The sequence below is a fragment of the Mesocricetus auratus genome, unplaced genomic scaffold (assembly GCF_017639785.1).
Source record: "Mesocricetus auratus isolate SY011 unplaced genomic scaffold, BCM_Maur_2.0 Super-Scaffold_100037, whole genome shotgun sequence".
NCBI lineage: Eukaryota > Metazoa > Chordata > Mammalia > Rodentia > Cricetidae > Mesocricetus > Mesocricetus auratus.
Window position 1 is genome coordinate 5,024,812 of NW_024429215.1, and position 72,089 is coordinate 5,096,900.

The 72,089-nt window shown below is 41.3% G+C and overlaps 3 protein-coding genes and 1 pseudogene across 7 annotated transcripts in view; 2 read left to right on the plus strand and 2 right to left on the minus strand.

Annotated features, from left to right (window-relative positions):
* Nucleotides 1–2,105: 2,105 nt before the first annotated feature.
* On the minus strand, nucleotides 2,106–3,471 carry LOC101835135 (actin-like protein 9). The gene has a single exon (XM_005087827.2). The coding sequence runs from the start codon at nucleotides 3,387–3,389 to the stop codon at nucleotides 2,154–2,156; it is 1,236 nt and encodes a 411-aa protein (XP_005087884.1). The 5' UTR covers nucleotides 3,390–3,471; the 3' UTR covers nucleotides 2,106–2,153.
* A 5,942-nt stretch (nucleotides 3,472–9,413) lies between these two features.
* Nucleotides 9,414–29,417, plus strand: LOC101835914 (zinc finger protein 420). 5 transcript variants are annotated; one of them, XM_040734120.1, is made up of 7 exons: nucleotides 9,527–10,255; nucleotides 10,751–10,876; nucleotides 11,061–11,222; nucleotides 13,775–13,860; nucleotides 19,449–19,533; nucleotides 25,385–25,511; nucleotides 26,580–29,417. In XM_040734120.1, the coding sequence occupies exons 5-7, from the start codon at nucleotides 19,504–19,506 to the stop codon at nucleotides 28,727–28,729; spliced, it is 2,307 nt and encodes a 768-aa protein (XP_040590054.1). In that variant the 5' UTR covers nucleotides 9,527–10,255; nucleotides 10,751–10,876; nucleotides 11,061–11,222; nucleotides 13,775–13,860; nucleotides 19,449–19,503; the 3' UTR covers nucleotides 28,730–29,417. The 5 variants fall into 5 exon arrangements, with proteins under 5 accessions (XP_040590052.1, XP_040590054.1, XP_040590055.1 ...); XM_040734118.1 differs by lacking the exons at nucleotides 9,527–10,255; nucleotides 13,775–13,860 and adding an exon at nucleotides 9,414–9,517; XM_040734121.1 differs by lacking the exon at nucleotides 25,385–25,511.
* Nucleotides 29,418–42,789: 13,372 nt separating this feature from the next.
* On the minus strand, nucleotides 42,790–44,501 carry LOC101835657 (annotated as a pseudogene).
* A 22,125-nt stretch (nucleotides 44,502–66,626) lies between these two features.
* The window catches only part of LOC121132786 (vomeronasal type-2 receptor 116-like), a 17,369-nt gene continuing 11,906 nt past the window's right edge, over nucleotides 66,627–72,089 (plus strand). The window contains exon 1 of the mRNA XM_040734072.1: nucleotides 66,627–66,841. Coding sequence (XP_040590006.1) covers nucleotides 66,627–66,841 — 215 coding nt within the window. The remainder of the gene's footprint in view (nucleotides 66,842–72,089) is intronic.

Below are 72,089 nucleotides of genomic sequence, written 5' to 3' on the forward strand. Positions count from 1 at the left end.
TTCTAATATTCCTCCAAATCGGGCCATTTTTATTATCATTACATCATTGTGATGTGATTTTATTATTGTTGTCCACTGGTAAGGTCATTCCTCTGCCCATAATTATTTTCTTTACAGGTGACTTTACTCCCTGGGAAACATCTGGGACATTCTCTGCCCCTGGCTCTGCATTTCAGGTTGAAAAAAATCAGATGCGAGGATGTCTTATCCTCAGATGTAATGATGTTACTCACATACCCATACCTTAAGACTTCTGGGAGGAAGCCATGTAGAACATTTTTGATCCCAAGCCACTATCAACAAGCTATTTACCTGAACACCATTAGAAGTGCTGTTAGTGGTGTGTCTCAGAGGATCCACAGTTATATGTGAAATTGAGGTTCTTGAAGGACCCATGGCAGTTGGAACTCATGTGTATACTATGGGTGTTCTATTCCAAAGTCCAAGACAAAGAGAAGTAGCTTCATTTGTAGAACATCCATCATGCATAGAGATTGCACAGTGGTACCCAGGCTACACCAGTCACAGATACAGAATACTCAACAAGGCCTGTGCTCTGCATTGAATGAAGAACCAATAATCAGGCAAAATCCAGAAATTCCCTGACACATACTAAATTTGTTAACATACAATTCATCATTTACCATGACAAACTATTATTTGAGTTATAAAACATGACTTCCTTCCCTGACCCTTATTTCCTACAGATCAATACTCTCCAGTGATCCATTCATCTATGTCATTGATTTCCTCCTTTGTTTATGCTCATCTTAAGAAGCTACTGTCTCAGAAGCAGGTCTGTGTTTAATAGTTCGTACACAATAGTAGCTGAAAACATTCCCTGTTTAGGGTGGGAATTCTTAATCTGTTTCCCAGTAAGATATTTTTCATCTAATTTCATTATAGTTGATACATGAGTGAATTGTATGCAAGCATTCACAGCTTCTGTAGGTTCATGTGCTTATCAACTTCAAAGTCATCAAGGACCTTCAATGAAGAGCTGACAATCTTAACCTGTCATAGGAAAACACAGAAGGCAGAGAGATAGCTCAGGGGCTTAGAACACAGCTGCTCTCAGTTCGCAGTGCCACATGGTGGCTTACAACAATCTATAAATTCAATTCCAGGAGAATTTATGCTCTCTTCTGAAGTTTATGCATGAAATGCACATAAAAAATGCAGGCAACACATTCCTTAAAGACTAAATAAGGGAAAACCATGTAAGGCCGTGTGGTGGTAGTGCAAGTCTTTAATCCCAGCACTCAGGAAGTAGAGGCAGGCAGATCTCTGTCACTTAGATGCCAGCCTGGTCTACAGAGTACATTCTACGACACATTCCAAAGCTACACAGAGAAAATGTGTGCCGAAAAAACAAAAGTGAAAAATTTAATATAGGAATAGGGAAAGACTTTCTCAGCGGGATTCCAGTTACTTGGGAGATAAGAGCAACAGCTGCCAATTAAGTCTGTATGAAATTGAAAGGCTCCTTCATAGAAAAAAGGAAAAACAAACAACTGAGTCTATAGCTACACCTACAGAATGGAAGATACTCTTTGCATACTGTACATCTGACGGAGAACTAATGTCTAGAATATATAAATAACTCAGAAGACTAAGCACCAATAAAAATCAGACAGTTTGGTTACTGAGTCAGCTAATGAAGTAACAGTTCTCCAAAGACAAAATGCAAATGGTCAATACTCATGGAATATATGTTGAAATTCACTAACCTTCGGAAAATTGCAAAACATTTACTTTCCAGGATGTCCCAGTCAGAATGACAACTAAGAAATCCAGTAACAAGTGCTAGAGTCTGGGTGTGTCTTCCCAGACCCAAGGAAGCCTTGGATGGGCTGGGAAGGTAATGATCCCGGGAGGATGGGTTGATGAGACTGGAGAAAGGTATTGTGTTAGGGATCCTTGTGGAGGAATGGGTGAGAATTGAGATGACTCAAGGGTATATATTAGGGGAGGTGCTTTAGGTCAGATTTCACCCAGGAATGTGTGAGGGTTAAGTTCCAGGGGCCTTTGGTCTGTGCTTATCTGAGGCTCCTGGGTGGGGTTAACTGAGTGAGATGAGGAGAATGGAACGTGACAGGCAGAGGTGTCCTACGGAAGCTTTATTCCCACACCCCTCTGCACCCTGTCCTGAATCAAGAGCACTTGTGGTACACTATATTGGGACCTTGTTCCTCATACTGCTCACGCTGGATCCAGCGGGACTGGAAGGCATACAGAGAGGCCAGAATGGATCCCCCAATCCACACCGAGAGGTTCCTGTTGGGGTGGGCGGCCACAACCACTTGGGCTTGTGGACTAAGACATTGCAGCAGCTCAGTCTTGAAGCGGCCTTCGAAGCCCGGGAAGAGAGAGGAACCTCCGCACAGCAGCACATTCTGTTCCATGTCGGCCCGCAACTCCTGGGGCACTGTGCAGAGGCTGCGTTCCACCATGCCGGGGAGGCCCAAAGATGAATGTCCCGAGGTCTCCGGGGGATGGAATAGTAGTTCAGGGCACTGGAAGAGCTCCTTCCCGACTGTGACCATCTGTCCATCTGGCAGCTTCAGGCACCGCCGGAATTTGTCATCAGGGCGACCTTGCTCCTTCTGGAAGTCCGAGGCCACATAGCAGTATTGATGCTTGATGCTCTCCATGTTGTCCGTGTCTTCCTTCTTCAGCGGCAAGCTGGACCGCAAGATTTTCTCTGCCAAGAAGGTGGTCAAGTAGTGGCCAGCCAGGTTCAGGCGCTGGATGCCATTGGGCAGGTTGTAGCCTTGGAAGACTGGCACTGTGTAGCTGACCCCGTGGCCAGTGTCTACCACCAGCCCGTTGACGCGCCCATTGGCATAGACTGACAGCACAGACTGGGATGCCACATACATGGCAGGGGAGTGCAGAGACTCGAAGACAACTTCCACCAGCTTCTCACGGTTTCTGGCAGGGTTGAAGGGTGGTTCCGTGAAGAGCAGAGGATGGTCCTGGGTGGCCACTCGGAGGTCACTCTCCAGAATGTGGCGCCAGATGAGCTCAGCTGCTTCCCAGTCCACCACAACCCCATTACGAACTGGCTGCGTCAGGGTTAACTCCGGGCAAGCGTAGGCAGAGTCACCAACGTAAGTCTCCACCTTGGAATGTCCCATGGTGGTTTGTTTCCTGGGTTGGCAGCCCACAACATTGGCTACGATGTAGGTGGGCCGAGTCTGTCCTGCGAAGCCCATCTTACACGTGCCAGAACCCATGTCGATGACCACAGCACTCAGCTTTGCTGGCGGCTTGTTACCAACCACACCACAGAATTCTTGCAGCCGATTCATGTTTACCGAGGTTGATGGAGGGTTCAGAGCAAGAGACCTGTGGGGTTCCCAGCGCTTGGAACCATTTACATCCATCTTTGCAAGTGGATTGGGTGAGGCTAATTAACAAAGTTGAGACCTTGCTTTACTCTGGGGTGCAGGAAGAAAAGGCCCAGCTAGGACCAGGGTGAGCAGGATAGGAGAGAGGTGCACCGCGGTATCTATGAGATCACTCTACCTGCCTTGGTTTCACAATGCCTGGGCAGGGTGTGGTCAGAAGCGGTGCACCCTGCCCGCCTCAGGGTCCAAAGCTGATTAAGACCACAAAGCCAAAGATGGAGAGAGAGAGAGGTCTGGCCTCTGCCCAACTCTATGATCCCAAATCCTTTCCCCAACGATTGACATCTGCTACTCATCATAGACAGCCATACGCTCACTGATAATAGAAATCAGAAGGTGACAGGCCAACTTGGGTTTCTGATTTTTTCTTTGCAAATGCATTCGTGGGCATAGTGTACATGCATTCATATGTGTATATAGGTTCACCCGTATATGCGTGAACTCGAGTGAGTGGAAGCCCAAAGTTGTTCATTCCTAAGATAGGCCCTGTCTTAGTTACTTTTAATTGTTATGACTAGACACCCTAACAATGTCAACTGCATGAGAAAGCATTTAATGTGGGGGCTCCACAGACTTAGAGTCCACGATCATAAATGCAGGGATCATGGCAGCAGACAGGCAAGCGAGTTGCTGGAGCAGTAGCTGAGCGCTGACATCTGATCCATAGGCAGGAGGTAGAGAGAGCTAACTGGGAACAGTGTCTTCTTTTGAATGCTCAAAGCCCACCCTCAATGACACACCTTCTCCAACAAGGATACGCCTCCTAATCCTTCCTTCCTGGTAACCAAACCTTTAAATATATGAGCCTATTGTGGGGGTAATTCTCTTTCAAAACAGCAAGGATCTCTAAATCAAACCAGAGCTGCTGAAGCAGGTGGTCTTGCAATTCAGTTTGCTCTGGGATCCTCTTTCTCTGAATTCCCAGACTTAGTTATGGGAAGGCTGCTGTGCCTGTATGGATTGTTGCATGCTTATTCCAGATCTCTTTGAGTTTCTTAATCATGGAGCCATCTTCTTGATCCTGGCTTCTGCTCTTTTGAAAGCAATGCCATACCAGATTAGAGGGAAGGAAGAAGGAGGTGGGGGTAAGGAGGTTTAATTTTCTCAAATCCCTTGTACTTTGTATTGCTACACATGCCTCTATCATTCTACCAATTCCCTTTTTAAAAAATATGTGCATAGGTGTTTTGTTTGTAAGTTTGTGCATCACATGCATGGCTGGTACACCCAGAGGCCAGAAGAGAGCATTAGACCTATGGAGCTGGAGTTACAGGAAGCTGTGAGCCACTATGTGGGTACTTGGAATTGAACTCTACTCCTTTGAAAGAATGATAAGTGCTCTTAACCACCAAGACATCTCTCACAGCCCACAGCCCTACCCGATTCCCTTGCAGAACAGGATTTTTCCCGTTCAAATATCAGTTCCACTCTCCTAGAAGCTTTCTCCATTTCTCATTACGTAGGAATTATACACGGATGTTTGTTGCCTTCTCTTTCTTGGTCTGTCTGCTCTGCTTTCTCCAGATTACAGCGAGGCTCCTGGGGTACATCATAGGCTGGTGCTTCCACTGTAAATACTAAGAGGCAGGCAGAGCACATTTTGGAACAAAGACTTCAATAACAGCTAGTAAGACTAGATTGGTATCTGGGTCTTTTAGACACATGCCTAGCATGTGTGGGGCTTGGGGATTCACCCCCAGCACTTTCAAACAAACCATTAGCAGCAATAAAAATTGATGAGTAGCAGGCAGCAGCGTGTTACGCTAGTCACTTTAAAGCGAAGGCTCCAATATGCAGATCTCAGATGTCAGTTGTTAAAGACAAATAGAAGCGCCTCTGTTTCCTTTAGGGGGTGTGATACAGGCAGTGCTAACATCAACGGAGGCAGTTCCGCTCAACTTTTTTTTTTAAGATTCATTTGTTTTTATTTTATGTGTAGGGGTGTTTTGTCTACATGTATGTCTATGGTCCATCTACAAGCAGTGCTCACAGAAGCCAGAGAGAGAGAGCAGCACATCCCTAGGCTGGAATTAAGGTGCTTTTATGATGTGCTGTGTGGCTGCTGCAAACAGAATCTGCTTCCTCTGGAAGAGAAGCCAGTACATTAACCCCTGATCATCTCTCAGCCTTCAGACATGCTTTTTGTTCTAAGCCAGGGTCTAACTGAATAGCCTTAAATGCCCTGGGATTCTCTATGTAGACTAGCCTGGCTTTATCTCAGAGAAATCCACCTGCTTTGTGTATCTCCAGGGTGCTGGGATTAAAGGCATGCCATGGCATTCACTGGACATTTTTAAATTCATCAAAAAATGTTTTCAAAGGTGAACAAACTGTTCTGTCTTTTCTGTCAGCGAGTTAAATAAGACAGAATTACATTTTTTAAAAATGTAAAGAAAACCTTTGGTAGAATTCAAGTTTCTCCACAGTATATCATTCTTGAGGTCAGTAAAGGGTTTTGTTTAGGCATTTCATACATGGCATACTTTTTTCTTACTCATCTTGCTGTGACGGTGAAGTTCCCACCACAAGGCAACCACTGGTTCCACCTCTGTACCTCTCTCATTTCTACTTTTATGTCTCATGTGTTCTATTACCCACTCTCTTCTCCCCTCCCTCTGAAGGTCCTCTCCTCTTTACCAACCCCTCCCCCCACACACACACGAGAACCAATTCTACATATGCGGAAGAAGCAGGCAATATTATTTTCAAACCGGGATTTATTTCGTATGACACAAGGATCTCCAGAGTTCAGCCCATGTTCCTGCAACAGTTGTGACTTTATTCTGATTTATGAATTCATAAAATTCATTATGTATTTTATCAATTGTTTTTTCTTCTTTTTCAATTTGTTACTGATACACAGCTACTCACTTGACAATACAATTGTCTTGAACGCATGAGGAACTTAAAAGAATAAACATTAAGAAAATAAGCAGCCCCATGAAAACCGGGCCATAGAACTAAATAGAAAATTCACAAAAGAAGAAACACATGTGCTCACCATCATTAGGCATCCTTTAAGCCATTGTGCAATGCTGATTTTTACAGAGACATGTTGTTTCAAGCATCTTATGTACTTTGACCACATTCCACCATCCCATAAATGGCTTTATGTATCTGTGAAGAATCCTTTCACTAATAAATGAAAGAAACAAACCGTGATAATGACTCTCAGTTTCTTTGCTGTTGGTCTCTCTTCTTAGTCATTTAAGAATTCATTATATACTGAAGATTATGACTGGCATGCCTTTAAACAATAGGTGTTCATGTATGCGTGGATGAACTTTAAGTGTTGGTGTGAATTGGAATGTACTAGAACCATTGCATTTGCCTCTGTCTTTTTTCCCTCGTAGCCAGTGTTAACTAGTAGAAAGGTCAAGTCTGAACTCCTTGCCTATGGAATGCTTCAGCTAATTTCAGAATCAGAGAGAGAGAGAGAGATATCTATGGCCAAATTTACAAAACTAAATATTTAAGGTTTTAACTTCCAAAGGCTTATGTTGATTTTTAAAAAGCCTCTAAGACCTGTTCTGTAGACCAGGATGGCCTCGAAATCATGGAGACCCACCTGTCTCTGCCTCTCAAGTGCTGGAATTAAAGGTGTGCGCCACCAATACCTGGCACAAATATAAAGCTTCTCCAGGAAGCTACATTGGAAATTCCAAAGAAATGGACAAATACTCTGACTCATTTCACATACCAAAATTACACCAACATGAAATTAATCAACTGATAATTAACCAGCAATGAGGCAGTAATAAGCACACCCCCATTCAAAAAAATAAGAGGGAGAAAAAAAATAAAAGAACAAGTTTCACCGAAGATTAATTCATCACAGGCTTCTGTCAGAACTTCAGAGACTAACTGATACTGAAGCTACTTAAAGCAATCCTTCCTATGAGAAGAAAGTGAGGCTTCCAGACTTTTAATGAAGCTAGTATACTGATGTGGTCATTTTTATTATTGTCATCATTTTTCCCTTTCACATGATATACCTCACTTACTAAGTGTGCTCTCATCCCTTATGCTCTATAATCCTGAATCCTAATCCTTTTCCATAACTCTATCTCTCTTTCTTTCTCTGCGTGTGTGTGTGTGTGTGTGTGTGTGTGTGTGTGTGTGTATTCCCTTCCCTATCCCTCTCTGTCTCTCACTCTAGTTCATTTCTATTCATTTTTTTGACCCACCAAGATTAACCAGGGTAATCTGTAAGACTGTGGGTTTGGTGTTATGATTTGGAGCTTGACACACTCAGCAGAAGTGACACAACTAAAGACAGTGATTCCCTTCTATTAAAGTCTATTCATAGTCACGGTTGGGAGGTAAAGGGTGTGGTCCTGTGAGCCTCTCCTGTTCCTAGACTGACCGTGTCTAGGACAGGTCTTGAGTGAGCTTAGTACAGGTGCTCTGATTTACTGATTACAACAGCTGTGTGGAGTTTAGAGCATGGCAGGTCATGGCTGTTGCCCATCTTCCACTCTTTATTTCCCTGTCCCTCTTCTTCCCCAATATCCCCAGAGCCTTAGATGGCACCTCGCAGCTGACTTGTTTAAGGCTGTGACCACATACATTATTTATTTTCTGTATCTAGAGAGGCAATGAGATTCTGCATTCACCGCTGCATTTTTTAAATTAAATTTTGTATGTTTTACCTACAAACACCTTTTAAATGATTTCTGGAAGACGAAGTTCCTTGGGGGTTAGCAAAAATGACAATGCCACCGTCTAGCAGTTAGAGCAGTACAGCCCAGGGTGAATTCGGCACTAGACTGTTAATGGGCTGACTGAACACTGACTCCTCAGACCCTATTTCCTTTCCAAATCCTGAGTTCCTGAGGTGCCTTCCCCCAGGTCAATATCACTAACAGTGTAATTCCAGATATTTAACTGGCAATAGTGGACTGTGAGGGAAGTGTAAAGATGTTTTCTTAGTGTCCCTTGGTTTGGGTAGTGGTGGAAATGATTATCCAGCTTCCCATGGGGAGCTCTCCAGAGTGAGTTACTGTCTTTAAAATTTAGGATACTTTATACAAGAAGTGTGTGCAGCTGGGTTTCACTTCTACTTTTAATAGTGCTAGTTGCACGGAGCATTTTCTCTTAATTCTTCATTTTCTTTGAATGAGACATCCAGCTACTCTACTTTGTCCTCAAACCCTGATAATCTGTCTTCTAACTGATTTTTTTTTTATTACTAGGCTATTGCATTTTCAGTTTCCTGTTTTATTTCACTTTGGATTGTTTTTGCTGTTTCTAACTATGTGTTGAATTCAGTGTTCGTGTCCTGCATTGTCTCCATTTCCTTCAAGCTCTGTTTTCCTGCCCACCAATCATTTTCTACTTATCCTCTTTCGAGCCCACCTCGGGGGCTTTATATGCTTTGACCTCCTTCAACATGACTCTTGTTTGTGTGTGTGTGTGTGTGCTGTACCTTGGATATCATTTAAACTGCTTTCCATAAGGGACACAGCTATAGGTTGAGAATCGAGTCAAAGGGCATTTTGCCTTAATTTCAATTTGTTCTGGGGATGGGACCTGAGCATCAGAATTTAGGGTGTTGATTGTCTTTTGCGGTGCGTTTTTTAGCCCGGGGGGGGCGGGGTTTTCAATCCTAAAATGAGAACTCAGGCGGGATAACTTTGTATCTTACGGGATCAGAACACAGAGTCAGACCCCGGGGTGCAGCGTCCTCTCGGATGCAGCTCTGGTCTAGGCTGCTGCAAGCGTGTGTGGGTCCAGGGCAGCCTGACAGCTGCAGCCCAGGGGAAGGCGGCGGGGACAGAGTGGGAGGGGGGGGCGTCGGGGCGGGGACACCTGTCAATCAGAGGAGACATGGTAAAAGAAAAAGAAAAAGAAACAAGCAAAAAAAAACCTTAGATGGGTCTGGAAAACTAATGAAGAACGATTAGGTGCCAGGCGTGAGCGGATTCGGAGGAATCACGTAACCGGAACCGGCGTCTAGTGGGCGGGGCCGGAGAGGAGCTCCGAGGCAGAGTGACAGGACAACCCGCCATTCACAGCGGGGCCTGGGGCAGCTCCGAGGTCCGCATTCCGGGTTCGGAGGAGGCTGGCGTCTCTAGGAGGCTCCGAGAACTCGGGAGCCACAGGTACCACGCGGGGCGGCCCGGGGAAGTCAGCCGCCAGCAGCAGCGCAGTGTGGCCGGAGCCGAGGCCCCGGGGACCCTGGAACCTCCCCCACCCGCGGCCCTGGCACCTCGTGGGTTAGAAGGGGCTGCGGGGCTGGGGCCTGCGGGAGCGGAGCTGGGGTGCGCTCGCAGGCGAACCTGCTCTTCGGATTCCGTCGCGGGAACCTTAGCCATTGTCGGGAAGCTCGCGATCCTGTGAACGGGGCGGGGGCTTGTCGCGCTTGTTTCATTTATCCTATGGCTGTCATAGGAATATTTTCGTGGCGTGACCTGGTAGAGCGTTTGCATTCTATGCTGTCTGCAGACACGGTTCTCTTCGCTGCTATCATTGCAGCAGCAGCTGCGAAGCTCCTCAGGCATGCTTTCCCTGGCAAGCAGAGAGCTCAGTAGCAGTCGCGTGAGGGACCCGTGCGGATTTGATCGAAATCAGAAACGACGCCGTGACAGGACAAGACAGGGCAGAGGTCCCTCCATCTTGTACTCTTGCCGAGGCCGTTTCCAGGGTGAACTAGAAATCTGATTTCCTTGATGGAGGGTCCCCATGGAAAACTAGCCAACTCAACTCCAGGAACCAGGGGTCGGATTGTCCTAGCTAACCTGCCTTGCTCAGCCTCTGTTCAAACTGCGTGTTTACGGAGAACATCCTCCTGCTAACCTTTTACCTTAGCCGTCCATGTGTGCCGGATCCGCCTCAGGCAGGTATAGCAGTCTATCTTAGCTTCTGCTAAAAAAAAAAAAAAAAAAAAAAAAATGCTTGCTTCAAAGTTGCTGATGCTGCATAACTTCCCTGCGGCTCCTAAGGAAGACTGCTGGACCGAGGCTCTGTTGTTCTTTTTGTTTGTTTGTTTTTGTTTTTCTTGGTCTTTTGAGACTGGGTTTCTCCGTATTGTTTTGGAGCCTGCCCTGGAACTCCCTCTGTAGACCAGGCTGGCCTCGAGCTCACAGAGATTCTCCTGCCTCTGCCTCCCGAGTGCTGGGATTAAAGGCCTGTGTTGTTCTTTTGTTGCCGCTCCTGGCAATGAAACAGGAACCATGAGTCAACAAACTCATTTGGAGTTTATTGGAGGAGGGAAACGAGGAGCACTTTTTGAATAATTATGCTCACTGACCTAGATCAGAAAAAAATGTCTCCATGGTTCAAGAAAAGCACTCTGTCCACGCACACGGGGCCAATCTGTTGTTTTTTCATTCCAGGATTTGATAGCACTCCGTGCTGTGACTGTGGACTCCTTTCTTGCTGCAGGAGTGGCAGCCTAGACCCTGCTCGCAGCGTTCCTCACAGAGATCTCCCGTCGAAGTACAACAGTCTGGTTTCCGTGGGTAAGAGTAGTTTTCTTGCAGCCTCCCTTTCCCCTGCTCAGGGTACCTTGAAAAACTCTGCATGTGTGTGAGCTGGGTGTTTAAATGGGTCTCACATCCCACAGAGTAAAGTGAAATCCTCAGAGGACGAGAGGCATTCTTTCCTGATGTTTTCTCTCTCCTTCATGTGTTTATCCTTTTGCAGGCGTCGGCCTTTTCCCTGTTTGGTCCATGGAAAGCTCCAGGTGCTTCCTGAAGACTCTCTTTCCATTAGGCAGGTCTCACACTGCTCAACCTGTGCTGCTCACCTGTCCAGACAATAAGCTCCGGATCCTGTAGAGAGAGAAGACTGTACCAAAGGAGCCGGGTATGTAAAGGGGCTGAGGAAGGCATGGGGAAGGGCTTGGGTGACAGTGGATATAGGACATGGCATTGACTTTTGCTACATTCTAATTCACCTGAGTTGATTCCAGAGAATTCTGCTGAGGACCATCTCAGGATTATCCTATTGCTCTCTATGACAGCCTCAAAGGAAAATATAAGTAAAATTTTATTTGGCTTTGCATGCGAGTGATGCTCACTGTATCTCTTTCATTCATGCCACTGATACTGCTTTCAGACCAGTAATAAAGGTTTTCATTACTATAATTTGATTATAATGTTTAGTGAGAACTATTGATGCGTCTTGGTCTTTCCTGTTCTCAGTTTTTGGAGCATTTTGAAGTTTTGTTTTCAGGTTCTTCAACGTAGGGTTAATTTCTCCGTTTCCTAAAATGATGCCAGCAGGATTTTTGATAAGATTTGCCTAATATCTCTGCACAAGCCGGGCGGTGGTGGCGCACGCCATTAATCCCAGCACTCGGGAGGCAGAGGCAGGCGGATCTCTGTGAGTTCGAGGCCAGGCTGGACCGATAGCTTCCGAAACAATACAGAGAAACCCTGTCTCATAAAACCAAAACAAACAAACAAAAAAAATATCAAACTCTGACTGCATTGTCTGTCCATTGATAGCCCTTGTCATCTGTTCATGTCAACTCTCCACTGTTTGCATTGCTATAATTTTAATACATTTTGAAGTCACCTCTGGATTTGGTCCTTTTCTCATAATTTTTGAAGTCTTTGTGGTTTCTCACATTTCTTCCATTTATATGAAAGATGCCTATATGGACTTGGCACAAATTACCTAGAGTACAAACTTTCTTTTATGTTTCTTCCTGTTTGAATGAGAACATGCCATCAGTGAGTCAGAATTCACATGTCTCTTCTGTATTCTTCTGTTTTTTTTTAATCTACTGTTGACTTCAGCATTAAAAGTTCTCTGAGAAGATTCTTTTTAAACATTGATCTTTACTGGGTTGGAAGACTTGTTCTATTTCTAAGACATGCTTATACTGGAGCATGTTGCTTGAAGTTGGAGAAGACTGGGCATCTTCTGCTCTTATGGGGATGAGTCTCTGGAGTCCTGCTAGGCGTGATTGGTTTCCTGAGCTGTTCATGGTCTTTCTCTCCCATGCCCTGGCTAATTTCTAACATCACTGAATGAAGAATGTTGAAACCTCCCTGCATCACTATCTTATTTGCTTCCTACAGTTCTGTCATTGATTGCTTTATGTATTTGGAAACTCTTTTGTGAAATGCATTCATATTGTTCACATAGCTTTCTGGAAAATGGACCATCATTTGTTAGGTTTTTTTTTTTTTCTGTTACCTACCATAATTATGACCAATCCTCATCACAGCATATCTTATTAAAACACTTCCTTCACTCTTAGCATTTTGTATCCTTATATTTGAAGTAAATCCTTTCATAGAAAAAAATATATATTCATGTACATATATATGTATATGTTTGATTTTAGAACATTTTATTTGTTCTTTTTTTTTTAAGCTACATCCTATTTTCATGTCCGGTTTGGGGAACAATATCCACATACATTTCAAGAAATCCCTGAAGGAAAATATAAACACAAATAATTGTGTTGATTTTTTTTTTTTTTTTGCCCTCTATTTCTTATGTGTCTTTCACAGTTCCTTTCTGGTTTGTTGATATTCTGCAGTACATTTCAGTTCTTTATAAACTTGAGTAGTGTCTTCTCTGGGTTCTCTCTTTGCTTGTTTGGCTGTCCAGGAAGCCGCACGCTGACTTGTCTGGTGGCCACAGTGATTTGGATTCCCACTGACACTGTGTCTCTGCTCTTCCTCCTGCGTTGTCTCCAGTGTTTGTTGTTGCTTAGGACCTTGGGTGTGCACACTGACTGTGTACATTTTGGCTGTTTTTTAAATTTTTTATTAATATAAATTATGTCTTAGAAACATGCATGCTTCACATGTCAATCCCAGCTCCCTCTCCAACACTTCCTCCCTTGTTCCTTCCCCAACCCTCCACCAGACCCCCACATCATTCCCCAGGGAGGGTGAGACCCTCCTTGGGGGGATCTCCAGAATCTGTCATTTCATCCAGGGCAAGAACTCTTCCCCATGTGTCCAGTCTGAGAGAGCATCCCTCCATGTGTAATGGGTTCCCAGAGTTCATTCGTACACCATGGTAAACATTGATCTACTACCCAAGGCCCCAGAGATCTCCGAGGCCCCCTCACTGATACTACATTCATGGAGTCTGGATCAGTCCCCTGTTGGCCTCTCAGCCATCTGTCTGGGGTTCAAGAGCTCCCTTTTAATTGCTTTAACAGAATCTCTTTTTTTCTCATTTATTGGTTACAATATTATTTACTTTGTTTTGTGTTTTTTTCATTCTTGACAATATATACACACAGATTATATGAAAAGTTTGCTAGCAAATTTCTCCATTCTGTAAGCTCTTTCTTTATACTTTTAATCATTACCATCTCCATACAAGATTTTAATTGCATGCCATCTTTCTTTTTTTGCCTCTTGCTCTTGTGTCCTGTTAATTTGCAGTGCCGTTCAGAATCTACATCCCTATGACTGTATGTGGACTTGTTTCCCCCTGCGCTACTCTGCAGGCTTCCCAGTTCACTGGAATTGTGAGTTTGAATTCATTTTCATTGCTTTATATGTGGGTGTTGACTTTTCCCAATACCAATGGGTGACGAGGCTGTCTATTCCATAGCGTGTGTTTTTGCCATTTTGGTGAGACTCGCCTGCTTGGCCTGGTTCTGTATCGGCTCCTCTTTTTGGCTTGTATGTTTCCTCCTTTGCAGTTGCCAAGGTGCTGTTCCTGCGTCTTTGCAGTGTCGTCTGAAATCACAGCGGGAATGACTGCAGCTCTGCCCTGTGTCTCTGTGTTTGCTGTATGCGCTCATGTTCTTAGTGTTTCCATGTAGGTGTGTAGGGTTCTCTTTACCGTATCTGCGAAGTCAATCATGGGGAGCTTGATTGACGTAGATTTCGAGTTAACCATATAAGTCTTTTAACACTGAGTTCTCTTTACCGTATCTGCGAAGTCAATCATGGGGAACTTGATTGACGTAGATTTCGAGTTAACCATATAAGTCTTTTAACACTGATAATTTTACAGTAATATGTCCTATTCCATGAGCAGGCAAGATTCTCCTATCTCGTGTGATTCTCAATTCCTTCAGTGAATTCAAGTTTTCATTTTAGAGGTCTTTTCTGCTTGGGTAGATTTTTTTCCTTTGTTTTCTTCCTTTTTTAAAAAAACAAACATGTTTTTGTTTACTATCTGATTTTAATTAAATAAATAGAACAATAACAAAGTATAAGCCTTTTGTAATTAGTTGGTTAGACAGATGAGAAAAAAGATCTGCCTCTAACTAGGCATTTGTATCTCCCTTAAATTCTATTGGTTTAAATTTTATTTTTTAATAAATACTGACAACTAATCACTGCATAGGTTTAATCACCTACCAATACCCCCTTGTCACCCTTCTGTCTCATCCATGGTTAGCCATATTTTCTTCCCAGTAACCATCCTCATGTATGATTTTGGGCAGGTTTAGGTCAGGTGTCCAGGCTATTGGGTGTTCATAATTCCAACTGCCATGTCATATTGCAAAAATTTTACATATGTCCCCTTCCTATCCTCCAGATCATACAATCTTTTTGCCTCCTCTTCTGTAATGTTCCCTGTGATTTAGATGTGGGAATATGGAATTCCCATTATAGCCTATGAAGTAAGCGTTTTGTTCTCTGAGGAGAGTTGCCAATTAAGTATTTGATGTTGTCATTCTACCCTGTGGATAGTGAGGGCTTTGGTAACATGATTAATATTAAAATTCCTCAAAACACTTGCTGGCATAGGCAGGGTCGCTATTAGTATTTAATTGTAATGTGCATTCTACAAAGGAAATGCATAGAGAGCTCTTTTACAAAGTCAGGTTCCAGAAGAGTCACAAGGGTATTTTCCTCAAGCAACCAGGGTTCTATCCCACACCTGGGATGTGCTCTGTAGCTCACTAGTTAGGGAGAGGCATTATGCACTAGAAACTTGGAATGCTGTATAAAATAATGTCTTTATCCTGCGAATGTTGTTCCTAGAGTACAGACTAGCACAAGCCTTCTTTACCTCCCATGCCAAAGTCTGATCATTTATCAGACCAAGCGCAAGCATGAAACTAAAAAATAAACTAAACATATTACGTTAACAGTTGTCAGTAGTCATTAATCTTTAAAAATGTAAACCTAAGTCTTTATTACTTTATGATTTGGTATCCTTAACATTTAGGGCAATTTTAAATTTGAAATTAAGAGGACTGTCTTATTAGGCAACAGGATATTCAGAAGGACCTGAGAAATGATCACTGAAAATCCTAAAGGAGCAAACACTTGGGTTTTCAGATGCAAGTATGCAAATATGTATTCAGCTGATACTGTAAATGAAGCAGAAAAATGTCTAATATCAAAACATCACAGTTTCATGGAAGAGGAACTTGCTGGAAAGCTCTAGGTTTTACTAAATTTTGTAGACAGTCTGATGTGATGGATTCTCAGGCTGTAGCAAAAATATGTTTAGGTGGCAACCTTCAAATAATCTAATTTTTATCTATTGCATTTCTGACTTAACCCCTTCTGGCTTCCAAGGGAAATTGAGAAACATGCAATTTATGTTAGAATTCCTTGGCTACCAAATATGTATTTGGTTTTTTGAGACAGGGTTTGTCTGTGTAACAGCCTTGACTGTCCTGGAACTCACTCTGTAGATGAGGCTGGCCTCAAACTCACAGAGATCTACCCGCCTCTGCCTCCCAAGTGCTGGTATTAATGGCATAAGCCACCACTGCCCAGTAAAATATTTTTCTTAGTTTAATTTTAATTTATTTCTGAGCCTATCTCAAGCATGTTTCCATAGTTATTTTTAATTTTTGTTATGTTGCACAAAAACAAAAATTGTTTTAAAAAATGAAGTTTTAGTAATAATAAATACAAAGGGATCTGGGTAGTGTTTGGGCTCTCAGTGCTTTAAATGAAAACATCTCCATTTTTGATGTTAAGGATGAGTAATTTGTTTCTTTTTATTTTGCCAATTTTGTGAGCACTGGATTGACGCATAATTTGACCAGGCAAGAGCAGGGAAAGTATCTGTAGTCTTCATAAAGGCAGCTTATTGATTGCACAAACCCTTTTTACCACCAGCAGCCACAGCTGGTCCTGGTTTCTCTATAAGCAGGATTTTCCTGCTTGTGTTTTCTAGAGACAGAGGTGTTAGCACTGCCGTGCTTTAATAGGATTGATTGGATTTGTTGTTGTATTTATCTGCCTTTCACTTAGTTTTGAAACATTTTTTCCATTTATTATATTTTTCTCATACAATATATGTTTATTACAGTGTCCCTCCCTCTGTTTCTCCCAGTCCTTCACCTCCTCCCGTCCTCTCCAAGATACACTCCTTTTCTGTCTCTCATTTAAGAGCAGGCTTCTGAGAGATAACAACCAAATTTGGCAAAATAAGATATAGTAAGATAAAACAAAAACAGTCACATTGAGACTGGAGAAAGCAACCCAACAGAAGGAAAAGAACCCCACGAGCAGGCACAAGAATCAGATACCTACTCATGCACACCCTCAGGAGTCCATAAAAATGCTAAGCTGAAAGCTATAGTATATACACAGAGGACCTAGTGCAGAATGTGTAGGCTCTGTGTTTGCTGCTTCAGTCTCTGTGACTTCGTATGAGCCTTGCTCGGTTGATTCAGAGGGCCTTGGTCTCCTGGTGTCCTCTATCCCTTTTGGCCTGTACCCTCTCCGCCTCATCTTCTTCATGGTTCCAGTAGTTCGGGGGGAGGGATTTGATGGGGACATCTCATTTCCTGCAGTGTGTTTCAAGAACGGTCTCTCTGTGTAATGTGTGGCTGTGGGACTCTATTTTTTGTCAGCTGTTAACAGGAGGAAGCATCTCTGATGATTTCTGTATAAGGCACTGATCTGTGAGTGTAGCAGATTATACTTAGGAGTCATTTTATGGTTTTTTGTCCTTTGTTTTTAGACCAGTGGTATTTGGTTTTACCCTAGGTCTGTGGGCTGTGGTCTGGATCTTAGTCACTCACTTGGACCCAGTGTTAGATATGGGTTCCATCTTGTGTAGTGGGTCTTTAGTCAAATTAGACTCCTAGAAATTGTGTGCCACCAATACCCTAGCATGTCTTCCAGGTAGGACCGCTTGTGGGTCGGATGCTTTGTAGCTGGTCTGATGTTTATGCTTCTCCTTTGGTAGCCTGCAGAGTGCCTTCCTTTACCAAAGACACTGGAATGTAGGGGTGAAGGCTCCATGTAGATTCCTACTTGACTTCTCCGTATTCAATGAGTGTGGGTGTTGTTCTTAGGAATGGGACACCACAGTCAATCTGGGAGAACAACACATTGTCTTAGCAGCAGTGTGGGTGGTTTGGGGATTTCCATGGGAAGCCCTTGGCCAACAGTTCAGTTTAATGCAACCCAGTTCTGGTACTGGAGAGTGGTTTGGTAAAAAGAGATGGCCAGATGGGATTTAGTCACCAACATCACTAGGATACCTCATTAATGGATCATTCATCTTCATATATTTTAGGGAGTTTCCACTGTACTAGGTTTCCATACCATCCTTCAAATGCCCCTTAATTCTGACTCCCAGTATTCCCTCTGTTAACCATATCTCTCTTCCACATCCCCACATGATCCTTCAATTGGTGTCTTGCCCTGTCCATAGTCCACCCATTAAATCTATTCTATTTTCCTCTCCCAGAAAGATCCCTGTGTCCCCCCTGTCCCTGCCTCTATGCCTAACTTCTCTGGGTTTATGGATTGTAGCTTGTTTATCATTTATTTAATGGCTAATATCCACATATAAGTGAATACATATGATATTTATCTTTCTGGACCTGGGCGATCTCAGGATGTTTTTTTTTTTTGAGTTCCATTCATAACCCTGCATATTTCATAATGTCATTTTTTTCAACATTTGAGTAATATTTCCTTGTGTATATGTACCACCTTTACATTATCTATTCTTCTGGTATGAGCCATCTAACTTGTTTCCAGTTTCTGGATATTATGAACAGAGCAGAAATGAACATGATTAAAAGCAAGTGTCCTTGTGGTAGGATGAAGTGCCATTTATTATATACATGATGGTGATATAGCTGGATCTTGAGGCCCATGGATTCCCAACTTTGTGAGGGACCTCCATACTGATTTTCATAGTGGCTGTACCAATTCACACTCCCACCAGCAGTGAAAGGGTGTTCCCCTTATTCCACATCCTTGTCAGCATGCGCTGTAATCTGTGTTGTTGGTCTCAGCCACTCTGACAGGGTTAAGATGGAATCTCAAAGTAGTTTTCATTTTCATGTCCCTGATGGCTAAGGACATAGAACATTTCTTTATTTCTTCAAGTCTTTCTCAGCCATTTGAGTTTCCTCTGTAGAATATTCTCTGTTTAGATCTGCACCCTCCTTTTTTTCCCACTTTTTTTTTCATTTAAATTAGAAACAAGCTTGCTTCACATGTAAATCCCGGCTCCCTCTCCCTCACCTCCTCCCCCGCCCCCACCTGACCCCCAAACCCAGACCCCAAGCCCACCTCCTCTCCCCAGGGGGGGTGAGGTCCTCCATGGGGGATCTCCAAAGTCTGTCATATCATCCCTGGCAGAGGCTAGGCCCTCCCCCATGTGTCTAGGCTGAGAGAGTATCCCTCCATGTGGAATGGGCTCCCAAAGTCCATTTGTACGCCAGGGATAAATACTGATCTACTACCTGAGGCCCCATAGGTTGCTGAGGCCTCCTCACAGACACCCATGCTCAGGGGGTCTGGATCAGTTCCATGCTAGCTTCTCAGTCACCAGTCTGGGATCTGTGAGCTTCCCCTTGTTCAGGTCAGCTGTCTCTGTGGTTTTACCAGCCTGGTCTTTATTCTTTTGCTCATCACTCCTCCTTTTTCTGCAGCTGGGTTTCAGGGGTTCCTGACTACCCATGATCTTGAGGCAATTATAAGACCTACAGTTATTTTCTCTCATCCCTCTAAATATATCCTTCCAAGCTTTCCTAACCATAAGAATGTTGATGATACCTCTGGTATCTTTTCCATTTGGGTGTTTTCTGAATGTTATGTAGCATTGTCTGTAACAGGATTGTATTAATTTTAACTTTTTCCTTTTTCCACCTTGATGTGAAATGTGAAGAAGAGTTTGGGTGTTTGTTCCTGAGACAGAAACTCCGAGAAGAGCAACAGGAAGAATGGATGATTCTTCTGTAAATGCACCCCAGGTCAGTGTCATGCCCACACTTTTTTGAAAGAAATTTTCTTGATGGTGTGGGTCCTCTGGTGTAGAAGCCACAGCAGCCCTGGAAACTCAGTGTGTTTATTATATGCAGATAAATAAGGAGGCAAGTTTACAGTCTTCAAGTAGTAAACATCCCAGGGAGAAAGCTGTTCATCGTGGGAAGAAAGCTGTGGTGGACATCTTCTCCACAACATGTCTACATTGACACTCAGATCTAAGGAAGGCTTTGCATTCCTCTGAGCTTTGACACTATCATTGGGCTGAGACATTGGTCCTTGACATGGCCAACTCACATGTCAACAATATAAAGCTACTCGGGGGATTTAACACATGGAAGGGTTCCTCCATGCTCCACATCGGAGACACTGGAATGACAGAGAAATGCCCCTCAGGGGAGTAACTGGAATTAAGCAGACATGGACATTGTTTCTGGCTGCTTCCTCTGTCTGTTTCTCCTAAGTCAAGTTTCACTCCATGAAGAGCTCGTATCTCCAGCCTTCCACATTCAACCCTGTAGGAAGACAGAGCCTGTGCACTGAAGATCAGGATCTCAGTCAAGCCTGGGAATGAGGGAGAGAGGTTCCGTCAGCCACTTACACACCTTGGCACCTTCCTCCTAATTCACCAGGAGATACAGGTGGTTGATTATCGAGGGCAGTCACTGTAGACAGACTTCCTTTCAATAAAGGAATGGTAAAAATTTACATTGAAATCCGTTCTGTGAGTTTATCTCTTTTTCTAAGTCTGGTCACAAGGTAAACTGTGTCTAGTCCTATCTCTAGAAGGCAGAGACCTGTGGCCTGACATTTACACATGAAGAGAATAGAAAGCAGCATAGGGCCCTGGATGCAGCCATTAAACTGACAAAGCTATACTAGCCTGGTCGTTAAACACGTGAGTTCTGAGAAGGAGAAATTTCACCTGAGCAGGCGAAAGTGATGAGCAAGCAGCTCCCAAACCTACTAAAAATACAGAGACTTACTATCTACCTAGATAGTTATCCTAAGGTCCTCTGTGGTTGTTGGAGGCAGAGGTTTCAGGGCAGCATCAGTCTGTAACTTCCAGGTTCAGAAGATCTGACAGACTTTCCTATGCAGTAGGAACTTGGCAGGGGAGGAGGGGACACGGCCTTGTCTAGGCAAAGCAGGGCAGTTGATTGCCCAAATGTCCCTTATTGTCCATGGTCTGAGCAGAGTCTTGGCAGCAGTTTTTTTGCCCCAGTGACTGGAATTGCCACATTTGAAGCAAGCCCCAGGATAGAGGTCCCCATCCATCTTCTTTGGAAGAGATAGGGGAGTGGCCAGGATCTGGTACGTCTCTCTATCCTGAAAAGCTTTTTTATTACACATTTTAAATGCCATATTCTGCAAAGCTCTGAAGCGTTTGAGGACCTTCTACATACTAGGTATATCTGAATAGACAGACTTTGCTTACTTCTAGTTATTTGTTTTAAGCTTAATGTTGAAAACATACGCAGGGGACCAAGTAAGGCTCATCCATGTAATTAAATATATTGGTACTTAACATGACTATAATGAAAGAATTCGATTATTTATAAGGTAACTGACTATTTGTTAACTTGGGTTCCTTAACAATCTACAATAAGTTAGCACCTATATAAGACTAGGACTTTACATTCTATTTCTGTTTAAGGTGACTGACCACTAACTTTCATTTCTTAATTATCCTCAACAGCTTTTATAAAACTAGGACTTTATGTTCCATTCCTGTGAGGTTTAGCCTTTAAAATAATGACTTTGAGCCGGGCGGTGGTGGCGCACGCCTTTAATCCCAGCACTCGGGAGGCAGAGGCAGGCGGATCTCTGTGAGTTCGAGGCCGGGCTGGACCGATAGCCTCCTAAACAATACAGAGAAACCCTGTCTCGTAAAAACCAAAAAAAAAAAAAAAAAAAAAAAGACTTTGAATTGATATTCTTCTAGTGTCAAAATCAAACTTTTCCATCATACATAATGGTTATCTAAAACAGCTGTTCTGTGGTGAAAACAGAACAGGTTTATTCCAAGCTGCTAAGGCGGCCTCCTGAGAAGGCAAGGAAATGTGAAAGGGAAAGATCCCCAGGGCCAAAGGGGAAGACTAGTACTGGGCCTGTGAGCTAGGGAGGGAGGGGCCGGTAAGCAGGGACTGAGGGAGCCCAGAGGCCAGCGCTGCCCTTGAAAAGCCCTGGGGCCCCTGCCCAAATGCCCAGCCTTGGGAAAAGAACCCTCTCGGAGGGTTATAGAATATATGTCCTATTTGTCAAATATATTTATCAAACGCACGTTGCCATTTATCTAAATTCTCTAGAAGCTTGAAGTGAACACTACCAGACATAAGTGCTTAGGTATATTATCTCTAAGTCAGCTTTTGCTACTCTGAGTAGATCTTTGTAACCTTAAATTTTTATCACCCTATAGAGTATATTCTAAACTAGAGTTGAGTCACATATACAGTATGGTGTGCCAAATATAACCTTACATTTCTACCATCATATAAGGACTATACCAATCCATACTATTTGATCCTTAGTTTAAAAAGAGGTACCATGATCAGAGATCTCATTAGGACTAAGAAGTTTTATACGATATGTACTCTTTAACCTTTGTAAAAGATGGTTGCCAGCCATGTGGCCACCTACATCATAATGAGGTTCCAGATGGAGGAGAGCCACGTGGTTGCTATTTAAAACACGTTTTCCTAAACCCTAGGTGAATGTAAGTTACATGGACATATATGCACAGGGTTGAAGCCAAGTCATATATATATATACACACAGTTAAATCCAGCTTACTTTTATACATATATAGAGTTAAATCCAAATCACATACATGTACACACACATACATATCTTAAACAGGAGCTGAATCAGATGAATATACCCATGTGTAGAATTTTAATTATAAGCCTTTTGTTATGTTTAAAGCCAAATTTTGTTTAAAAAAACATATCCCATGTATAATTTACAAATCCTGAGGTCAATATTAGAGCATAATCTTAAGATGTCGTTATTTTTGTGATAGCAGAGTCCAAAGACATTGTAGAGATAAACGATGTTTAGGAGTGGGGAAGTAGAGCCTTAGAGGAAAGGGACTTTGGAAGTGTAGCAGAGCATGTTCAGGTATAACATATAAGGGTCCCTTTGTCTGTGGCAATAGCAGTTGTTGACGATTTGTGAAAATTCGGAAGGCAAATTTGTCAATTTTGACCATTGTTTGTACTGAGACCAAGATAGTCACAGACACTCTGCAAGTGTGGTCCTCTGAGTTCCAAGAGGGAGTTGAACGAGCGGCAGGATTGCAGGCAGAAGCTGAGATAACACAGTGGGTCTGCAGTCTGGCTGCTGGGTGAGAGAAAGCCAGGAAGGAGCAGAAGGAAGGGGAGCACATGGACCAGCATTCCACAGGAGCCACGTGGAGAATACAGTGACTGGAGCTTGAGCTGTGCATCCCCCCGGGCTGCTGGGAGGTGGGAGAAAGCAGAAGAAATGTCCACGTGGGTGTAGCAGACTGCATGAGCTATACAGGCACATGTGTCCACGTGGAAAGTAATGCAGGAAGAATCAGACTCTTAAAATTTGGAATGGGATTCACGCACGGACAAATAGTCCATACATACCTTACTGAGGATTAGATCACCAGATACTGCAGGGGTGAGGTGGTGAGTGCTTAGCAAGATGAAGCTGGACTCTGTCTCTGACTCTCACATTGCAAACAAACATACAAACCGAACATTACAAAGTTGAGAGAGGGAGAGCAGACAGAAACAGGCATGTCCTTGAGCAAAGAAAAGGGAAGAATATGGAGAATTCTTTCTCAGTTCCCCGACCACCTGGTCCAAGGTATCCTGAAGCCACATTTGGTTTGAAAGGAGTCAGATGGTCTCCAGAAGACTTCCCAATGGGAGTGAGGTGTATGACACGGTTCCCAAGGATGATGCAGAGAGAAGTCCAAAACTTGAGTGCCTAAGGCATCCCAAGGTCTCCAAGGAGGATGGAACAGAGCAGGCACAAGCTGTCAGTACATCATCACGCAAGAACAGGGCAGGGCACTGAGCCCAAGAGAGGCAGAGTTGCCTGTTACCAGGACTTGAAGAAAAGTGAGTTGGTGGGGACTGTGTTCAAGAAATAAAGCCTCAAATCCAGGCAATGGCCACAGGCAGGAACCCAAGCAGAGACCCAATTGCCAGTTTTGAATGGCAGGCAAAGCCGTTGGTAAACAGAAAAGCAGATCTGTTGCAGGTAGAAGAGAGCAGATTTGTTGTGGGTAGAACGGGACAGGTAGGATTAGCCTGTTACGTCTTGGCACCATTGAAAGGATCAAAATGAAAGGAGAAGTGGGTACCTTTCAGCAGCCCTACCCATGTATGCCACTAAGCAAACATGCCACATACAACAGTTAGTTCATGAGGTTTATTGGGAGACAGGCAAAACAAAAGAGTGAAAGGCCATGTTGCAGTAAGGACAGCAAGAGGTGACAGAGGAAAGAGGAGGCAGGAGACAAGAGACAAGACTGAAAAATCTTTTTTCATTGGAATCATGCACCCCTTAAATTCCCTGTCTCTGGTAAAGTGTTGATTTCCTATGATTGTTTTTCTTCCTTGCCTTTTCTGATAATTAAGACTGACCTCTTAAATTTTGTCACCTATGCCTTGTTTCATTGTATCCTACCACGATTGTTACTCTGAGGACATACATTTTTCGTGCACTTAGGACGAAATTCCATTGTAATGATCGTTAAAGAAGTATATTGATGCCCAGTACCTACAGAGGGTGGACTTGTGTCCTTATATATTAAAGTGAGGAAGGAAGATCTCATGTGCCACATAGGTTGTATTTCAGGGATGATAAGGTTTCTAGAACCATCTTATGAAGGTATCCCTAGAAATACATGGAACTTTTGACTTACATCGCTGGGCAATTTAAGGAAAAACAGAACTAGAAGAGACTCAGAGTCTTGAATCCTACTAGTAAATATTTCAGGCCCCTAGAGAACACAGATGAAGGAATGCATATATGGTGTGCTTTTGCCATAATACTGAAGGTGACTTGATCTGTTGCGGGTTCGGGGCACTGGCAGTGGGACCAGGACCTATCCTGGGTGCATGAACTGGCCTTTGGAGCCCTTACCCTATAGTAGGATACCTTGCTCAGCCTTGATACTGGGAGAGGGGCTTGATCCTGCCTCAACGTCATATGCCAGACTTCGATGACTCACCACCGAAGGCCTTACCTCCTCTGAGGAGTGGGTGGGGGCAGGGAGGATAGGAGTAGGGAATGGAGAGGGAACTTGGGTTAGTATATAAAATGAAAACAAATTTTTAAATAAAAACACACTCAAAAACACAAATATCAACACAATTTTCAATAAGGTATACTCCTGCATCTAGACGTCCAATGTGTATCTCATATGCCCTCGGAGTTTGCTGATTATAATTCTACTGTCATCCCTTTTTCTTAGAAATAGAAAATATAACATAAGAGTATGAGGATTCCAGACTGTATCGTTTATTAAAATTAACTTTCACTTCTACTTTATTTGCCTGAATGTTTGCATGAGTAATATGTATTCATCTCTCCTATAGAGATCATAAAAGGTCATTAGATCTGATGGCACTGAAATTATAATCTACTGTATGTGGGTGCTGGAGACCGAACTTGGGTCCTCCAGAAGAACTACCAGTGCTCTTAACTTCTGAACCATCTCTTCAGCATCGTTAGAAAACTTTTGTCTTTGACACCTCATCTATATCATGACAGTATCTCTAATTCCTTAGGTCTCTTACCTAAGAAACCATTTTGTCCAGCAGCACATGGTAATTGGGTAATTTTCCATTGCAGGGTCTGCTGACATTCAGCAATGTGTCTGTGGACTTTTCCCAGGAAGAGTGGGAATGTCTAGACTCTTCTCAAAGGGCTTTGTACATGGACGTAATGTGGGAGAATTACAGCAATCTAGTTTTTGTAGGTAAGAATGCATTTCTTGTACAATTCCTCCCTCCTCCTTTGTATTTATCTACTTTGTCATTGTGTAAACTTCTCTGACCTATCTTGGGATGACCAGATAAAACATTTTTCAGTCTTCTCAGCAAAAACAACCAATGCTTTATACTGTACAATATCTCCAATGCTCTCATACATTTTTTAAATTCTAACTAAAGTGTTCAAAGAAAATTGAATATCCAAAGCAAGGAAGTACATTGCAGTGCAACACTTGCTTGTTGGGATATTTCAATTTTATTCTTGGATTAAACTAGTCACCTATTTCTGATTTTTAAAAATGGGGAGGTTTTCAAATAGAGAAAGCTGTTGGTGGTGTGCATGTGATTGGTTTCGCCCTTTTTAAAAAATTTTTTGAAGCCGGGCGGTGGTGGCACACGCCTTTAATCCCAGCACTCGGGAGGCAGAGACAGGCGGATCTCTGTGAGTTCGAGGCTGGGCTGGACCGACAGCCTCCAAAACAATACAGAGAAACCCTCGAGGTCGGGCTGGACCGACAGCCTCCAAAACAAAACAGGGTCTTGTAAAACCAAAAAAAAATTTTTTTGAAATACAATCTCTAGTCCTGGCACAGCATGGTTTTAATCTTATTACTAGGGAGGATGAAGCAAGTAGGTCTGATGAGTTCCAGGCCAGCCTGTGTTACATAGTGAGTTCCAGGGAATGAAGGCTACACAGTGTAATTCTCTCAAAAATACAAACAGCGAAAAGGGAGAGAGGAGCATTCTCCATGTGATTGTTAAGAGAGCTCCTCTCTCAAAGTACATTATTGCTGCATCACCTGTTTGTTCAACCTTCAGCAAGGTATGCAGATTAGGTAAGAATGTGGTCCTTCTGGTTTGTTGGATGGAAATCAGAGTGGAGGTTCTTTTGAGCATCCATTTAATGATAGTGAAACACAAAAGGCCTCCAGTGAGAGTTCTAATCCTAAGAATTGCTAATTTGTTTGTCTTAGAGAACTTCAGAATGCATCAGTTATTGAATCTGTTTCATCAAGCATCAATCCTTATTGTCCCTAACTGTGCTAATTTTCCAGAGAACCATTGCATATGTGGTAAATATGAGAAGGTCTTGGATCAAGGCTCAAAGCATACTGTCCATCAGCATGTGAATACCCAAGAGATGTGTGACAAATGGTATGAGCTTGACAAAACGATTCATGAATCCTCCCAAGATATGCCTTATAACGTAAGTGGTACTACAGAAAATTGCAAGGACTACAGAAGTGGTAACCATAGGGATGCCTCTATTGAATCATCAAACGCAAGGTTTGGGAACACTGCGGAAGAACAATACAGACATCAAGATTATGGGGAGTGTTTAAATATGTGCCCTATTATTAACCAATATCAACGAATCCAAACTGCGAAGAAAGAACACAAAATTACAGAGTATGATGAATTTTTTGACTATAACCATGAACTAAAGGTGCAACAAATCCATAGTGGAGAAAAACCATACCAATGCAGGAAATGTGGAAAATATTTCAGGACCTATTTCAGCCTCAGTAGACATCAGAGAACTCACCCTGGAGATAAACGCTATAAATTTACAGACTGTAGTAACTCCTTTCTCTATTTGTCACACCACAAAGTACATTACAACATCCATTATGGAGAAAAATCCTACAAATGTACAGAATGTGGCAAGTGCTTTTATTATACATTGGGCTTTAAAAGACGTTACAGAATTCACACTGGAGAGGAGACTTACAAATGTAATGATTGTAGAAAACCGTTTATCTGCTGCTTAGGTCTTAGAAAATATCAGAATATTGGTGGAGGAGGAAGACCTTATGAATGTAAACAATGTAGTAAGTCCTTCTATACATTGTCACACCTTGAATACCATTACAGGACTCACAGAGGAAAGAAAATTTATAGATGCAATGAATGTGGTAAATCCCTTTCCACCTCCTCAGGTCTGCAAAGACATAGAAGAATTCATACAGGCGAAAAGGCTTACATATGTGATGAGTGTGACAAGTGCTTTATCCAGAAGTCCCAACTTAAAACACATCAAAAAATTCACACAGGAGAGAAGACTTACAAATGTAGTGAGTGTGAGAAATGTTTTTCTGTTGGTGCATCCCTTAGAATACATCAGAGAATTCACACAGGAGAGAAACCTTACAAATGCAGTGAGTGTCACAAATGCTTTATCCAGCAAGCCCACCTTAGAAGACATCAGAAAACTCATACAGGGGAGAAACCTTACAAATGTAGCGAGTGTGAGAAATCCTTTACTGTTGGCTCAGATCTTAGAATGCATCAGAAAATTCATACAGGAGAGAAACCTTACAAATGTACTGAGTGTGACAAATGCTTTATCCAGAAAGCCAAGCTTAAAAAACACCAGAGAATCCATACGGGAGAGAAACCTTTCAAATGTGGTGAATGTGAGAAATCCTTTACTGTTGGCTCAGATCTTAGAACACATCAGAAAATTCACACTGGAGAGAAGCCTTACAAATGCACTGAGTGTGACAAGTGCTTTATCCGGAAAGCCAACCTTGGAAGACACCAGAGAATCCACACAGGAGAGAAACCTTACAAATGTAGTGAATGTGAGAAATGCTTCATCCAGAAAGCCAATCTTAGAACTCATCAGAGAATCCACACAGGGGAGAAACCTTACACATGTAATGAATGTGGGAAATCTTTCACCGTTGGCTCAGATCTTAGGAAGCATCAGAAATGTCACACTGGAGAAAAACCTTACAAATGCACCGAATGTGACAAATGTTTCATCCGGAAAGCCCACCTTAGAAGACACCAGAGAATCCACACGGGAGAGAAACCTTACAAATGTAGCGAGTGTGGGAAATGCTTCATCCAGAAAGCAAATCTTAGAACTCATCAGAAAGTCCATACAGGAGAGAAACCTTACAAATGTAGTTACTGTGAGAAATGCTTTATCCAGAAGGACCATCTTAGAACACATCAGAGACTTCATACAGGCGAGAAGCCTTACAAGTGTAGTGAGTGTGATAAATCTTTTGCTGGTGGCTCAGTTCTTAGAAAACATCAGAAAATTCATACTGGAAGAAACCTTACCGATACAGTAAATTTGACTAATTCCTTATCCAGAAAGCCAACCTTAGAACTCATCAAGGAATTGATACAGGAGAGAAACCTTATAAATGCAATGTATATGGCAAACTCTTTACCTGTCTCTCAGGTCTAAGAAAACATCAGAAAATACATACTAAAGAAAAAACTTTCCATTGAAAGTCATATGGCATATGCTTTATCCAAACTCTGCCCTTATGAGCCATTACAGCATCCACACTGGGGAATCAATATGTACATGAGAAATGTGTGAAAGCCTCTGAATAATGTTCGAATCTTAGAAAACAAAATCCATACTTTATACTGAGGAAAAATTCTGCAAATGTGATATTGCAGGAAAATTTTCATTAAAACATTTTGCTTTCTCACCTTCAAATAATTCATTATGAATACAAAATGGAGAAACCTGAAGAATGTGCTGTTGTTTGGCAGTTTTCTGGAGCCTGAAACATTTCATCTTGTAGGGAAGCTGATTAAGACAGTAAATAAATCAATAAAATAGCTTCGTGAAGTCCCTGAAACTGTCAGGAATCACTGTGTTTAATTCTGTTGAAGAAGCCTAAACCAGTCTTTCTGTTTAGAAGAGGCTTTGATGAATTGAGCCAGTAAGATACAATGCCCTTTGACATAAAGGTATGCCTGCAGGTGTGTAGTATTCGCTGGATGTCCAATGTTCATAAGCTGTATTTCATGCTGGCTTGGCATTTCATGATGACAACTGTCTTTCACTTTTGTCCCTGTAAGCAACTCCATTCCCATTATTTGTGCAAGTAACCCCAATAAAGGCTGTTGGTTCAACACGATGTATTTCGGGGGTAAGCATACTTGATTCTCTTGTCCATTTCCATTTTGAGTGAGTGTATATAAATGTTGTCAGGAAAATTCTCTCATACAACATGTGCTGAACCCATTAATTGTTCCTCCAAACTTGTATACCAGAAAAGCAACATTAGCGAGAAAGCATTTGGGTCAACTAAGGTAGGGAAGATTGCTTGTGCTTACTGCTCAAGGCATGCACTCTGGTAGCACATGATGTCATTGAAAGGGCTCAACACAGAATGTCAAGGCTTAGGTAGCCTAAGAAGGAAGGCAACTCTTCCCCCTTGCATTCATGGAAGAGAGTGAGAGGTCTGCAGTGGGACATATTTTCTATGGGTACAAGCATGTGTTATGGAAAGACATCATCCAAACTAGGCTATGTCTGTGCGTGGTCACTAATTCATGCTTAGACTCCATAATTTAGTCAAACTCCAGTGACCCTCAGAACACTGATGTCCATGGCTAAAAACTGAACACTGTTTTGCTATCCTTGAATCCTGTTGTATATTAGAAATTCCTTTCTCCAAGCCTCAACAAATGAATCAAATTCTTTTTGTTAAATCTTTTATACAGTGCTAATATGCAGACATCAGAAAATGCAATAAATAAAACTAAAGAAAATGATTTAGTAAAGGCAAATATTTGCTTAATCTCATGTGTGAGTGCATCCATACAAATATTAAGGGACTATGAAGCTTTAGAGATGACCTGTGAGGGAGAAAATATGCACATGCTCATACACAGCTTAGAAATCTCCAAAGGTGTGCTGGGAGATCATTTTGAAGTACTGAAAACGTGAAGTATTTAGTCCAGTTTCAAAGTACTATATTAGAGTATTGATACTAAAAACAGCAAGACTGAAAAGTTTTAGACATTAGACAAGGTACCATGTTACAATGAACAAAACCATGCCACTACATAAGTGTTTTGTGGGTCTTATTACAAGAGGATAGTCATATTCAACTAAAAGTATTGTTTGAGAACATTTGGTGTATTCAGTATTAGAATTTGTTGAAACATGAATGCAAATGGTTAGTTCAATCTTGAGTATATTTAGGCTCTTGGTGGTGAAAGGCCCTTGTTGGTAAAAGACCTTGTAATAATTTGTACCAATTGTTGCTGCATTAGGCCTATTAGTCTAATGCAGGATACAATGGAAATTTAGTCTTGTGAAATGACCTTTAGCAATCTTGAGAATGCAACCAGCTCAACAGATGCCCAAGATGCCAGTATTGGGTGTTCTGTGGATCAAGATGCCTCTGCTCAATGACACTATATTATTATAATATGAAAGTCATCACAGATTTCCAATGGTCAATTTGTAGACCTATGTACATTGAAGATGTCTGACCTTGCTGTACTCCTCATACGATATTGTTTTCTTCATTCTGTACTCATCTGTAAACACAGTTCTGGTGTATGGTAGCAACACCTGGGGATCTGGGTGGGGCAGGCTGGGCCAGCCTGACGGCTTGAGCTATGTAGAAAGTAGTGGGGCAGATGGGGTATCACTGAGGCTGAGGCAATCGCATGATCTAAGGAGTGACAGGGAAATGAAGCAGAGATTGTGTGGGCTTGGACATTTCAGAAGTACCCATGCACACCGGGCGTTGGTGGCACACGCCTTTAATCCCAGCACTCGGGAGGCGGAGGCAGGTGGATCTCTGTGAGTTCGAGGCCAGCCTGGTCTACAGAGCGAGTTCCAGGACAGCCTCCAAAGCTACAGAGAAACCCTGTCTCGAAAAACCAAAAAAAAAAAAAAAAAAAAAAAAGCGTGCGGCAGAAGTACCCATGCAAGTGCATGGTGAGATCTAGATTATAGGCGCTTTGTTACCTGAACCAGGGTATTATGGACTGGAAAACCCAGCGTTCTCCGAGAGACCTCTAGGATCTACCTCTTTCAAAACCAAACAAAGAACACATGGTATCTGAATAGCTTGTCGGCACAGGAAAGCTCCGCTCAGCTGCAGGACACCCTGTGTGGCGTCTGAGAGTTATCAGTCAGCAGTGCTGCGGGGGAACCTGAAACCCAGTGAAGCTGCAGGACAGGGAAACGGGCATCAGGAAGCTAACCAGGGGTTAGACTAGTTTATCTGCTGCTCTGCATAAGGCCATGCTCTCAAATTCTGTTGTGGGTATCTACCCATGTCTATACATTTTAGGTCTTTTCATTTGTCTTATGGTTGCCAGCATGGTCACAGAAGGATACTCTGCCGTGTTCCCATGCTATTGTGGCAATTACAAGGCTCCTCAAACTTAAATTCATCCGTGATTTATAATTCCTCCATTCTACCACTTGCCTATTCAAGAAAGTGGAGTTTGCCCCTGTGATTAGAGCTGTTTAGAAACTTGTCCCATGAAGCTGGTGCTTGTGCACACCTTTAATTCCCCCAGCACTTGGGAAGCAGAGGCAGGCCTATCTCTGAATTTGCGGCCAGCCTGATCTACAGATTGAGTTCCAGGACAGCCAAGGCTGTTATACAAACAAAACAAAACAAACTGAAAGAAATTAGTCCCAGCAGAATTCAATGCAGATTTGATAGAATATGAAAATATAAGGAATATAGAGATCAGCTCCCCAAGACCCCAACCCAGCGAGTCCAGCTTCAGGTGAGATTGGGTCTCTGGCTGGGACCACCTGCCCACCACCCATCCCCCTCCATCTTCGGGGCCGCTCCCGGCTTCCAGAAGAGCCGCCCACACAGGAAAGAGATCAGCTCCTCCAAGACCCCAACCCAGCGAGCCCAGCTTCAGGTGAGATTGGGTCCCCGGCTGGGACCACCCGCCCATCACCCATCCCCCTCCATCTTCGGGGCCGCTCCCGGCTTCCAGAAGAGCCGCCCACACAGGAAAGAGATCAGCTCCTCCAAGACCCCAACCCAGCAAGCCCAGCTTCAGGTGAGATTGGGTCCCCGGCTGGGACCACCCGCCCATCACCCATCCCCCTCCATCTTCGGGGCCGCTCCCGGCTTCCAGAAGAGCCGCCCACACAGGAAAGAGATCAGCTCCCCAAGACCCCAACCCAGCGAGTCCAGCTTCAGGTGAGATTGGGTCTCTGGCTGGGACCACCCGCCCATCACCCATCCCCCTCCATCTTCGGGGCCGCTCCTGGCTTCCAGAAGAGCCGCCCACACAGGAAAGAGATCAGCTCCTCCAAGACCCCAACCCAGCGAGCCCAGCTTCAGGTGAGATTGGGTCCCCGGCTGGGACCACCCGCCCATCACCCATCCCCCTCCATCTTCGGGGCCGCTCCCGGCTTCCAGAAGAGCCGCCCACACAGGAAAGAGATCAGCTCCCCAAGACCCCAACCCAGCGAGTCCAGCTTCAGGTGAGATTGGGTCTCTGGCTGGGACCACCCGCCCACCACCCATCCCCCTCCATCTTCGGGGCCGCTCCCGGCTTCCAGAAGAGCCGCCCACACAGGAAAGAGATCAGCTCCTCCAAGACCCCAACCCAGCGAGCCCAGCTTCAGGTGAGATAGGGTCCCCGGCTGGGACCACCCGCCCATCACCCATCCCCTCCATCTTCGGGCCGCTCCCGGCTTCCAGAAGAGCCGCCCACACAGGAAAGAGATCAGCTCCTCCAAGACCCCAACCCAGCGAGCCCAGCTTCAGGTGAGATTGGGTCTCTGGCTGGGACCACCCGCCCATCACCCATCCCCCTCCATCTTCGGGGCCGCTCCCGGCTTCCAGAACAGCCGCCCACACAGGAAAGAGATCAGCTCCTCCAAGACCCCAACCCAGCGAGTCCAGCTTCAGGTGAGATTGGGTCTCTGGCTGGGACCACCCGCCCATCACCCATCCCCCTCCATCTTCGGGGCCGCTCCCGGCTTCCAGAAGAGCCGCCCACACAGGAAAGAGATCAGCTCCTCCAAGACCCCAACCCAGCGAGCCCAGGTTCAGAAGAGCCACCCACACAGGAAAGAGATCAGCCCCTCCAAGACCCCAACCCCAGCGAGGCCAGCTTCAGCTTCAGCTGCAGTAAAGAAGGAGACCAGTGGAGACAGAAAGCCCCCACCAGCACCCACTGGAAGAAGAGATGGGAAGAAGACAGAATAAGAGATCACTCAGCAATAGAAACACCAACACGACCCCACCAGAATCCAGGGATCCAACACCAGCAAGACCTGAAAAGCACTACATAGATGAAGAAGAGGAGGCAGACCTTAAAAATTATTTCATGAAGATGATGGAGAGCCTCAAGGAAGAAATGAGGAAATCCCTTAAAGAAATAGAAGAAAAAACAAACAAAAAAATCCATGAAATGGGGGAAAAATTCAAGAAATAAACAAATCTCTCAAAGAATCTAAAGAGCACCAAGAAAAAACAACCAAGAAAATTAAGGAAACAGCTCAAACAGTTGAAGGATTGAAAGCTGAAATAGAAACGATAAAGAAAACACAGAATGAAGGGATGCTGGAAATAGAAAAGCTCGGTAAACGGTCTGGAATCACAGATGCAAGCATCACCAATAGAATACAAGAGATAGAAGAGAGAATCTCAGGTGTTGAAGACTCATTAGAGGACATAGCATCGTCAACCAAAGAAAATCTCAAAACCAACAAATCCTTAACACAAAATATCCAGGAAATATGGGACACCGTGAAGAAGCCAAACCTGAGAATAATAGGTATAGAAGAAGGTGAAGAACTTCAACTTAAAGGTACAGAAAACATATTCAACAAAATCATAGAAGAAAACTTCCCTAACCTAAAGAAAGATATGCCTATGAAAGTACAAGAATCTTACAGAACACCAAATAGGCTTGACCAGAAGAAGAAGTCACCTCGCCATATAATAATCAAAACATCAAACCTACAGAGCAAAGAGAAAATATTAAGAGCAGCTAAAGAAAAAGGCCAAGTAACATACAAAGGCAGACCTATCCGAATTACACCTGACTTCTCAATGGAAACGATGAAAGCCAGAAGATCCTGGTCAGATGTCCTACAAACGCTAAGGGAACAAGGATGCCAGCCCAGACTACTATATCCAGCAAAGCTCTCAATTACCATAGATGGAGAAAACAAAATATTCCATGACAAAGCCAGATTTAAACAATACGTATCCATGAATCCAGCTCTACAGAAAATGCTAGAAGGAAAACCTAGAGCCAAGGAAGATAACTACATTCACAAAGACACAGGCAATATAGAATCATACTTTACAAAACACTAAAAGAAAAAGGGAGGAGAAACTACACAAAATAACTTCACTAACAATAAATCAAGCGCAAACAAGGATCACCAATCAATGGTCATTAATATCCCTCAATGTCAATGGCCTCAACTTACCTATAAAAAGACACAGACTAGCAGAATGGATACGAAGACAGAACCCTTCCTTCTGCTGCATACAAGAAACACATCTCAACACCAAAGACAGACGTTATCTCAGAGTAAAGGGCTGGGAAAAGATCTTCCAATCAAACGGCCCCAAGAAACAAGCGGGCGTAGCAATCCTAATATCTAACAAATTAGACTTCAAATTAAAATCAATCAAAAGAGATGAAGAAGGGCACTTCATATTCATCAAAGGAAAAATACATCAAGACGAAGTCTCGATTTTAAATATCTACGCCCCAAATACAAAGGCACCTACATTCGTGAAAGAAACATTACTAAAGCTCAAAATGCACATAAAATCTCACACACTAATAGTAGGAGACTTCAACACTCCGCTCTCACCGCTAGATAGGACCTCCAGACAGAAACTTAACAAAGAAACAAAAGAATTAATAGAAGTTATGACCCAACTGGGTTTAACAGACATCTATAGAACATTCCACCCAAATACAAAGGGATATACCTTCTTCTCGGCACCACATGGAACCTTCTCTAAAATTGACCACATAATAGGAAACATAGCAAATCTCCACAGATACAAAAAAATTGGAATAACCCCCTGCATCTTATCAGACCACCATGCATTAACATTAGAATTCAACAATAACACAAATCGCAGAAACCCTACAAACTCATGGAGATTGAACAATGCACAATTGCACCATCCCTGGGTAAAGGAACAAATAAAAAAAGAAATTAAAGACTTCCTCGATTTCAATGAGAATGAAGACACAACATACACAAACTTATGGGACACTTTGAAAGCAGTGCTGAGAGGAAAGGTTATAGCACTAAGTGCCCACATGAAAAAACTGGAGAACAGTCATACTAGAGAATTAATAGCACAGCTGAATGTTCTAGAACAAAAAGAAGCAAACTCCCCCAGGAGGAGCAGACGCCAGGAAATAATCAAATTGAGGGCTGAAATCAATCAAGTAGAAACCAGGAAAACATTGAGAAGAATCAATGAAACAAAGAGTTGGTTCTTTGAGAAAATCAACAAAATAGACAAACCTCTGTCCAAACTAACCAAAAGACAGAGAGAGAACATGCTAATTAACAAAATCAGGGATGAGAAAGGGGACATAACAACGGACTCTGAGGAAATCAAGAGAATCATCAGGGCATACTTTGAAAATCTGTACTGCACAAAATTTGAAAATTTAAAGGAAATGGACAATTTCCTGGATAGATATCACTTGCCAAAACTAAATCAAGAACAGATAAATAATCTAAACAGACCTATAACCCCTAATGAAATAGAAGCAGTCATCAAAAGTCTCCCAAACAAAAAAAGCCCAGGCCCAGATGGCTTCAGTGCAGAATTCTACCAGAAATTCAAAGAAGAGCTCATTCCAATACTCGTCAAAGTATTCCACACTATAGAAGCAGGAGGCTCACTGCCAAACTCTTTCTATGAGGCTACAATTACCTTGATACCCAAGCCACACAAAGACACAACTAAGAAAGAGAACTATAGACCAATTTCCCTCATGAACATTGATGCAAAAATACTCAATAAAATACTCGCAAACCTGATTCAAGAACACATCAGAAAAATCATCCACCATGATCAAGTAGGCTTCATCCCAGGAATGCAGGGATGGTTCAACATTAGAAAATCTATCAATGTAATCCACCATATTAACAATCTGCGAAAGAAAAGCCACATGATTATCTCACTAGATGCTGAAAAAGCCTTTGACAAAATCCAGCACCCCTTCATGATAAAGGTCCTAGAGAGATCAGGGATAACAGGAACGTACCTGAACATAATAAAAGCAATATACAGTAAACCAACAGCTAACATCAAACTAAATGGAGAGAAACTCAAAGCAATTGCTCTAACTGAAAATATTCCCTAAATATTTTCATTATTCTGACAAAATGGCAGTTGTGTGTCATTTGTAGAATCTTATTTTGTTTTCTCCTTATCTATAGAGTGCAGTCCTGTGTTCAAAATCTAGATGCTTTCAGAAGAATCTCTTTGTCATAGGCTGGGCTTACTGATCAACCTGCAAATCTGTAATGCAGGACAGAGAGGTCTGGAAGGTAGAAAAAAATTATGATATTTTTAGAGGGATCTAAGAGATGGCTCAGTAAGGTAATAGCATATATTGTTTTTGAAGAGGACTTGAGTTCAGTTGTAGCATCCATGCAATGACTAACAAAGCAGGTCTGGAAATCTGCCTTCTTTTGACAGACACAAAAACAGGATATACATACATACAGATTATATATATCCAAATAACCAAATAGGAAATGAAATTGGATTTGCTACATTGTTTTCCTAGAAATAATTGTGGAATGTTGTACTGTAAATAATCTCAAAATTATTTTATTGCATATGTTATTGGCTTTCTATGTAAGAGTACTAAGGAAAATATAATTTATTTTGCTATGTTTGTGAACAATGGCAACCCTATTCCATTTATATCACTCGTTTGTTTATTTCACTATTACATGGATTTTATTACTCTTATTTTAGCATTTTGTAAAATTAGGAAAAAATCTTCCATTTAGGTTTGTTTCCTGATCTCCTAACTTTGAAGGTTTGGTAGGTTTGGGTAATTTTTTGGATTCTGTTTCCTTTGCAATTAGTTTTCCCATTTCCCAGCAGGACTTTTGAAATAATTATTTAGTATTTCTGCAGAGTATTAAGCTCTGTCTATATTTTCTTTCGAATGACATCTGTTTTCTGTCTTCACTAAATTACTCAATGGTGTTTCTTGCAATAATCTGTATTACTTCATTTGCTTTGCATAAATTGCCCATTGCTCTTTAAACAACTTTCTTAAAGTCTTTAGTAATTATTAATTATTGCAAGAATGTACCATAGTTATTTCATACAAAAGCACATGTGTGATATATTTGAACCTTATATGAATTTGAGTTTTTTTGTTATTGTTGAAGAAGTTGCATACCTGACTTACTTGCATGTTGGCTGCAGTAAGTTCAGTCCCCACTGACACTGTGTCTCTGTGTTCTTTTTGATGCATTGTCTGCAGGGTTTGTTACTGTGGGGACCTTGAGTGTGGACACTTACTAGGCAGAGCCTGAATTTCATTGAACATTAGCTGAGAATTTTGTTGATGACTAAGGGTGTATAACATGGAGATTCCAGACAGAAAACTGGTTTCATGAATCAGTGGGAAAAACAAGATGTGTACCACCTATGATGAGTGCTGCTTCCTGACCAATTTTAATGGGTGCCCTGAGTGTTCAGCAATTCTTGTTTCATTCTGCTTCTTGTAAACAGTCCAAAATGGTTACTCAGCAAAAGTGGTAGCATATGCATTAAACGCTTGAAAGAATTTTCCGTCTGTGTTTGGGGTAGTGAGTGTGTCCAGTTCGAACTCTACGGAGTGGTATCAGGGAGCCAGGTACAGAGAGGGCAGAGTTGTGATGCTGTGATGATTGACCTAAACCTGACTCAATTGAGAGTTTCTATAGCGATAATGCAGAATGCTATTCCAGGAATGAAAACATCAGGCCTTATTTTGTGTCTTTTCCTTGAGTAGAATGCTATGAATTTATCTAGACCTGTCTGAATATGGGTGCAAGGTTACTTACTGAATGCTGGGCAACTCATAACTGGTTCCACCACCTGTTGTTAACTGTCAATAGACATTCTGGGAAGGTCCCAAACTGAGGCACATCTGAGCTCTGATGAACTGTTGGCCCCTGAATCTCCTTAGGCATTGTGCCAATGACCAGGGTGGTATGGTCAGGTCCAGAAGTTTCTTCACTGCATTCTTCCTCATACTCTGCCTCTGGCTCTTCTATTCTTTCAACTATATCTCCAAAGATATTCTTGGGACCTGGACAGGCTTGTGAGGAGAAAGGTACAGTTGATCAGAATAAAGAGGATAGAAAAGATGGGCTCAAGGGTTCTTATATGATCTTTGTCTTATGACAAGAAAGTTTATTAAAAAGAATAGCATACTGTATACAGTTTTGCATGAAAATAAAAATGGGAGTCCACAAAGCTTATACTATAATGGGATGAAGGAAGTGAGAATCTAGTCAGCCCATATTGCACAAGGGGAGCTCATGATATCTCCATGACATCAGAGGCCAAGCATACAACAGCCTTGGGACAGATAATCCCAACACCTTAAGCTGAGAAGACTTGGGTTCTGAGAGTCAGAAGATAAAATTCCCTCCCGAAGTCTCTTGTCTCAGACAATTCTGACTCTGCCAATCATATTCCTGGTCTTAGAAGAGGGACTGTATTCTTTCTCTATACATGAGCCTGAAGAAAAGCTTCAGGTTGATCTAACATCACAGGCCCTTGAGTCAAGGAGAAGGTGTTACAGATGTTGCACTTAGCATAGTGCACTCCAGCATCATTTCATATCTCAGGTTGCCCATTATTGTCTTATGTACTAATATTGTCTGTGCATTGTGATAAGAAGATTCACTGACGAATACTGAATACAGCATTGTTCTTTCAACGTAAGCAAGTATTTATCAAGAAATTTGCCGTTGGAACTTTTTTGATAAACTACAGTTGTGTACCCGATATTAATGCTGTCTCTGGATGGAGCCTTAAATCGAGTCAGACACTGGTTGACTATAGGAATTATTCATCTATTTCTTTCATAAACTACCATATGCATGATAACATACATAAGAAAAAACTTGCTTTGGCTAATTCTTCCAAAGGCATAAGGGTACATAAGGGCAGGGAGGTTGGACAATAAGAAGCCATGTTGACAGAATAGAAAGCTGATGACATCCTCAACCACAATCCCTAAGGAGGGAGACAGAAAAAAGATGACTTATTCCCCCAGTGATAAATTTATTTAACAATATTCCAGCAACACAGTTTCCCCAAATGCTTTGAATAACTGGAGATTTTGAGTTCAAATTCATGTCTATGGGTGATTCTCATTCAAACCAGGACAATCAGACTCCTAACATTTATGCTACCTTTCTGTCAGAGGTCATACTTTAGAGGAGTTTAATGTCAATGTAGAAAGTAGGCCTTGGAATTTTCATTTGTTTCTGAGGCAATCTCACTATGTAGCCCTGCCTGGCCTGTAACATAGTAAGGAGACCAAGACAGCTTCCACTTCACATAGATCTTCCCGCCTGACCCTTCCGAATGCTAACATTAGAGACCTGCTTTGCCCCACCATTCCAGGCTTGAATTTTATTTTTGTCTTTTAATATTGCTGCCAGAATGCAGCTATACTTTTGTTCATTTCTTTCATCTGTCATTTCTTTGATTGAGTGAATCAATTCCATTGCTTTGTCTTCAAGCCCCGAACTTAGTTCTCCCTCCTCCATCCTAGAGCACAGGCTTTTCCTTGAGTTATTATTTAATTTATTCTTTCCTTCCTCACATCATCTCAGGTTGGGATTTCCTGGGTTTTCTACCTTCATATAATGCAATGTTCACATCCTGCATTGTCCCATTAATTCCTTATTCGTCTGCTTGTGTTTTCTTGGCCTTCCCTGGGTTTGTTAGATATTAATGTTATAAGGATTGATTGAAGATATGATTGGACCACTTAATGTGCTTTTGGAAGCTCCACAGATATGATTGTAAGTATTAACCTTTGCTGTGTAAAATTTTACCCTTAACTTTCCATTTGAGATGTATACACTCTGTGATGTAAGTAAAGAGGTCATTTTTATTTTTGGGTTATTTCTTTTTTATTCAGACATTTTCTGTTTACATACCCTTACCTGCATGGTAACTCACTTATAGACCAGGCTCTCCTGGAACTCACAGAGATCTGCCTGCCTCTGCCTCCAGAGTGCTTGGATTAAAGACCTGAATGACTATGCCCAGCTTTTGTACTCATCCTCAGGATTCCTTTGTAAACTACTGCACATGTGTTTGAGCTATGTATGAGGGAGTCCCAGCATCTCATACAGTTCAGTAAAATTCTCAAAGGAAAAATGCTTTCATGAGGTTTCCTGCCTTCTTCATGAGTAGTGTCCTTTTGGGAAGTGTTAGGCTTTTCTCATTTTTGTTTTACTATTAATTGTGTGTAATATTGTCCCCACAATCTTACACTTCCATCTCACTCCTTGAGTTTTGATGGACTGTTGATTAGAAGTGGGACTCAAGCTATACAATGTGAAAATGCTCCCTCAATACCATTCTTCTCAGTCTGTTTGACTAGTAGGAAATAGTTTCTATACCCCTCCATTTTGTTTTCTCTTTATCTACTGAGCACAGTGTTAGAAAACCAGGTGCTTTCTGAAGAAAGTCTTTCCCATATGCAGGACTCACACTGCTCACCCAGACCTGCTCACCTGAGAAGCAAAGAAGGAGCCCTGAAAGGTGAAGAGAGGAGATGGTAGCAAAAGATCTAGGTATGTTGGGGTGGTGAGGAAATTTGGTGAGTGCTTTAAGAAGTAATATGCTAGTGGATCACAGAGGCCAGCCCATACTACTATAGCTTGCAAAACTTCCAGTCACAATGCATGGATAAAATAAGCTATTCCATGATAAAACAATTTTAAGTAATATCTACCCACAAAACCAGCCATGCAGAGGGCAATAGGTAAGGAGGCAATAGGTTGGAGGGTAAGCTCCAACATAAGATTAACCACATCCAATAAATCACAAGGAATAAATACTCCAAGGCCAGCAAATCAAAAGGGGATACAGTCACATACACCAAGAACAAAAGTAATCAATGAACACTCATTAATATCTCTCAACACATCAGTTGTCTTAATTCCTCCGTTAAATCAAGAATAACAACAGATGCACCAACAGGATTTATCCTTCTGCTACATCCAAACATCACACCTTAACATCAAGGATAGACATAACCTATACTGGCTGATTTTTTTGACTTTATTTGAGTTTTGGGGTCCAGCCTGTGTTACATTTTGGTACATGAATTATCCATATGTGAAAGAAATTATCATTCTGCTGAAAGTGAATTAAGAAAAGACCCATACTCAGTGCTATGCTTTAGTTTATATTTTTTTTATGTACTGGCTGATTTTGTGTATCAACTTGACACAAGCTAGAGTCATCAGAGAGGAAGGAGCCTCACTTGAAGAAATGTCTCCATGAGATCCAGCTGTAAGCCATTTTCTCAATTAGTGATCAGTGAGGAAGGATTCAGCCAATGGTGTATGGTGCAATTTCTGGGCTGCTGGTCCTGGGTTCTATAAGAAAGCAGACTGAACAAGCTAGGGGAAGCAAGCCAGTAAGCAGTTCCTTCTCACAGGCTTTGCATTAGCTCCTGCCTCCAGTATCCTGCTCTGTTTGAGTTCCCGTCTTGACTTCATTCAGTAATAAACAGCCAGGCTAAAGTATAAGGCAAATAAACCTTTCCTCCCCAACTTCCTTTTTGGTCATGGTGTTTCATTGCAACAATAGGAACCCTAACTAAGACATCACCTAAGTGGAAGGGGGAAGGTATTCCAAGCAAATGAATCTAAGTAGCAAGCTGGTGTAACCATTTTAATATCTGACAATCTATATTTCAAAACTATTCAGAATAGATAGGGAAAGAAACAACATACATCAAATGAGAAAAATCTACTAAGAGTCCATTGCAATTCTTAATATTAACAAAAAAACACAAGGGCACCCAAATTCATAAAAGAAACACTAATATAGTTAAAATCACATATTGACCCTCACACGATGCTAGTGGGTGACTTCAGTGCCCCATGCTTGTAAATAGAATTGTTTCAGCAGGTTACTATTTGTTTTCAGTGAAGTTATGAAGGAATTTCCAAGAGACTTACTGAGGATAGAAGTCATCTTAAATTTTCTATTAATACTATTTCTTTGAAGATCTGTAAAAATGAATTCTCCCAGATAATCTTTGACGTGATGAAATTCTACTGCCCAGGACATTTGACTGAGGTATTTATTAGCTCTGTGGACTGACACTGAAGACAGCACGCCACCGTCCTGTCACATCTTCGACTGGACTAAATCCTATGTAACAGTGAAACATTTCCCCGATGGCAGAGAGAGGACTTTCTTTTAGATGTGGTTTTAGTGGAGACACGGGGCCTTTGGGTCAGAAATGCCGAGGCATCTCACACTGCTCACAGCGGATTAAAGCCGGTGATTCAAAAAAGTACAGGCAGTGCAGTTCCACTGAGCCCCTCCTCTTCCTCGGTTTCCTGAATCTTTGATGCTTTGACTGTGGACCCTTGATCTTTGGATTTTGGTGGCACAGGACCTACAAATCGAGTATTGTCCTAAAAATTATGAATAGCACTTGGGGTTGAAATGAGGTCCTCGGGCTTGAAATAGATCGGCTTCTTTGGTTAAGCAGTCAATGTCAATCTGGAGTTGTCTGGAGTTCTCAACTGCTGCATTTCTTCGAGGGAAGGTATTTGGGATATGGAATTTGATCTAGTCAGGTGCCTTCGAGTTAGATTGTTTTCCATCTCATTGACCTCAGATTTGAGTTTATCCAGCTTTTTCTTCTGCATCTCGAGCTCTCCCGGAAGCTGTTCCATCCTGGTCTTCTGGTGCACCAGCAGAGCTTGCGTGTAGGCGGCAGCAGAGCTTGCGTGTAGGCGGCAGCATCAGATCTCATACTCAGTTTCTGTGCTCCGCTTATTCTATGCACAAGTGCTAAAGCAGGGTGTGTGATTGTTGAATATTCTCAGTTTCTACAAATGGTCAGGATGATTTAGAAGATTTGTAAGCTCAAAGGTAGGGGCACCACCCCTGGGGAAACTGGGTGGGGGAAGCTTTATTGGGAGAAACAGTAATTTTGAAAGTATATTTTGTTTTGGGTTGAGTGACCACCATGCAATGAGATGTTGCTACTCCCTAATACTTGGCTTTTCTTTGGGAGGCTGGTGATGGATGAAGGCAGGACCCAAGCTCACTTGCCCAGTCATATTTCTGGAGGTTGTAGATGCCCCAGAGTTTGTGGCTATGAAGAGTGTAGGTTGATTCCGCATGCCTTGCTCATCTCCTGTGGTGGGACTGGATGAAATATAGACCTGAAGTTGACTATGCGAGATCATTTCATCAGTACTTGGAGGACTGGCAGCCATGTAAATAATGGAGTGATTTCTATTTAAGGTCTGACTATTGACCAATAGAGGGAGTGCTAGCAGTTTGAGGTCCAGAAGAACCCAATTTTGAAGAACTGTTCCTTTGTAGGGGTTCAAGTTTGATTTTGATCTGTTTTTTATCAAGGTCCTGTAGAAATATTCTGTATGTTTCTGGACGTTATGTTGGCTATGGGCAGAAGACTGAGCTGCCAGATGAATGAATTGGTGGCAGTTGTGGAGAAGTTGGTGAACTGATAGGCATGTAGACATGAGAGGTTGGATGGCCCTGCTGATTCAGCTTGTGGGTTGAGGTATGTGGCAAGGGATTGGGTGCAGGGTAAGTAGTCCATGGACCAGGCTGCAAAGGTTGATAGGCTTGCTACTTACCCTGCATCCGATCCTTTGCCATGGGATTAAACTGAGACACCTTGCCAGAGTGCTGCTGTGTCTGTTGAGGTGTACCTCTAGGAGTTGTAATATAAGGTCTAATATAGATAGAATTTGCCTGTGAACTCTTAAGTACAGGTGGAGGTACACCATGTATGTGCAAAGATGTAGGAGTACTACAACCAGTCTGTATGTTTGGGGCTAAGGTTACCATAATAGGATTAAACCTGGAAATTCGTTGAGAGAGGTTTGATGTCCCTTTGCTGCCTAGGTGAAATCCAAGATGTGGTGTTGAATTTGAAGACATATGTTTCTGTGAAGCCAGCATCTATGGTCTAATGGTGAAAAAGAAAGTAGTATGCATTGTCTGTACAAATCTGCAGTGAGCTCCCCCAAGCCTTCTCTGCGATACAGATCTCTCATGTCTGCTTTAAGTGATTTCTTCATTATTTTCTTATATGTATAGTGTAATAGACTTTTATTAACTAATGTTCTTTTTCTCTTTTAGGAGGCACAATCATGTTCCTTTTTAAGCCTTACTGAGAAAAGAAATGCCATAAGATAAAAAGCATTAATGAGATGAAACTATACACAAATAACTGTCCTCTCCTGCTCCTGCCCTTTGTCCCCATGGATGCCAACGCTATGAGAAGACAAGCAGGTGCTGCAGGTACTTTGCAGGAAACACTGCCAGCATGTTGGTGGGTCACACTGTACACTGACCTTAGCAGTTGGTGACCAAATATGTTGTTTTGTCTTCTTCAGCAGCTTCAGACAAATATTATTTAATCCCACTGACATCTTGCCACATGTGTGGTAGCCCACAGAACTTCATGGAGATTCTCTTTGGGAATGTTCAGTTTCAGAAGTAACCACAGCAGCAGAACCAACCCTTTTCATCCTCTTGGAAAGGAGTGTAGTTGCTGTACCATTGGCACAGTCCATTTCTAAACCCGACTTGGTGCATTCTGTGTCATTATGAAACATAGTCATCTTTAGGACAAGTGAAGAAAATGCTGGAAAGAAGAAAGAAAACAAGCAGACTTGAACACTGAAGCAACCTCAGACATCTTTTTCATTTGATGATATATTTTTGTAAGGAAATCAAATATTCATATGATCAGGAATGTATATAACTTAATGAAATCAAGAAAATCTAACAGTATGCATTTAAAAAGAATTATGAAATTATCATGCTTACAATGGAGCTAATGGAAGTGCTGAAAAATATAGCAGAAGATAGGAAATTGTCCCAGTGTAAATGTTCAAAAGAGGCTATGTTTTAAATAAACAGGATTATTATAGATAATCCTCAGAAAGGTCAACAGAGTCTTGGCTTCCAGACTTTGCATCATGGATATGAAAAGAAATATGGCAATCACAGGTCACTAGACACCAGACGCCAAACCTCATACATTTGATGCGTCTTGTTTTAAAAGAAGGCCTTGTTTTTCGCTTTCTCTGCAGTTATGTGTGAAGATTGGCAAATCAGTTTTTACTTGTTTTATTAATAAAATGTGACTTGGATATCTTGAGTTGATGGTTTTGTGACTTAGCTGGGTAAACTATCTTTGTAACAGGTAAGTTATTTATAAAAATTAAAAAACTATAAAAATTAATTTTCCAAGCACAGATAAGTATAACAAATACATAGTGTGTTTGTAGTAGTTTGGTATATACCTGGGACTGAGGAGCCGGAACTTAGTGTTGATGGGGAATAAGGAATGTGACAAGCATAGTACATTTGAGGCAGAGGCATTGAAGGTGGTGTTCGTGTTTGCGATGATAACTAAAGACAGGGTTTCCAAACGTTCAGAGACTGAATAGCAGGATTCCATTGTGGCTAAAAGCTTTGGGGATGAGACGCAAGACTTACTGCCAGGTATGGGATATTCAGTATGAATGATTGGTCAAATTGTAACAAGATTCCCGGCAAATGATATAATTCTTGTCATTACTCATGGCTGCTATCAGAACTAGTAGGCAAGATACATAGAAATTAAGCTGAAACTCTGCCTGTTAGGTACTTCAAGACGCCCACATGATCTTTCTTCTTTTACCTTTTGAAAAATATGATATTTTTATTAATTAATTGAAGACTGTAAAACCCCAATTTTGAGGTTGGGTTGCATTTAATTGAGTCCCTTTGTTATATCAGAACCTTGTTCTATTTTTAAAATGAATGGAAAACTAGTAGTGACCTCTGTTTAATGTTATTTCCAGTAAAATAAGCAATATTATCTTGGTACCATTCTGATTACTGCACAGTGATTTTGCTCTCTTCTGTTGAACCTCTAACCCAGGTGACAAAAACACTGATGCTACTTGTAAGACATGAGTTGTAGTAAAGAATATTATACGATTCAATAATTTATATTATAAGGTTTTGTTCAGCCATTTGTACCAAGAGGTTCTAAATTATTCACATCTCTTGCAACACTTCACCATTTCTGAGGCTCATCATGCATAATCTATGAACTAAAAAAATCAGAGTTTGAGAAGTGCATGGAGTCATGAACTTGACCTGGCTTATTTGCATTGAGAGGCATAGGATTTTCAGTTTCGAATCCATGGCTCTTTGGACAGTATGCACTGTTAAAAATGGCATTATAATATTTACAGGCAAATGGATGGAACTAGAAAAAATCATCCTGAAATAAATCAAACCCAGAAAGACAAATGTGATATAGACTAACTCATAAGTGAATATTAGCTTTTAAGTAAATAAAATCATGCTAAAGAACACAGTCAGAGAGGCTGAGTAACAAGGAGGGTCCGAAGGGGGATACATGCATCTCTGTGGGAAGGGGACTAGAATAAAGTTTATGGGTGGATTGGGGCAGGTATGAACTGGACCAGGAGGGATCAGGTAGAGAGTGAACAGAGGAACAGAAAACTGGAATAGGAGGGCAATCTAGGGATGAGGGTTGTGATGTAGAAACCTAGCTCAGTAGAACCTCCCAAAATTCTATGAGGGTGATCCTAGCAAGAACTTCTCATGGTGTAGGATATGAAGTTTCAACCAGCCATCCTCTGTAACCAGGAAAAGTTTACAGTGCTGGGACACAAAACCTTCAATATGAAATGTTTCATGCAAGCAAGATATGCTTGGGAAATGGAGATTCAGAACTTTTGGGGGTGGCCAACCAATGACTGGTCAATTTGAGACCCTAACATAAGAGGGAGCCCATGCCTGGTGCTGCCTCGATGACCAGGAACTAAAGAGTATATACATCAGAGACCTGGGATAGGAAAAAATCTATAAAATGATTCCTAATTATATTCTTTTATATGCATAGATGGCGCCTAGCCCAGTCAATATCAGAGAGGCTTCAATAGGCAGTTGATTATACTGGATGCAGAGATGCAAAGCCAAATATTAGGTTACTAGAGAGCTTGAAATGGAAATCTTTGTTGGGTCCCTCCCCGTGGAGCTTGGGGAACCCTGTGGGAGGAAGAACTGTAGGAGCCAGAGAGGACCTCATGAAACTGAAAAGTTTCTAAAAGGCAAAGGACACCATCAATAGCACAAAATAGCAGCCTATAGATTGGGAAAATATTTTCACCAACCCACAACCAACAGAAGGCTATTATCCAAAATATATAGAGAACTTAAGAAACCAATCATTAACATATCAAAATAAAAAATAAAAATAAAAGGGTGTACAGATCTATATAATGAATTGTAAATAGACAAATCTCAAATAGCTGAAACACTTAAAGAAATGTCGATCATCCTTAGTCATCAGGGAAATGCAAATCAAAACTACTTTGAGATTCCATCTTATGCATGTAAGAGTCACTTAGATGAAAAACACAGGTGACAGCTAGTACTGGAATGGATGTGGAGCAAGGGGAGCATTCCTCCATTGGTGGTGGGGCAGTGCAAACTCATACAGTCACAATGAAAGTCAATATGGCAATTCCTTAGAAAATTTGGAATTGATTTATCCAGCTCTACCACTCTTGGGCATATACCCAAAGGATGCTCCATCGTTCCACGAGAACACGTGTACAACTTCAGTGCAGCTTTATTCATAATAGCCAGAACCTGGAAACAACATAGATTTCTCTTAACTGAAGAATGGATAAAGAAAATGCTGTTGTGGGATATTTGGTCACACTGTGTACCCCGAGACTGTGTTATTTACTGGAAAACCCTGCTTTTAGTTGTGATGTGACTCAGCCTTATTATCCACCATTAATCCAACAGTATTCTGTTTATTTCAAATAGGATAAAATAAAGACAATATTCAATAAGTCAAAAGGTGGAGCAAGCTACCAGCTGACTGGAAGGAGCTTTTATTTCAGATGTGGGCATAGGAAAGCTCTCTTTCTGAAACAATGGCCGAGGAGGAAGGCCAGTTAGCTGCTCTCCCTGCCTGTCTGAGCTAGCAGGTTTTCACCCCAGCATCTGGCTCCTGAGTTTTTATTAGTAAAATAAAATGATACAGTCAAAAACAACATTTGCCTCCTTATGTGGAGGCTGCTGAGGCTGTGGCAGGGGTGGTAGCAGTGGGAACTGTAGGCTCCCCCTGGTTGTGGCCTCAGAAGCAAGGCAGTTGTGGCTGCAGAGGCAGCAGTAGGTTCAGGTGCAACCACTGTGTCATAGATAACACAACAAAATGTGGTACATATAAACAATGGGATACTACTCAGCTATCATGAAATTTGCAGTTAAGTCGATGGAACTAGAAGAGATTATCCTGAGTGAGGTAACACAGACCCAAGAAAACAAACATACTATGTACTCATTTACAAATGGGCATTAACTGTTAAGTAAAGGGTAATCATGCTATAATCCACAGACCCAGAGAGGCTAAGTGACAAGGAGTGCTCAGGAGGAATGCATGAATCCCCTGGGAAAGAGAAATAGAATGTATTTTGAGTGTACTATGAGTGTGTGGGAATGGGAAGAAGAGGCATCAGATGGAGTGGGAGAGATGGAGACGGAGTTTACTGGAACTGGCAGCCATTTAAGGAAAGATATAGAAAACTAGTATGGTGGAAACCCGCTGAAATCTCAGGGTGATGCTAAATAAGTTTCTTAGTAATGGGGGAGAAGGAGCCTGAACTGGTCATTTTCTGTAACTGGGCAAGCCTCCTATCAGTGGGTCTGGTACATCAACACAGTCACAAATACTTTTACTTACAATCGGCCATGCCTGTAAGATATTCTGGTAAAAGTGATGCAGAACTTGTGGGAGTGCCAAGAAATGACTGGTACAACTTGAGACCCATGCCCTGAGAGGGCAGCCAGTCTTGACACTGTCTGGATGGCCAGAAACCAGAGCCAGGAGAACCCAGAGACCCAGGGTAGAACCAAACACAACTGGAAAAAGTAAGTCTATTAAATGACTCCTAATAATAATCTGCTATACTCATAGGTCAGTGCTTAGCCCAGTTGTCATCTGAGTGGTTTCATTCAGCCGTTGATGGAAGCAGATGCACAGACACACAGCAGAACACTAGACAGGGTTAGGTGAACCCAGAGAAAGATAGGGAGGACTTATTGTAGGAGCCAGAAGGTTTGATGACACCAGGAGTAAATACATGGTCCACAGAACCAATTAAGCCGGCCTCACGGGGACTCACAGAGACAGAGGCAACAACAAGCATGGGCCCCATCTGGGTCTAATTATGTTCGCTGAATATACTTTAAGGTTGTTTAGTTTAGTATTTTCATGATACTCTCAACAGCGGGAGTGTCTGGGGTTAGGACTCCTTTCCTCCTAATGTGTTGCATCACACAGCCTTGATGTGAAGGTTTGTACTTTGTCTTATTGTATATTTTTGGCTATGTTTCATGGATATCCAGAGTACACCTGAAAATTTTTTAAGGGAAATTGAGGAGGAGTGGATCCTGTGGAGAGAGGAGATGAAGGAGGATCTGGGAGGACTGGAGGGAAAGGAAACTGCAGTCAGGATGTAATGTATGAGAGAAGAATAAAAGAAAGACAAACCTTCAACAGTGTGTGAGCATCATGAGATAATCAACTTTCCATGCTAATACACGTTCGCATTCTTGATCTCTTTGAAGTTTTATACATATAACCACAGTTGCTATGACTTCATGGACATAAAATGTGTAGACGCCAGTTCCATATTTCTTTACACACTAATAAATGAACCTGGTTTTAGGATACTTCTAATTGAATGTATAACACAATTTGGAATTCAGAGATAATATTAAAAACAGTTTCAGGATCTAAACTGGGATGCAACAAGAACAAACCCAAAATTTCAATGAGGGAATTAGATGGTTAATTTACATGAAGGCATGGCATTCTTAAAATGAATGTTTAATGAACTCACCCATTTATATACTGTCTTAGTTAGGGTTTTATTGCTGTGAAGATACACCATGACCACTGTAACACCTATAAAGATAAGCATTTAACTGAGGTGGTATCTTACAGTTTCAGAGGTTTAGTTAATTATAAACATGATATCATGTAGTGGATTGCAGGCAGACATGGTGTTGGAGAAGCAGCTGAGATTTTTACATTTTGATCCACAGGCAGCAAAAGAGAGACTGTGTACCACACTTGGTATAGCTTAAGCGTATAAAAGACCTCAAAGCACACCCCAACAGTGGGATATTTCATCCAAGGCCACACGTACTCCAACAAGGTGATACTTCATAGTAGTGTCACTCACTATGGCCCAAGCATTCAAACACAAGTCTATGGAGGTCATAAACCACAAAATATATCTAGAATCTTTTTTCAGTGTGATTGTAACAAAGAATCAACAATTCATGTTCTCTTACAGAAGATAATGTAGACCCCATGATCCTGGAACATTGATGTTCAAATATTAAGGTTTTACTGTGTCTTCTGAAGTGGATGGGGAATTAATTGGCCCTTGGAATATACTACACTAACTATTAGAAATCCTTGCATTGTCACTACAGTATTTTAATCCTTTTTAAACTATTTTTTCTTTTATACAATATATCCTGACCACAGTGTCCCCTTCCTCCACTCCTCCAACATACCCTCCTCTCTTTCCTGCATCCATTCCTCCTTCATTTCCTATCAGAAAATAGCAGGCCTCCCAGGGTTATCAACCAAATATGACTTAACAAGATCCAGTAAGACTAGGCACAAATCGTAATCAGAGTTGGGCAAGATAACCCAGTAGGAGGAAAAGGACACCGAGTGCAGGCTAAAGACTCAGAGACTCCTACTGTTGGAAATCACACAGAATACCAAGGTAACAACCATAACATGTATTCTGAGGATATAGCACAGATCAATGCAAGTTATATTATTGACACTTAAGTCTCTGTTAGTGCCTATGAGCCCCACTTAGTGGATTCTGTGGTCTGTGTTCTGGTGTTCTCAACTACGCTGACTCCAACAATTTTTCCTTCCCCTCTTCCAAGGGAATCCTGGACCTCCAAGAGAAAGCATCTGATGAAGATCTCCAATTTCGGCTCTCTCTGCCTAATGTTTGGATGTGGGTCTCTGCGTCTGCTCCCATATGCTGCTGGAGGAAGCATTTCTGATGTCTGTTGGGTTAGATACTGATATATGAGTAAAATATAGTATCATTAGGAATCGTTTTATTGAATTTTTCTATCCTATGTATCTGAGTTGTTCATGTTCTAGTTTCTGGTCATCAAAGGAGTGTCCAGCAAGAGCTCCCTCTCATGTCTTGGACCTCAAATTAGACCATCTATTGTTTGACCACTCCCACATTTCTGTGTCTCTATTACCCAGCACATCTTGCAGGTGGGATGTGCTTGGTGGCTGGGTTGTTGTCCAGTCCCACCACTGGAAATTGCCTGGTTCCAGAAGATATCTGGTTTCCCATTACTAGAACTGCTTGTTAGGATCACCGTCATAGGATCCTGAGAGTTTCTACTACACCAGTTTTCACATTGCTCCCCCAGGGCCCTCCAATTCTAGTTGTCTCTTCTCTCTCTCTCTCTCTCTCTCTCTCTCTCTCTCTCTCTCTCTCTCTCTCTCTCTCTCTCTCTCTCTCTCTCTCTCTCTCTTTCCATTCCTCCTCACCCACGCCTGATGCCTCTTATTCCCACCTCCCATCTGCTGCCAGGGCACATGTAAAATCTATTCGATTCCTCCTTTTTTAAAAAGGAAGAATAATTTGGGCTTCTATTAATTTCACTTTCAATATTTATTACTGGGAGTATCCTCAACTTCCCTGTCATGTCTGAGGACTCCTCAGGATTTGTATGCTTTACATATTAGTTCTAATGGAGAAGGATTATATAATAAAATTTGACCCAGTATTTGGGGGGCAATTCTAGATGTTCTGTAAAAAGCAATGAGCTATGATGTTACTGAAAATTAGTGACCTGTGTGTGTGTGTCAAAGAGAGAGAGAGAGAGAGAGAGAGAGAGAGAGAGAGAGAGAGAGAGAGAGAGAGAAGAGAAAGAGAGCAAGAGAGAAAGAGAATGCAGTTCCAAGTGTTGGCTGTGTTAGCCACTGTAGATTTTTGGGCAGAAGTGTTAGAATTAGACATTGAGACTAAATCTTTGCTTTATCAATACACTCGCTGAGGTTTGTGTATGTTTATATTCTACATTTTTTTATTCTCTGACAATTTACTATGTTAACATGCTTACATCATATTTCTGATGTGTTCATCTGTCCACTTTAATGGTCATAATGACTAATAAGGGAATTTTCTGGGCATTCTTAAGTCTTCAGGTTTAAGGAGTAGCATGAATCAATTCTGCTTGAAAATTTTCAGACTGATAAAGATAGCTAATAATATAAGCTGGTATTTAAAAGCAATCAGTTGTAATTATCCCATGTACATATTACCATAATTGGAGGGACACACACATAGAAGGAATGTACATATATTTAACTGTCAACACTGAACACTACAAAGGAAGAGGGAAATGTGTGTATATGTATTTGGGGATCTGATTTGAGACAATGAGTGGGAAATTACTAAAAATTAACATAGGACGAGAATATATTATTGAGAAAGTTGCATTACTGTGCCCTTGCTGAAAATTGGTTGGGGAGTCATTCATGAGTTCAGAGATAGTGGAAGAGGAAAATGTCCAAGTGTAAAACATCATTTGACATTAAGAGTCTCTTAAGATATTTAGCCTTAATTTGTCATATCAGTGAGGGCAATAGAAAGACAAAATTTGCAATGCAGACTCATTGTCTAATAAGAGAAGTGATTGGTCTTGGGGATTGTTTTAGGGTTTCTATTGCTGTGAGCAAACACCATGACCAAGAAGAAAATTGGATAGGAAAGGGTTTCTTAGGCTTACACTTTGGCATTGTTGTTCATCACTGGCAGAAGTTAGGACAGGAACAGAAAAAGCCTTAACCAAACAAGTGAAAGACCTGTATAACAAGAATGTTAAGTCTTTAATGAAAGAAAGAAGATATCAAAATATGGAAAGATCTCCCAAGCTCTTGGATAGGTAGGATCAACATAGTAAAAATGGCAATCTTACCCAAAGCAATTTACAGATTCAATGCAATCCCCATTGAAATCCCAGAACAAATCCTCACATACCTTGAAAGAACAATACTCAACTTTACATGGAAAAACAAAATTCCATGATATCTAAAACAACCCTGTACAATAAAGGAACTTTTGGAAGCATCACCATGCCTGACTTCAACCTAGACTATAGAGGCTACTGCTTTCATATACATTTTGTTAGCATGTGTCTTTTTATAGGTCAATTGAGTACACTGATATTAAGAGGTATTAAGGACCAGTAGGTGTCAACTCCTGTTATTTTTCAGTAGTAGTGTTTGTGTATGTTTCCTGTCTTTATGGCTTGATAGTGTGAGGTTATATGTTGCCTGTGTGTTTGTTGATGCAGCTCACTTCCTTGAGTTGGAGTTTCCCTTCTTTCTGTAAGTGGACTTGTGAATAGGTACTGCTTTAATCTGGCTTTGTTATGGGATATCTTGTTTTCTCCATCTATAGTGATTGAAAGCTTTGCTGGGTATAGTTGTCCGTGCTGGCATTCAAGGTCTCTTAGTGTCTGCAGGATAGTTTCTATTGAGAATTTGGGTGTAATTCTGTATGTCTGCATATATATTACTTGGCTTTTTCCTTTGCACCTCTTACTTTTATTTATTTATTCTGTATGTTTAGTGCTTTGATTATTATATGATGAGGGAACTTTTTTTAGTCCAGTCTATACCACGTTGTATTATTGGATGTTTGATGGTCCTCTGGGTAGCTATCATTTCTTCTTTAGGTATCCATATACCTAGTATTTTTTCGCTGTTCAGAACTAAGTTTTCCTGTAAAGACACAAACAGAACACTTCTCTTTCCTTTTATGAGGTCTCCTTGTACATAGCAGACCTTGTAGATGAGCCATCATCTTTCCTCCTCCTGAGACGTCTTCTATTCTGATCGAATCTTAATCAATTTTGATGGGACCCAAAGGTTTTCTTCTCCTGTGGAAACAAAAGCAAAGCCCCTTCCCCAATGTAACACATATCCTGCTTTCCAGACTGAGGTCATAACATCCTTAAAATACACTGGTTGGTTCAGTTCAGAAATCTTCTCTGTAGTTCTGTGTCTTTCTGCTGCAGTTTGTCCTTTTTCATTAGCATTAAGAAAATTTAATGTTAGCAAAGCATTATGTAACCTGTGTTTGGGGATCTTTGTTCCCCCTTGCTGTTTATGAAGCATATCTTTTAAGGTTTGGTTAGATCTTTCAACCACTGCTTGTCCTGTGGGTTTGTAAGGTATACCAGTTACGTGTTTTATATTATAATATTTGAAAAATTGTTCCAATTTACTGGAGACATATGCTGGAGCATTGTCAGTTTTTATTGTTTTAGGTATACCCATAACAGACATCACCTCTAAGAGGTGTGTGATAACAGAATCAGCCTTTTCAGAGCTGAGGGCAGTAGCCCATTGGAAGCCTGAGAATGTGTCTATGATATGGTGTACATATTTCAAACTGCCAAATTGTGGGAAGTGAAATACATCCATTTGCAAAAGTTCATTTCTGTGAATACCCTTAGGATTACAGCCTGCTGGTAATGAAGTTTGATTGTAGAATGAGCAATTGGGGCAATTTCTTACTATTTCTTTGGCTTGTTGCCAGGTGATAGAAAAATCCTTCTTTAAACCTTTGCTGTTAACATGGTGTTTCCTATGAAATTCTGAAGCTTCCAACACATTACCTATTAATAAACGATCAATTTCATCATTGCCTTGTGCCAGAGGACCTGGCAGACCTGTATGGGATCTGATGTGTGTTATATATATAGGATGAATCCTGTTGCTGATGGTTTCCTGTAATTGTAAAAACAATGAGGTTAATTCTGTGCCATCAGGAACAAATTCTGCAGTCTCAATGTACAAGACAGCTCTCTCTGCATACTGAGAATCCGTGACTATATTGAGAGGCTCTGTAAAGTCTTTAAATATCATGAGAATGGCATATAACTCTGCCTTTTGTACAGAGTTGTAAGGGCTTTGAACTACTTTACTTATATTTCCTGATTTATACCCTGCCTTACCTGATTTGTTTGCATCCATGTAGAAGGCAAGAACTCCAAAAATAGGTGTTTGTCTCACGATATGTGGAAGAATCCAAATTGTTTTCTTTCTGGTCTCCGAATGGAGGCGTGGGTTCATATCCCACTCCTGACACCAGGTAATGATGATAGCCGATCCAATATATTTATTTACCAGAGAGAGAGAGAGTCATACAAGCTAGGAGTTAGAAGCATGGCTGGCTTCCAAAAAGGGAGGTCCTTTTTCCTTTTGCTTCCTTTTATCTCTACCTGTGCTAATTTAGTTGTCCCTGCCCTCATGGGTGGATAGCTTTGTGGGGTTCATTCCTACAATCTCTTTCCTCTAGTGTGTCTTCAACACCTGAAATTCTCTCTTCCATCTCTTTTATTCAGTTGGTTATGCTTGATTCTCTAATTCCTGTTTGTTTACCCAGATTTTCCATTTCCAAAATCGCCTCAGTTTGTGTTTCTTTTATAGCTTCCATTTCATTTTTCAAGTCTTGAACTGTTTCCTTTACCTGTTTGATTGTTTTTAGTGGTTTTCTTTGTGTTCATTGAGAGATTTATTCATTTACTCCAATTTTTGTTTTACCTCCATTTCTTTAAGTGAATTTTTCGTTTCCTCTTTAAGGGATTCTTTTATCTTTATAAAGTTATATTTTAGGTCATGTTCTTCTGCTTCTCTTGGTTTAGAATGTTCAGTTCTTCCTGTTGTAAGGGCACTAGGTTCTCGTGCTGCCATAGTACTCTTTAGGTTGTCCAGTGTATTCTTGCATTGGTGCCTGCCCATTTCTTCCTCCAGTTGGTACAGGATCTTTGTCCAATCATTGTAATATTGCCCTCTCTTTCTCAGAGAGCTACTCTTGGTTCACTCTGCGCAGTCACTGTCTGTGTCTTGGGAAGCCACTAAGGTCTCCAGGGATGGTGGGTTTGGGTCAAAGTGGGATTTGTAGATTACAAGTTCCAATGGGATGTTACTGGAGCAGCCTGCTTGCAGACTGTTTGCCCATTGACCTGCTAGAGTGGCTAAGGGGGGTAAGCGAGGGGCCTGGGATTTTTTTCCCTGGCCCAGGACCTAGAGACTGGGCTGAGCAGCTGGGGATGGTCACTTACCTTTAGGTCTTCTCTGTGCACTCCCAGTTTGTGTCTCAAGGAACTTCTAAGGTCAAGGAGGATGGGTGGGTTTGTGGGCATAGTGTGGTTCGTAGATTATGGCTTTCCAGCTGAATGGCTAGTGCAGTTGAGTTGTGTTTGGGAGTGCCATGGGTTTTCTTTCAGGGCTTACAGCCTAGAGACTTGGCTTTTCAGATGGAGGGGTGGGTCACTCAACTCTTGGTACTCTCTGTGAAGTCATAGTCTGTCTCTAATTAGTTTTTTCTGTATCCCTTGATAAAGGCTGATGCACCTAAGGCTGTTTGGAAGGCTATGAAACTCCAACAAGGAGTAGGAGGAATAGCTTTTCGTGAGAGTCCAAAATCCCTATAAAAATGTATTTTGCCCAATTATACAAAGCATCAGAAGTGACACAACTAGTGAAACCATTAGTACATGTTTGACACGTAGTCTCAGGGTACAATAAAATTGCTGGAGTCCAGATGAGCCAACCATAAAGGCAGACTAGCAGGCATCAGAATTAGAGGAAGTGCCTGGATTAGAAGTTTCAGATATACCACAAATTCCAGCCCCTTAAGTCCTCTAATATTAATTTGGGGTTCCCCAGATACCATGTGTTTTATGAGTAACTGCTTGGGTAATTGTTAGTTCCTTTCCCTATGTAGAATGAGGCCCAGAGGTCTACGCATAGCCAGCAATCCTGGATAGTCTAAACATATGAATGATTAACTACATTGTGAATTTTGTCAAGAGTTGAAAATAGGGATGGGAAAATGCCTCAAATTCCTGATGATACTCTGGCATCAGGTCTGTTTAGAACCCAAATGTCTGGGTCGCTGGGAGTGGAAATTTCTAGTAAAATCTATTCCCAGGGTCCATCTTATGGCATAGAATCAGATCCATCAGGAATTTTTTTCTGTTTGCCAAAAGCCAGAATCTCTCTTAAGGAATTTTTCAGGGAAGTCTGTTTCATAATACCAAGTTTGCAATGAAAACTCTCTTGTTCTTGGAAACTAGGCACAGAAAGAGGACATGAACAGAAATGTAAAACTTCCATTTCAATCACAAAATATAAACTCTCATGTCTTTCCTTAATCCAATATAACTAGACATTTAAAGTGGGCATCAGAAAAAAGGGTCAAGATGAATACTGGTTTTGTCATAGTAGCTTCTACATTCACGGTACCTGTCTCTCTATTTTTCATGATACAGATCTGAGGGTAGTGAATTTCGACCACAGCCCTATATTTATAGTAAACATAAGACTCAGGAGCGGGTAGAGGGCCAGGAAGTGGAAGGGCTTAGGGCCTGTTGAAACCCTAATTTTATTGGGTCCACAGTCTGGAAACAGTCCAGATGACATCATCTGTAGCTTCTGCTTTCTTGATCTGAGTATTATGAATCAATAAATCAATTCCAGCTCACTTTTCAGTCATAATCTCAGGATGGGGTCCTTTCCAAATTGATTTCAGCATCCCTTTGGCTCCTCACTTGACCCAGACAGTATCACTAGACTCAAACAGTGGGATATTGTTGGTGGATTAGGAGGTAAACTAGGTCTCTTGGATGATCTTGGATAGAATTTAGGGAGGAAGACAGGGGCTGTAGTTTCTTGAGAAAGTAATGGTTACAGATTTCTGCTAATGGCTAGTTGTTAATTTCGCACAAGTGAAGTAAAAGAAGGTTTACCCAAATTATGATCAAATTAAAAAAAACTGTATTGTCCACACTAGAGAGCTGACCAGTGACTGCCCCATAAGGCAGGATACAGGAGAAAAGCCTCGACCCAATTCCCCATACCACTTTACTAGGGAAAAACTGCACGTAGGGGGATTTTATGCCTGCAAGGATGGTTACAGAAACAAGACCATGCATTCAAGATTTTACAGTAGAGTTAAGAACATATTCCTGGAACTTTTGTTACAGAATATTTCAGGTTATGGGGTAGAAACAGCTAAGCTCTGATTAACACAAATGTAAGGTTTATAGGAAACAAAAACGTAACTTGGATAGAGAGTCAAAATAAATGCCTTCCAGGAAAAAAAAAAAAAACGAAGTTGGCTTGGTACCACACCCCCAATGTTTTGTCAACCATTCGAATTTTTGATAGGTGTCTTCCATTTTCTGTTGTTCTATGGGCCAAAAATACTGTTGAAATACAAGTAATTTGGCATTTTCTGTCTGGAAAATAACAAAATTTGTAATGTACCAGGGGATGCATGGCCCAATTTGGAGGATTATTAGGAGGATTAGGGAACCTGCAGCAGTTAAGTGGGGACTGGTATCAATTGCTTCGTTCCTATTTGTTTTAGTATTTGTTTTTAAGATTGCTCTCATCATGACTGAGGTTTCTCTTATTCTACCTGAGTGGTTAGCATAGAAAAAGTATCCTATAGCAGGGTTTTTTTTTTAAATTTGGCCCACCAAAACACTTCCAAATGAAGACACATATACTCTGCCTCATCTTAGCTCTTATTTTAATCTGTTTCTCTTTATCTACAGTTTGCCTGAGGCTTTTTACCTTTTTCTTTCTGAATATCTTACTTTGAGCTGTCACTGTCTGCTGACTGGTGGCTGCCTGGCTTCTAGTCCTAAGAATTTCCCTCTCTCCACATTCTTTTCTTGTGTCTTCTTTTTTACACTCTGTTATTTACTCTGTCTACCTACATTTTGCCCCAGAGTTTTTAACCTTCTTTCTTTCCATATGGCTGACTTTCCTGCTGTCCCTGTCTTGCTGGCTGTTGGCTTCCAGCTATCACAGTGACTCTGTTTCCTCATTCTCTTATTTTCATCCTTTTTTCTACTCTGTATTTATTCTTCTGCCTGTCATCATACCTTGCTCTTGGTTTTCAGCATTTTCTTAGAAGAATAAGGTGCATTAGGAACACAAGGTAAAGCAAAAACACATCCCCACATCTTTAAACAAATGCAACATAAACAAATGTAACACAGCTTTACACAGTTAAATTAATATTCCACAACTTTGCCCTCATATTGTAGAACTCGTTCAGCTAATAAATCCCCTAGTGGTAGATCTAGGACCATTTGATTTTAGCAGGCACCTTTGTGATCATCAGGGACCTTGAAATCTAATATGTGTCCTGGTATGTCAATAGGCATTATATGTAGTCATTTGCCCATTTACTTTTGTTGTTGTTGTTGTTGTTGTTGTTGTTTTTCTCTTTTCGGAGTGGACACTCCGCCGCCGGAGGGAGGGAAGGTAGGAAGAGAGGGAGGCTACCGGCGCGAGGGACAGCCAGCCACGCACCGCGACCCACACCGATACCGGCCCTGGCAACATCGAGGAGCCACGGTGGGAGGGGCGGGGACGGAAGACCGAACAAGGAGAGCAGCGCGGAGAACTCCCTTCTCTCCACCTCTGCCCCCAACGGTGGACGAACGCGTGCCACCCCTGTAAACAGGGAAGAACGAACGAGCAAGCGAGCCCCGGCTCCAGCGACACCGCCACGCCTCCTCCCCTCGCGCACACGCGCGCCACACACAACACTGCACGCGACCCGGGGCACGCCTCCCGGCTGCCCATTTACTTTGAATGGAAAGAATATTCACACCTTCTGCTGAAGATGAAAGATGTTGTACTCTTTTCTGTAACTATCTCAGAAGAATTTAGGATGCTATTCTCAGGACTCAAGAAGGCAAGAATGTTAGTCTGAGGCTGGCAGAGAATTAGGGAAACAGAACACTCATCTGAAACATCTGGTTTGCTAATTCAACTGAAGAGATTGCGAACAATCACATAGACTGGACTGGTTGATATCGGCTCTCGACCAGGCTAAATCTCTACTGTTTGGAGAATTACCTGGCGTTGGCATGGTGTAAATTGGTTTTGGAGTAGCATGTAACTCATAAATGATATCTGGATGAACAGCTGAGTGTAAATCTGCAGAATAAGATAGAGACTAGTGATGGGAATTAAGCCTAAGGAACTTAAGGAAAATATTGTTACATCTTCCTCCTCATGAATATGCAATAGGCAGTAAAACTGAGTCTATGAATTGAAATGACAGGATAATTTACCTGAAGTCCATTTGACATGTGACAGGGGGGTTCAAGTTGTGACTCCCTGAAGCATACAAAAATTTAAAATATTTTTAAAAATAATTTTAAAATTTTTAAAAATAAATTAAACTGCTGTAGTTGACTCATACATTTAAGTCATACCAAAAGCTTGTGGACTGAAAAAATGATTTTGGGTTAAAAACATTAACATTCTTGTCTTTGTTCAGAGAGCTGCTCCATAATCCCAGTCTAAATATCAATCTCCTGAGAAAAAAATCTATCCTAAAACTCATATATAATCACAAATGATGCAAGAAAGCTCAAATATCCAGAGTATAAATAGTAATGATGGAGGGATTTACACTCAGTATCGTATGATATACTACAGGGCTATCATTGTAAAAACATGTCACTGGCATGAAAAAACTTTTTTGGCAAAATTGCCAGAAAACATATGCTGGAGAAAAGAAAACATGTTCAACTAATGGTGCTGAGAAAACTGGAAATTCATATGCAGAAGAATGAATTGAAAAGGAATCTATCATCTTACATGACAATGAACTCCAATTTGTCCAAAGACCTAAACCTGAAATACTGCAACAGTAGAAAGAAGTACGGACAGTACTCCACATGATATCAATGTTGGAAAAGACTGTTTGAATAGGCCTCCCTTTGCTGGACAATTATACCCAACAATTGAGAAGTAGAATTTTATAAGACTGAAATGTATGTTCTTTGGTAAAGGAAATTATGAACCACATGAAAAGGAAATCCACTGATTAGCAGAGAGTTTTTGCTTGCTATACATTTCTCATTAGATTACTGTCCAGGATTAAAAACATGGCAAGAAATCATGAGTCAAAGAAACACATGACCAGATTTAAAACTGGTCCTGGGACTAGCTGATATACATGGAAGAACTGCTCTTTCATGAAGTTAAAAGAGGGAGGGTGGATGGGCAGATGTGGAGAGAAGTACTTGGAGGAGACAAGGGATGGAAGCTATGGTAGAGCTGGGAAAGACAATTAATTGATTAAAAATTTAATTTAATTTCCTTTAAAATACATAAAATATGAATTAAATGGGCCTGGAACCTTTACTGAGCATTATCAAAATAATAAAATAATGAATAAGCTATCTCCCAAAAAAATGTCATTATCAACAGCTATTAGAGAGATGATGGGGGTGTCCTTCTGCATTTGTGCTTCTCTTATTGGTTGATGAATAAAACACTGTTTGGCCAGTAAAGGCAGGAAGATAGGCAGGGCTAGGAAATGAGGAGAATTCTGTGAATAGAGGCAGGCAGGTGCTGGAAGAGATGCCATGTAGCCGCCAAAGGAGTAACAGTTATAGAGCCTTTTCTAGTAAGATAAGACCATGTGGAAATACTTAGATTTATAGAAATGGATTAATAATTAAGACAGTGGTAGCCAATAATAAGCCCTAGCCATTGGTCAACCATTCAATAGATAATATAAGTCTTTGTGTGTTTATTTGGCGTAAATCAGCTTCAGGACCAAGCTGGAACAAAACTTGTTAAAGGGAAATGAAAATACAAAATTTTTAAAGAATTCTTCCTACCCCAGTCAGAATAGCAAAAAATCAATGAAACACTGAATAGCAAATGTTAACAGTAGTACGTGGAGTCCCTGGAAATTGAGGTAGTGTAGGAGAAGTGCCTCCTTCAGACAGGCTGTTAAAGAAGAGGATGTCAGGAAGGATAGTGAACCTCACCTAGCTGTGTCCAAGTCCAAATCACTGCCAATAAGAAGTAATTGGTAACACAATGGTTTACATTCATTCAGTAGTATGCATAGTTTTCACTGTGATCACCTTTTCATTAACATGCCTCATGGCTAAAATGCCACACACAACAGAGCAACTGACTTAACTCATCCCTGGGCTTTTGGAAAGAGAACACATCTCTTGACAACTTTGCTCATTTTTGTTTTTTTTTTTTGTGGGAGTGGGTGATGAAATCATAGATGTTACTTCTTTTTTATATTTTTATTTAACTTTTTACACATGTTACTCTCAGTTCCCTCTCCCTCCCCTCTTCCCCCAGTCCCCCAATTCTCCCAACCCCCCACCCCACTCCATCCCACCCTCTGCTCTCCAAGAAGGGTAAATGATTCCATGAGGGATTTTCAGAGTCTGTCCTATCATCCCATGCAGGGCCTAGGTCCTCCCCCATGTGTCCAAGCTGAGAGAGCATCCCTCCATGTCGAATGGGCTCCCAGAGTCTATTTGTATACCAGGAATAAACACTGATCTACTCTCCAAGGTCCCACAGATTGCTGAGGCTTCTTATGTGACACCCAGATTGGGGGGGGGTGTCTGGATCAGTCCCATGATGGCCTTTCAGGCATCAGTCTGGGGTCCATGCATTCCCCCTTGTTTAGGTCAGCTGCCTCTGTGGGTTTTGCAAGCCTGGTCTTGACCCCTTTGCTCATCACTCCTCTTAGCAACTAGGTTCCAGGAGTTCAGTTGGGTTTATAGCTTTGTCTGCCTCTGCTTCTGCCAATGGTTGAGGATTCTAGGATGGCATATCAGGTAGTCATCAATCTCATTATCAGGGTAGGGCATTTAAGGTACTCTAAATGCCAGTTGGTGTCATTCTTGTATATCTGTGAAGATCTCACTAGTGCCAGATCTCTCCTCCAACTTATAATGGCTCCCTCTATTATGGTATCTCTCATCTTTCTCTCCTCTTTTCCTGCTCTCCCGTGTCCAACTCTCCCCTCCTCTTCTTCCCCTCTTTTTCTCTCATCTCCCTCTCCCCTCCCCTCACACATGCTCTCAATTCAATTAGGAAATCTCCTCCCATAACTCTTCTCCAGGTTACCATGCATATCTCTCTTAGGGTCCTCCCTGATTCCCAGATTCTCTGGCTGTGGGATTTTAGGCAAGCAATCACCTGTTCCATGTCTAAAATCCATATATAAGTCTGTACATACCATGCTTGTCTTTTTGTGACTGGGTTACCTCACTCAGTATGGTTTCTTCAAGTGCCATCCATTTGCCTGCAAATTTCAGGATTCCATTGTTTTTTCCCCCACTGAGTAGTACTCCATTGTGTAAATGCACCACATTTTCTCTATCCACTCTTCAGTTGAGGGCATCTAGCTTGCATCTAGGTTCTGGCTATTACAAATAATGCTGTTATGAACATAGTTGAACAGATGTTCTCATTGTATAAGTGTACATCTTTTGGGTATATGCCTAAGAGTGGAATTCTTGGATCTTGTGGTAGACTGATTCCCATTTTCCTGAGGAATCTCCATGCCGATCTCCACAGAGGCTGGACAAATTGGCATTCCAACAGCAGTGGAAGAGTGTTCTCCTTTCTCCACATCCTCTCCAGCAAAAATTGTCTTTAGTGGTCTTGATTTTAGCCATTTTGATGGCAGTGAGATAGTATCTCAGAGTTGTATTGATTTGCATTTCCCTGGTGGCTAAGGATGTTGAGCACTTTCTCAAGTGTCTCTCAGCCATTTTAGACTCCTCTATTGAGAATTCTCTATTTAGTTCTGTAGCCCATGTTTTAATTGGATCCTTTGGTGTTTTGGAGATTTGCTTCTTGAGTTCTTTGTAGATTTTGGAGATCAGTTCTCTGTCAGATGTGGGGTTGGTGAATATCTTTTCCCATTCTGTGAGCTATCGTTTTGTCTTGGGTCCTTTGCCTTGTAGAAGCTTCTCAGTTTCAGGATGTCCCTTTTATTAATTGTTGATCTCAGGATCTGTTCTACTGGTGTTATATTCAGGAAGCAGTGTACTGTGCCAATTCATTCAAGGGTATTTCTCTTCTAAGAGGATCAGTGTGCCTGGGTTGTTGTTGAGGTCTTTGCTACATTTGGACTTAAGTTTTGTGCATGGTGATAGACATGGATCTATCTGTTGTCTTTTATATGCCAGCATCCAGTTACTTCAGCACCATTCCTTGAAGATGACTTCTTTTTTCTATTGTGTAGTTTTAGCTTCTTTGTCAAAGATTAGGTGTTCAATGGTGTTTGGGTTTATATCAGGGTCTTCGATTAGATTTCATTGGTCAATTTATCTGTTTTTGGGCCAATACCAAGCTGTTTTCAGGACTATAGCTCTATATAGAGCTTGAAGTCAGGAATTGTGATGCCTCTGGAAGTTCCTTTATTATAAAGAGTCCTTTTGGCTATTCTTTGTCTTTTGTTTTTCCATATAAAGTTGAAGATTTAAGTCTCAATGTCTGTGGAAAATTGTGCTGGTATTTTGATAGGGATTGCATTGAATCTGCAGGTTGCTTTTGGTAAGATTGCCATTTTTGCTATGTTGATCTTACCTATCCAAGAGCATGAGAAATCTTTCCATTTTCTGGCATCTTCTTTTATATCTTTCTTTAAAGACTCAGAGTTCTTGCTATACGGGTCTTTCACCTGTTTGGTTAGAATTGTCCCAAGATATTTTATGTTGTTCAGGGCTATTGTAAAGGGTGATATTTCTCTGATTTCTTTCTCATCCCCTTTATTGTCTATGTATAGTATGACTATTGAAAAAAGAAAAAACATATGGTCATCTCACTAGATGCTGAAAAAGCCTTTCACAATATCAAACACTACTTCATGATAAAGGTCTTGGAGAGACCAGGGATAACAGGAACATACCTAAACATATTAAAAGCAATATACAGCCAACTGAGAGCCAATATCAAAATAAATGGAGAGAAACTCAAGGTGACTCCCCTAAAATCAGGAAAAAGACAATGATGTCCACTCTCTCCATATCTCTTCAATATTGTACTTGAAGTTCTTGCTAGAGCAATAAGACAACAAAAGGAGATGAATGTAATACAAATTGGAAAGGAAGAACTCAAACTTTCACTATTTGCAGATGATGTGATAGGCTTTGTAAGCGACTCAAAGAACTCTACCAGGGAACTCCTACAGCTGATAAACACTTTCATCAAAGTAGCAGGATACAAAATTAACTAAAAATACCATAGATGTTAATTCTAAGCAATTACATTTCATAATGCCACTATGGTCTCACAAAGAAGAAGTTGTGGATGGACCCAATGATCTTGGAATAGAGGCTATCATGACAATATGCTGATTCAGTGATTCATAGCGGATTTCAGAAGGTCAAATTACAGATTCAAACATGAAACTTGATTTCTTCATTGACATAAATTTGGTCATTTAGAAATCAGTTCAGTAGAACCATTATTTACATCTGAAAGAAACACAAACTGTTTAGACTGGGCCATCAATACAATATATCCATTCAGAAATACATCTCTGCAAGAGGGAATAATGTGTGACTCCTGGAATTCCCAGAAATCAAAACTACTGATAGTGTTTGTTTTATAGAGCATCATGTCTGCTACTGTGACTTCCTCTGGCCAGGCAGGGGCCTTTTCCTACCCCTTTCCCTTTCATCTACAGGGGCACCGTGTGGATTAACAAGTCTGTTTCATCATAAGTGGCTTTCTCATGAGTAGTTTCTCGGTTCACACTTGTGGTCATTTCCACTAAGAGGATTTTGTGCCATGGGACAGGTACTCTCCGGTATTGGATGAAATAATACTGCCTGTGGCTGGAGAAGATCCTAATAAATATTTTTCATCCATCTTGTTTGTTATTGTTAATGTAAGGCTTCAGATTCAAAGTCTACAGGGAGAAAGTGTAAGATAATTCCACAGGGGACTGAATAATATTGTCAGAAAGTGATAATTACAGTCACCAATAAAAGTATAAACTAGCATGCACACACATATGAGCTGTTCTTATCTATGTTGGACATTTGGAGTTCATGTTGTCAGCCTCATGGATGTCCAGATACTTTGCTAATATGCTGTTCTCTTGGATTTTTATCTTTTGCTTTCTGCAGATTCCTACATTTGTGTGCTCCTACACCAGCACCGAGTGCTTAGTCGGAATGAATTACCTTTTAAATGGGAAAGGAAATGTGGTGATTTCTGGTTTTTTTCCTGCTTATGCTATCTATCCACTCAACAAAACAATTGATTGGAGGATGACTAAATTTAACAGAGATTTTATGGTTGAGTATGTCTTTTTTTCCCATTTATTCATCATGCAAATTTGGTGTTCATATACTCTGGGGAACTATGTACTCAAACATCTTTATCCTCTCTATATCGCATTAAGTAATTTTCTCCCTTGCATTCTTAGATATCTTATGTGGTGCTGTCACTCATCTTGTGATTTCAAGGTGGGGATGAGGAATTGAGATTTATTCATTTTCTTTTCCACAGTAGACACTAGGAATTTATCCTGTATTGCGTGCAATGCCTTTAAATCCTCAGGATTTGGATGTTTTCAATATTTGCTCTGCTGGAGATGGATTCATAATGGAAAGTTGATAGAGATTAGTGGACTCTAGAAGTCTAGTTGTGCTCCTGAGAGAAGAGCTGGTGCCACTGAAGTTAGTGAAATGTGATTTCCTTGTGTGTGAGTGACAAGCATTGTTTGTGTTTGCTGCTGAAGATTTGAGAGCAGGAATGTCAGAACTAGACGCTGTGACAAACTCTACTTTAAAAATGCCTTCATCAATTTCAGATTCTTTCATCTGACTCCTAATATTTGTATAATCGTACACCTTACATGTTCACCTATTTAGTTCATGAAAATGCTATGTATGTTATTTAATTGTCATGAATGCCTTTCCATGTGCCCATTAATTGTGATGGGACCTCTGAGAAATGCTTCTAGTCATTATCAAAGATGGAAGATCAATGCATAATGTTAGACAGGTCTAATTGAGTGTCTTAGGTCCTGCTAAAGTGAAACAATAATGCATCTTATGGTTTAAAAGAAGTCAGGTGTGACTAATCGCTGGGAAACTAGCATAGGACCACTTCAGACGCCCTGAACATGGGTGGCAGTTAGGAAGCATGGGAAATCAACTGGGCCTCTGGTAGTGTATCAATATTTATCCCTAGTATACAAATGGACTTTGGGAGCCCATTACACATAGAGAGATACTCTCTCAGCCTAAACACACTGAGGAGGGTCTAGTCCCTGCTCAAGTGTTATGGTGGACTATGTAGATACCCCGTGGAAGGAGTCACCCTCCCTGGGGAGCAGAATAGGGATGGAATAGGAAGTCGGTGGGGGACAGGGGAGGAGGGGAGGAAGAGGGAACTGGGATTGACATGTCAAACAAGCTTGTTTCTAATTTAAATTAAAAGAAACAAGTCAGGAGTATTATATTCCAGACTGACATGACCATAGCTGTAGGCAACCACACAACCTGTGTGTGATAATGAGAATTGCAGCTTGCACTCCTTTTGAACTGAACAAGAGCAACATGGAAATATATATTCAGGAATTGGCTTGGCAGCAATGGGTGGAAAAACACCTAAAAGAAGCAGTGGACTGATGGATTATTGTTTGTATGGCATTACTTTGGCTGCTGAAATGCGGTTGTTAATTAAGTCATCAATTCAGCAGTGGAAGAGGGAAATATTCAAGTGTGAAATGGCATTGGACATGAGGATATTGAAATAAGTTTAATCTGAAATGGACATGATGAAGGCAGCTGGGGAGATATAAAAATTGGCATCTAAATAAAATATTCTGTGGAATAGTCTAATGGCTCTAGGGATCATTGCTTACTTCCAGTAAGGTTGCACAGATCTATGGTCTACCAGGCATTTGACCTTTGTGTGCTAGAAGGAGACTCTTCTGATTTACTGCAGATGGTGTCCCTATTCCTCCCTTTTCCTCCTCTTACTCTCTGCTCTCCCATCACAGAAGATCAGGCACCAATGTGCTTCAGCCCGAGTCCCTCTCCATATTACATAGCTGCAACGCCACACCTGCAAAGGAACTGTAATAATGTGAGCTAATGTGAACTCTCTGTGGCATGCTTGTATAATATGGAAAACAGGAGAGTGCTGTGTAAGTGAGGTTTAATACCTTATAAAGTCAGAAATGAAAATAAATTTACAATTATAAAAACTGTAAAAGTTATCATGCTTGATTCAGACAATATATTTGCAAGTTATACTTTTCATAGCGAGTAGGGCATGTGCAATCATATACTCTGCAAGACTCACGAAGCCTTTTATTGTGTTCATGAATAGTTTTACTTAGGGGTGAGAAACTATGTATGTACTTTGAAATGTGGATTGTCTTGTCTTTCTCCAGTTAAATTTAGTCATGTTCTAATTTATCTTAATTGCCATAACTGCAAAGGATCAGCAATTGTGGGCCTAGCATTATTTTCTACTACAATAGCTTTTGTGTGGTATAATGTTGTAATCTGATTTTAGTTTCTTGTTGTCAAAGGATGGTAAATAAATATTTTGTTCATCCAGAATAGTGCCTAGTACATACAAAATATGTCTACTATCTGATTAGGAATATTAATCTACATAAGCACACGTGTATGCACACTGTGGAAGCATTTGATGCATGGTGGTTATTTTCCATTCAAAATAATATAGACCGTCTTCTCTCACTGTGCATTGGATTGTTTTTCCTTCACACTAACTTAGAAATATGTCTGGTTTAGGATGTACAAGTTGCATTGTATCAGTTATATATTTCAATAACTTGAAATTATTTATTAGATGAATATGAAAAGTCAAAATTTAAGATTTTTTTCTTGTTTAATGTAAATCTTCACCATTTTCGGTATTCTTCAATTTGAAGGACATAGTAATATGGATATAGGTTGCTAGACAGTATTTAGGGATGTAAGGTTTATTTAAGATATTTATGTTATTTCAATCTGAGTATATAAAATAACCTGAACTTTTAATTGCACAAAGTCTATTGTCTTTTATTCGTGTTCATTTTTGACTGAATTACCAATCTAATACATTAGGGGCAAAGCATGTTAATTATACAGCAGCATTTTCCTTCCATAATAATTCAGAATCTCAATGATTGGATTTTCTCTGAAAATAAAAGATTAGGTGATTATCAAGTAGTACACTGAGTTACCTTCATCAGTTATCAAGTACAGTTAGGCAGAAGCAGAAGATCAGATGCTAAAGATCAAGGTTAGTACATTTTCAGACTTTCTCAGATCTGTATGGATTTTATGGACTGGGCCTTTGTTTTGGTTTTGGTAGGGGCTTATGTTCTGAGCTTTACAGACTAAAAAACACTTCCATCATGGAGCCAGTTGTGCTAAGGCCTAGCGGTCTATTAAGGTCTGAGGCTCTGTTCCACAGACTGGTCTTAATAAATTAAACCAGTCAAACCATGGAGTGATCCTATTTTAGATGAAGATGTAGGGCCCTGACATTAATACAGTTAGAATGAAAATTAAATGGCTGGTCAGCAGTCCATCAGTGGAGGACAGAAACTTGTAGGGGAAAATAAATAGCTTCTAGGAGAGCTAAGATATGTTAATATCATTTTCCCAGCAGTGAGGAGTCCTCTTTTTCTCTAATAAAAGCACACTGACCATCATCTGTGTATATGTTGGTGAACATTTCTTTCCCCTGTCTGACAACTTGGGTCAGATCAATCCATTCTGTTCTCTAGTCAGAGGTACCTGACTTGGGTCCAAATAATTTTGCTTCAGTTAAAGTAACTACTGCAGGTCCCATATACACGATTTCATCTTTTATTCTTGACTTTCATGGAAGAGCACCTGTTTCATGTGGTGAGAGCATAGCTAAATTGAGGGTGGTGTTTCTCAAACAAGACTCAAGGGTGTGGCAGGAGTAGGGCCTTTGACTGAGCCAACAGTCACTAGACGCCCTGTGTTCAGGTGATCCTCAGAGGAGTGCCTCAACTGTGTCATAAGGAATTTTGAGTATAAAATCAATGCTTGACTCAAAGTAAACTTGTTTGCTATGTTTCATTGAACTAGCAGTAGCCACCATAGCTCTTACATACATGGGCCATTCTATGATTGCAGGGTCCAATTATCATAGTATATTTTCATGACTCCAAAGTTTGTCTGCAAATTCTAGGACTTGAGTGGAAGGCAGAACTGTTTTTAAAGATTGGAATACTTCTTGCTTAATCTCAGTCCAGATTATGGTTTTGTTGTGCTTCTTTGTGCTGGTGTACAGAGGCCTTTCTATTTCCACAAACTCTGTTATCCAGAGACAACAATACCTAATGGCAGCTAAGAGCTCTTGGACATGTCTTTTAGTCTTTGGATCTGGTATCTGAAGGATAGCAGCGACCCTATTTTGAGACAGGCTCTTTTTCACTCTCCTTAGATGGTAGCTAAAATAGGTAACCTCTGTTGTACAAAGTTTGACTTTCTTATATGTTATTTGTAGTCCAACTTTTGGAATTCCAGCAACAGTGCCATAGTGGCCCCTTTACAGCCTATTTTCTCAGGAAACCAATGATGGAAGGGCAGGAAGTCAGCATTCAGTGTCTTGAAAGCCTGGGCCAAACTGTTCTAGGTATGTTGCCCACTGTAATCGCCCAGTGGGTCTGTTTAAATGCAAAAAATCAGGTTGATTGACCTCTGCCAGTGGGAAGTTGGAGAATGCATCAGGTCCAAGATTGTGTACACCTGTTTTTCTGGAAGAATCAGACTTATGAGAATCAGAGGTACCATATTTATTTGTTGGCAGGAGATTCCTATTCCAGGGTGTTGGTGGGGCACACGGAGACACAACTCTTCAAGCCAGGCAGTATGGACTGCAGTTTCCCTTTTTGCTTCTAGTGTCATTGGGTATTGTTTAATTACCAAAATTTCCAGTGTTAGTTTTCACAAAATTGAAGAATTTTAATTTTTCTGGAGAAAACAAAAGACCTAATACAGGTCATTAGCCGCAACAAAACTGTAGAACCTGTCATTATCCCAGATTTTAAGGGCATGGGCATGGCAAAATATTGAGTCATTGAGTAATGGAACAGAATTGAGAATATAAAACATGTAAACCCACACTCATAAGTCACCATATTTGTTAAAGAGGCCAATAATACTATTGGTTAAAATATGGAAATTTCAACAAAAGTGCCAGCCAAACTGAATAAGGAAATTTTATTTCAATATTTCCCTGACACATACTCAACTTTTATTTATCCATAATCTCAACATAAGAAGGTATTAGTGCTGCTCTTGTTTACCCTCTAGAACTTGCTGATAAGATTCCATACTTCAGTCAGTGAATGTAAAAACATCAAACTGGGGAGAAACAGGAAGCTTCAACCTTGCTGGCTCGATTTCAGAATGCAAAAAGTTGTTATGCACACTACTAGAAGAGAGAATTAATCACCAACCATATGTAGCTATGAATCTCTTGAACTACAATAAAAGTTATTGTAAGATAGCCCATCTGATGCAATGGTAACATGTCCACTGAGC

Bases quoted from the DNA above. Each gene is read 5' to 3' on its own strand.
- LOC101835914 (XM_040734118.1), top strand. From the start codon at position 19,504: ATGGATGATTCTTCTGTAAATGCACCCCAG. The intron at 19,534-25,384 runs GTCAGTGTCATG...TTTCCATTGCAG, and splicing joins CTTCTGTAAATGCACCCCAG to GGTCTGCTGACATTCAGCAA. The intron at 25,512-26,579 runs GTAAGAATGCAT...CTAATTTTCCAG, and splicing joins CAGCAATCTAGTTTTTGTAG to AGAACCATTGCATATGTGGT.
- LOC101835135 (XM_005087827.2), bottom strand. From the start codon at position 3,389: ATGGATGTAAATGGTTCCAAGCGCTGGGAACCCCACAGGTCTCTTGCT.